Below are 71,084 nucleotides of genomic sequence, written 5' to 3'. Positions count from 1 at the left end.
ATTGCCTGAACACAAATTCCAGCCATTCGAAAAGAAGAAGGCGTTAAAAAAAAAAAAAAAACACTTTCTAAATAATTATGCTTGAAAGGTCAAATTAGGCAAGGTTGAGCTTCTGGGAGAGCCAATGAGACTTAGGAATTCAGAAATGGCCTATCACATGTTCAGACACTAAAAGAACCAATCAAAAACCGAAATACCAATCCTCATTTGCATATATACGAAATAAATAATGAGGGCGTTTGGGCTTGCCATCATATTGCTTGTCATTACTTGAGGTGAATACATAGGCTGTGAGCATGCCTGAGCCAGCGAAGTCCGCTCCCGCCCCGAAGAAGGGCTCCAAGAAGGCGGTGACCAAGGCCCAGAAGAAGGACGGCAAGAAGCGGAAGCGCAGCCGCAAGGAGAGCTACTCCGTGTACGTGTACAAGGTGCTGAAGCAGGTGCACCCAGACACCGGCATCTCCTCCAAGGCCATGGGCATCATGAACTCCTTCGTCAACGACATCTTCGAGCGCATCGCGGGCGAGGCTTCCCGCCTGGCGCATTACAACAAGCGCTCGACCATCACCTCCAGGGAGATCCAGACGGCCGTGCGCCTGCTGCTGCCCGGGGAGCTGGCCAAGCACGCGGTGTCCGAGGGCACCAAGGCCGTCACCAAGTATACCAGCTCTAAGTAAACTAGGTGTCTGAGTAAAAGCGCCAACGACCCAAAGGCTCTTTTAAGAGCCACCCATGTTGTCATTTAAAGATCTGTAATTCTCCAAAACTTCCCTTAACTAGAACCACCCCCACTTTTCTGCCTCCACACCACCACATTCAGGTTTTTGTTTTTAGTTTCAGTTTACCATCCTATTGCCCTTGATTGGGAGTACCGGGTGGAAAACAAGTTTGGGGTACTATTACAGTTAAATAAGGTTTGAAAACCCGAAACTTTCCTCTTGTAATTCGTTACTATCTTGCGAATGGTTGGAGCAGCATATGATGGAGGAAATCACCTCTGTTGGCTGCGTTTATAAACCACGGCGGATTGCTACCAGACTTTCTCATATCCCGGTTGTCCCAAGTCCACTAACTTCTCTACAAATTTTACTGAGTTTATAATTCTTGGATTACTTCACGTATCTATATATATTATCTCTTGGCAAGATCAGGAACTCTACCATCTTCCTGCCTGAACATATTGAGGTTTAAGAGAAAGAACGGGTGCCGGGTGTGGTAGCTCACGCCTGTTATCCCAACACTTTGGAAGGCCGAGGCGGACAGACCACCTGAGGTCGGGAGTTCGAGGCCAGCCTAGTTAACAAGGTGAAACCCTATCTGTTTAAAAAAAATAAATTAAAAAAAAAAAAAAAGAACAGGCAACAGGATAGCATGACTTTGGAGCAAAGAAATGAAAACTCCAGGGGCTACATTCAGGTGCTTTTTATCTGTAAGCCTTTTTAAGGTTTCAAGGACTGAGTTCTCCCTAAACTACCTCCTCTGTATCCTGGAACGACTTTGTCCACAGCTACTTCCTTTCCTGAAATTTCATTTTAAGAGAGGAGGGTTACAAGGAATTAACATTTGTATGGTAGTCCTTAGAATGAATTATTTCATTCGTTTTTTTTTTTTTTTTTTTTTTTTTTCTAGTCAGCTGTGAAATGCAATCTCCTTTTTCACGGGTGACTGACCTCAAGACTTAGGTTAAGTAACTAGCCTCTTACACATAAATAAAACTGAGATTTTAATCTCCTCTAGCTGATTCTAAGGATTACTTCCCACTATTTGTTAGAGACCATCCCAAGCAGGATCCTAGTTGCTGTCATAGGAGTCAGAAAATTTTCTCAATTGTAATAAAAGTGGTCAGGAGATACACATATTCTTGGTTGCACAGCAAAGTCCTTATACCAGAAAAATTTTCTTTTAAAAATAAAATAGTAATGTGACCTTTGGGCCCTAAAGATCACGTGGCAGAAGTTTAACTTTTTCTGAGCACTGTATTCTGGAGGGGAAACATGGGCATTGCCAATGTACGGTGAGCTTTAAAATCTTATTGTCTATTAGCTTACATGTCATTATCTGCAAATACCCACATAGCAGATTACTGAGAACATTTAGTGACCAAAATTTCTTTTTAATTTTTTGTTTTGAGACAGGGTCTCACTTCTTTGTTATCCAGACTGGGGTGCAGGGACATAACCACGGCTCACTGCATTCAACCTCCCTGGTTGTGTTCCCACCTGTCTCCCAAGGAGCTGGTACTATATGCACACACCATCATACCCGCTAAATTTTTTTTTTTTTTTTAAGATTTTTGTGGAGCCGGGGTCCCACTGTGTTGCCCAGGCTGGTCTCAAAGTAAATTTGTAATGGAACTTGTGAAGAAAATTCTCTAAGCTGCATGTATAACTAAGGCATTCATTTATCACTCTCCAAAGCTACTTTTAAATACATTTTAAATTACATAGTCATGAAATATTCAAGCACGAAGGCATTTATTCCTTGCTCTCCAAAGCTAATTTTAAATACATTTAAAATGATATATTCATGAAATATTCTAGCATGGTTTAAGGGGGACATCCCTCAGGAAGTGATATAGTCCTGATTGCCTGTTTCCATCCTGAGTTTGGGCAATTTATTTAATTCCTCTGTAAGTACTTCCTTGCCTGTTTATTCTAAACAGGAATAATAATTAGTAACTACTGCATGACATTACTGGAGTGACCAATAAAAGGAAACAGCTAAAGCACTTAGGACTTGAGCTGTCTGCACAGAGGATGTCCCGGTAAATATTAGCTGTAGCTAAAGCCTCTGGTGAGTGATAGCGAAGGTGCCTTTGGTCCTGCCCACACTGAAAGCCCAGTGTCCTGAGGCCTGGAATAATTAGCATTGGGCTTTTCTGTCAGTGTAAACAATACTCTGAACAGTTCAATTTCCTCCTTAGAGCCATTGCTTTCCTCTGAAGCATTTTGGAGACATACTACTGCCTGAGGATGTTTGATTTCCCTATCTTTGCTTGCCAATTCAAGCAACATGTGTCATATTTTCCAGGGACTGTCTCATGCTCTCACTAGAACTAGGGGTGCCTCATTTAATGGTCAGATGTGTTGAGTTGTAAAGAAGGAAACCTAGAAATTCACATAAGAATTGCTTAGTACCTTCTTACTCCTTTTTTCTTCCCATGTTTCCTATTAACTTTGCTAACATTGCTATATTTATTTTCCATCCATTTGCTGACTACGTTTCCCTCGGATACCTCCAGATCACAGCCATGTTTCCAGATGAACTTCTGCACCTTAGTAAGTATGTTATTTAATTAAAATATAGGAAATTGGCTGACTGATGAGGGCCACACTTTCCTGAATCCATTCCATCCCTGAGACATAGGTCACTTCAAAGGAAACTGATTGGCATAAATGTTCTGCTCAATAAACTGCACCACAGTTTTGGTCCATGAATTCTATTTGAGATGTAACACTGAGGCACTAGGGCCCACTCCCTCACTCTTTGAGGCCAGGTAGGCCAAGAACCTCGAATTCGAAGTCCGGCCACACAGTGATCTCCCACGAGGCCCCACCTCCAACACTAGGGATTGCTATTGAACATCTTGGGTGTGAACACAGATCCAAACCATATCAAATGTATATCCTTTGCTCATTCATCTGTCTTTTGTTTCAGGGCCCCAGCCAATGAATTTATTTAAAATGGGTAAAAGAAAAGCTGTTCTCTTCCCTATAGCACACAGTGGGTGTGGGAGGGCATCTGTGTTCTGTATGTCTGTCTGTCTTTCTAGTGTAGACAGACATAATATTGAAAAAAATGCAGAGAAAAATAATCCCAGGATGAAAATGTTTGAGAAGCGTATTCATGTGCTAGGGCTGCCATAACAAAGTACCACAGACTGGATAGCTTAAACATTTATTTTTTCACAATTCTGTGAACAGGGTTCATTTCTTCTAAGGTATCTCTCCATGGTGTGTTGATGACTGTCTTCTCCCTGTGTCTTCCCATTATCTATTCTGTGTTTGTGTGATCAGTCTTCTTTCCCTATGAGGACACCAGTAAAATTGGATCCAGACCCACCTCAGTAACTTCATTTTATATTTTTAAAAACCCTAACTCTAGGGCTGGGTGCAGTGGCTCACACCTGTAATCTCAGCACTTTGGGAGGCCAAGGTGGGTGAATCATGAGATCAGGAGTTTGATACCAGCCTGGCCAACATGGTAAAACCCCATCTCCACTAAAGATACAAAAAATTAGCTGGGTGTAGTGGCGGACGCCTGTGCGAAGCTGTGGCAGGAGAATCGCATGAACCTGGGAGGCACAGGTTGCAGTGAGCCGAGATTGAGCCATTGCATTCCAGTCTGGGTGGGTGACAGGGAGAGACTCCGTCTCAAAAAAAAACAAACAAACAAAAAAAAAAAAACCCTAATTCTAACTGTAGTCATATTTTCAGGTACTAGGTATTAGGAATTCAACATATGCAGCAGGGAGGAGGGTACATGAGTCCATGACAAGAAGTGCAGCAATTAGGCTTCCAAATACTACCTGAACTAAGTATTCCACAAGTGGCTCAAACTCATCAGGACCAAGACTGGCCTCATTATCCTCTCCCCAGCTCCACCCATCCAAGTTTGAAATTTGGTCCTCATCCTAGACTACCGCCATTCATTTTCACCATATATTTAATAATATACAAATTCCTATTCTACTGATTCTCACTTCTATTTTAACATCATATTTTTGTTTATCGTGCTAACAATTGGAAATATAAATGTTGAAGAGTAGGCGTTTCACTAAAAATAGGATATATCAGGCCTGGCACAGGAGCTCATGCCTGTAATCCCAGCACTTTGTGAGGCTGAGGCAGGCAGATCACTTGAGCCCAAGAGTTTGAGACAGCCTGGGCAACATGGTCAAACCCCATCTCTACAAAAAACACAAAGATTACTCTGGTGTGGTGGTGTGCGCCTGAAGTCTCAGCTACTCAGTAGGCTGAGGTAGGAGGATTGCTTTAGCCTGGGAGGCAGAGATTGCAGTGAGCCATGATCCTGTCACTGTATTCCAGCCTGAGAGACAGAGTGAGACCCTGCTTCAAAAAAAAAAAAAAACAAAAGGAGTTTTTTTTATTTTTACTTTTTTTTTTTTTTTTTTTTAAAACATAGGGTTTCACCATGTTGGTCAGGCTGGTCTTGAACTCCTGACCTCAAGTGATCCGCCCGCCTTGGCCTCCAAAGTGTTTGGATTACAGGTGTGAGCCACCACGCCCGGCCAAGAAAAGGAGTTTTATCCATAATGAAATACTATGCAGCTGTTAAAACTAACGTCAAAAATAATATGCTTCAAGGCTAGTACTTTGGAAAAGGTGCCAAATCATGTATTCTCATTTATATTAATATATCATACACATATGTAGTACACTTATAGGAAAAACACTGACTAGAAGGATCAATGCCAAAATGTTAACAATTTTATTACCGTCTTTGGGATAAAAGGATCACCTCCTCTGGAGAGAACTTTCTCTATTTGGCTGTCTCTAAAACTCCCGATAGTGTGCTTTGCTTAAGAAAAAGTTCTCCATTAACCCTTTCCTTTTCCAAGTTTCCCTGTCCTGTGTTAAAAATTTTTTTTTCTACACTGCTTCCATATTTGCAGAAAAAAAGGTAACTGAACAAATAATTATTGAACACCATGTACACAGTATTATTCTAGGTTTGGTATGTAAAAAATGAATAGAATCATTTTAAGATACAATTACTTACTAAGGAAATCGAGAAACAAGGCAAAAGTATCCTAGCATTAAAAGACAGAATACAGTAAGATTAGTGAACCACCTAATAATCCATGTGACTGTAAGTATATGTTCTTGTTTATAACATAATCCGCTAGTGATCTCAAAGAGGATCAAATGGGAAAGTCAAGCAAAACAGTGCAATGTTACTGTAAGGACCAGAAAAGCTTAAGAAATTTTAATGTCAAGAAAGCAATAGTTCAAGGCAATGGTTACCTCTAGGGGAAGCAGTGGGAGGATGAGATGAGGTCAAAGCTGTTACTGGTGATATTTGTTATACCAATATATACCAACCTGGCTGGCAAATGGGTTCAAGCATGGTCATCATATTATCCTTTATAACTTGTATATGGATTAAATACTTTTTTTTTTTGAGGCAGAGTCTTACTGTGTCACTGAGGCTGCAGTGCAGTTACAATCTTGGCTCATTGCAACCTCCACCTCTCAGGTTCAAGCAATTCTCCTACCTCAGCCTCCAGAGTAGCTGCGACTACAGGTGCACACCACCATGCCCACCAAATTTTTGTATCTTTAGTAGAGATGGGGTTTCACTATGTTGGCCAGCCTGGTCTCTAACTCCTGACCTCAGGTGATCCGCCCACCTTGGCTTCCCAGAGTGCTAAGATTACAGGTGTGAGCCACGGCACCCAGCCTCACATTCTTTTGTGTATCTAGAATTACAAATTATTTTATATGTATCTAGAACTGCAAATGTTAAAGCAAATAATATTGCACAAATGTAGTCATGGAAAAGTCATCTCACCTTCCATAAAAATACAGAACCTCCATAAATATTGCTTGTATTAGAAATTTGGTTATAAAAAAAGGCAATCTCCCCTTATACTCTGAAAGTCTAGATGCTCAAAAGACCAGGCACTTTACAAAAAACACTGCTAATATACAAGACTTGCTGTGTAAAGGATCCTTCTTGAAATATTTTCCTTTTCTGCCAGGAAAAGGACATACATAACATGTACACTAAGGAATCTCGTTTTATCTACTGCAAATCAGATTTATATTCATTTTATTTATATTCACCTAGGCACTTAAGAGAAACACATAATTTGAGTCTAACATGCTTGGTGCAAGAACTGGTTTTGTCAAAGAGGCTACAATTGTGACATAATTGAACCAAAGTAGGGAAGGGGGATTTTGTATCCCTGTTTCATTCCCTGTTGTCCAGAATAAAGTCCACATTCCTGTCATAGGCCTGACAAGCCTCCAAAACCTGGCCCCAAGCCAGGAACTATCACTTCCAATACTGACTTGAATTACACTACTCTGACATTCCATTTAATATTCCATTCCAGCTTTCCTTTCCATAAGCCTATGTTTCACTCTCCAAATAGACTGCAGGGTTCTTAGGAGCAGGGAAAAATACAGTGGGAAGGCTGTGGGGGAGGGAGCGGGGTTGTAATGCCAGTGTGGTCACAACCAGCTTCATACAGAGCATGTTATTTGAATATATACCTGAAGGAAGCAAGGGAGCAACACTTAGATCTGGAAGCTGAGTTGCCCACACAAAGGGAACTGTCAGTATATATATAGTGCCTGAAAGAGATGCATACTTCCAGCAAGTTCGAGAGGCTAGCAGAGCTGGATGAGGAAGGAAAAGAGTAGTGAGATTTGAGGCCAAAGAGGTAACAAGAGCCAGAGAGTGGGGTCTTGCAAGGTTTTGAAGGGACTTTGGGTTTTCCTTTTAGTGAAATGAGGGCCATTGGAAGGTTTTCAGCAGAAGAGTGACCTGATTTCATTCACCCTTTATTGGAAATCTTTGGGACAGAGGTAGGCAATGAGGTGCTACAACAATGAAGGTGAGCGTTGGCAGTGGCTTGACCAGAGCAGAAGTGGGAATGTGAAACAGTTCGATTCTGTTTATGTTTTCAAGAAGACCTCATAGAACTTACTGATGGATTGTTATGTAGGATGGGAAAGAAAAAGACAGAAATCACTCCAACTAAAAGAGTAAAATGCCATTCACTAATTTCAAGATGATGGGAGGTACCGTATTGCAGCAACAATGAAATAAATACTGTTTGAAGCCTATTTGAGTTGGAAGTACATATTAACTGGACTTTCAAGTTGAGATGTCAAGTGTGGAGGACGATGCTGTGGGCTGGTGACATAACATCCACAACATTACCATATAGGCAGCATCTCCACAGCAATAAACATCAGTTCAAAAGCATCAGACAGATTTTCATTCTCCATGTCCATCTTTTTAGATCCATCAGGAGCCACAGAGCTAAGGGAAGAATAAACGAATCAAACATAGAGCTATGAAGCTGAGTTCCACAAACAGGCTACAGGAGGCCTAAGAACTGCTAGAATTGCAAGCAAAATATGTGGGAAGAATGGGCACATTTAGAAAAAGGTGTGACTATCACTGGATCTCCAAAGTGATCTCTTCATGGCTCTAACTTTTAATAGGCTATTTGAATGAGAATTGCAATATTATTGCACACTCTGATTACCGAGGGCATTTTCCCCTATTTGCAAAATAGGGAAAATTCTTGTTTGTTTTGAAAATTACAGAAACAGAGAATTACTAAAGAAAGCACTCGTCACACTTTAAGTTAGGAATCCAGATGTCTTAAGTACAAAACAAACATTTCTTCTCTAACCCAGAGCTCCCTTACACTGCTTCTCTTCATTCTCAACCCTCTTTTCCTAAGAGATGTCATTTCACCTTGTGGCTTTTTTACTGTCATGGGAGTCATACTCTGACAACTCTCTATTATTATGTTTCCCACCCAGACCTCTTTTCTGAACTCCAGGTTTACAAATCAAACTGCTTACTTCATATCCTCCTCTTAAATATGTGTAATAAGCATCTCACAAACTCTCTGGATTTCCAAAAGTAAGATGTGGAATTACTTCCAAAACTTGGTCGTTCAGTATTCTTCCCCATTTTAGCAACTGACACCTCCATTTCAACTGCTGTCAATAAAATCATTGTAATCATGCATAAATTTTCTTTCTCTCATATGCTACACCTTCAGTAGCTCAGAAAAAAACTATCAAGCTTCTTTCACAATATTTTAAGAATCCAACCGCTCTTCACAGCCTCTACCACTAATACACAAGTCCAAGCCACTGCCATCTCAACTGCTTTTAGTACCCTTCTAACTGGTCTCTGTGCTCCTCCTACCCAGACTCCATCACATTTACTCTTCATCAGGCATCTAGGCAGCTCATTTTAAAATATAAATCAGATCATGTCTGTCCTCTGCTCAAAACTCTAAGTGGCTCCCACCTCACTAGAAATAAAAGCCGAAGTAGTTACACTGGCCTACAGGGCCATACAGGAACTGCTCCGCCTCCATTTGCCTTTCAGACCTCATCTCCTTTCCTCTGCACTCCTGCCCAGCCACAATGACTCTGCTATCTCCAGGCTTTCCTACTTGGTCTTCTATTGGGAATATTCTCTCAATGTCTTCTTTTCTCCAATCATCCCTTTATCAGTAAAGCTTTCTATGACCGTATCATTTAAAATACCACCTTCTCTAATTACGGCTCTTGCATTACTTTTAACGAAAAAAAAAAAAAAAAACCACCTTCTCAGCTGGGCACAATGGTTCATGCCTGTAATCCCAGCACTTTGGGAGGCTGACACAGGTGTTATCACATGAGGCCAGGAGTTCAGGACCAGCCTAACCTCATCTATACTAAAAATACAAAAGTTAGCTGGGCCTGGTGGCACAATCTTGTAATCCCAGCTACTTGGGAGGCTGAAGCATGAAAATTGCTTGAACCCAAGCAAGGTGGAGGTGGAGTGGTTGCCACTGCACTCCAGCCTGGGCAACAGAGAAAGACCCTATCTCAAAAAATAAGCATCATCTCCTCCTTCCATACATCTTTAGGCCTATTTCAGTGATAGCTCTTAGCACCATCCGATACAATTTCACTTACTTTGTGTGTGAATGCATACCCAATGGACTCCCTAAATACAGAAATACTGTTTTGTTCACCGTCATTCACTTCTATAATTCTCAGAGCAGTGAAGAGTACCTGGCATACGTGCTCAATTATTTTGTTGTTAAATTTTTATCTAAGTACAAACCAGCGCCTTAGCTCCGATAACATGGTTCTTTTCATATTAATGCACAAATCCATTGATTTTTAAAAAGATGAGACACAAAGTAACTCCATTCATTCTCCTGATTTCAGTTATAATCCTACAATTTGCTTGCTGAACACAAGGAGGAAAAATCTGATTTTACAATGAAACTATCTTCCTAAACCAGCAATTGTCCCATTATATTCACCGTAGATAACCAGACATGTCTCTGATGTGCTGTAACATTATGTACATATAAACTGTTCCTCACAAGCGTATTAACCTGATTTCAATTAAGTGTATAAAAAGTAACTTCTACTTACAGGGCAGAGTATAGAAGCCAAGTAAAATGATCCCATTAGAAAAGCCATTCCAAATCTACAGGCTTGGTCTCTGGCAAATCATTGTCCTGATGTCTGAATGTACGCCTTTTTTTTTTTTAAGAGGCAGTTTCGCTCTTGTTACTCAGGCCAGGCCGGAGTGCAACAGCGAGATCTCGGCTGACCTCCCAGGTTCAAGCGACTTTCTTACTTCAGCCTGCACCTCCCAGGTTCAAGCGATTTTCTTACTTCAGCCTCCCGAGTAGCTGGGAGTACAGGCATGCACCACCCACGACTGGCTAACTTTTTCATATTTTTAGTTGAGAAGGGGTTTCTCCCTGTTGGTCACGCTGGTCTTGAACTCCCGACCACAGGTGATCCGCCCACCTAGGCCTCCCAGAATGCTGGGATTACAGGTGTGAGGCACCGCCCTTCGCCTGAATCTATACTTTCTTAAAAGGCTATCATCGCTGCGTAAGAATTAAGTTTTGGTGATGTTTCCATATTGATCACTTAGCGATACTGTACCTTCTAATGACTTAATAACGTTTAGAAACAGTTTAAGTGAAATTCCTCGCAAGCTCTCCAGTGAGCATTTACATTGTTACCCCACACTGCCTTTTGTTGACGAAAGTTGTCACCGTCAAAAGCAGCAGCGTACATACCGCCTGGACTTCGGTCTGCGATCCCGACCCGAGGATCTGTTCCGCTGGCGGATTCACCTTTGTTTCTAGGCCCGCCGCCTAGGCGCGGGCTTTCTTTGTTCCTCGCCCTCCCCGCCATTTTGAAAACGGTAACGGAGTCTCGCCTGGAGTTTACTGCGACTTCTCTACTCCCTGAGAACAAGTTTAAAGGGGAAGCCACACGGAGAGTACAAGCCGTGCCAATCCAGCTTACTCGCTGCCATCTTAAGCTCTAAAGTGTAAGATTCCTGCAGCGCCGTGTTGGAAAAAAAACACAAAAAAAGAAAGTGTAAAAGAAAGCTAAACATCTATAACATACCGACTACCCTAAAGCATAAGAGAATAACCCTGAACACTTCATAAATATGCGTTATGATGTTAAACGTTAACACCAGGAAACGTTAACACCAGGAAAGTTAAACGTTACCTGTAATCTATACATGTGTGTAACGACTACTTTTCAACAAAAACCTAGAACAAAACAGGACAGGTACCACAAGATGTCCGCTCTTTTACAGAAAAAGTGGGCGGCCCTGAAAAGGGCCTTTGGTTGAAAAACGGAGTTACTGGACACAGCAAAAGGAAGCCTCAGCCACCGAAGCCGTACAGAGTGCGTCCCTGCCGCTTCAGAGCGTAGACCACGTCCATCGCAGTCACGGTCTTGCGCTTAGCGTGCTCCGTGTAAGTGACCGCGTCACGGATCACGTTCTCCAGAAACACCTTCAGAACGCCGCGAGTCTCCTCATAGATGAGGCCAGAAATGCGCTTGACGCCGCCACGACGAGCAAGGCGCCGGATGGCTGGCTTGGTAATGCCCTGGATGTTGTCTCGCAGGACCTTACGGTGACGCTTGGCGCCTCCCTTACCTAGACCTTTTCCTCCTTTACCACGACCAGACATGACTACCCAGCTGTGAACACCAGCCTCAGAAACCTAACGGCCGCGGAGCAAAGCAACGCCCTTATATGCAGGGAATGCGAACCTAATTGAGGACTGAAGCGCTCATACGGGAACTTTGGGCTGCCTCTTGGCCCCACCCTACATAGCCCAGCCCTATGTGACGTCACCAATGACTCGCGTCTTTGGCATCCGAGCGCCTTCTCTGTGGAGGCGCCTCCTGCAAGTGCTGGGTTCCCAAATAGGAATTTCAAGGCTGTTTTAATAACTAAACCAGATTAAAGAAATTAACATTTTTATTATTATTAGTTGCTTAAGTTGCTTTAGGACGATTAGAGAGGAGCCTCGGTCCAAACGACCGGAAGCCTGAGGAATCCAACTTAGTCCCCAAGGTCCCAGTGACTGACATTTCTGCTGCCTGCTGTAAAACACATGCGGACAGAAACCTCCTTCGGAAGTGTTTGAAAAGTGCAAGATTTCATCCTCTCCACAAGGGAAATATAACCAAAAGAGTTTTCTTCCCGATGGCGAAGACATGGTTGGTTATTGATTCGTGGTAGAATTATCGCCCTCCGCGCAGAGGCCTGATTGTATTCCCAGCTTGTTCTCTTCTTTTGCTGCTTATTAAAATTTGTAATTGCCATTTAAATAGCTAGCTGCCCTTCACATCAGCAACCAGTAATTCATCAGTGTGCGGGTTTCAGGATGTTTTTTGTTGTTGTTTTGCTTTGTTTTTTGTTTTTTTTATTGAAACAGTCTCACTATGTTGCCGGTTTTGGTGTCCCAAAGTGCAGGGACTACAGGTGTGAGCTACCCCGCCTGGCCCACAGTGTATTGATGTTTACTTTTCCATCCCTAATTTTGTTTTCTGTTTGATTCTGGTAGCCGCCTTTTTCCAGAATAAGTTGGCAACCTGTGGTAGCCAAAGTATTAAATAAGTAACTTCCTGTAGACTTTCTTTAATCGTGAGATAGTGTGAGCACATTGCTTGAAAGTAGTTAAGGGGATTATGAGAAACCTCATGTTGGGGAATAGCAGAGTGGCGCAGCGGAAGCGTGCTGGGCCCATAACCCAGAGGTCGATGGATCGAAACCATCCTCTGCTAAGGTTTTCTTGAGGATCCGTTTTTTGAAAGTTACACTTTGTAGCTTAAACACTAAGATAAGAAAACAAAAATGAACTCAAGTTTTTTTTTTAATTCCAGAATTACAAGTATTTCTAGAAAATAATGTGAAACTGATTACGATCTCTGCATGTACAGGGTTTATTTTCATGGACACCCAACTGTTATTAACCAATATTTCATCTCTAAATAGAACAAATTTCTTTTGTTGCCAAGTGGCCATGCCACTGTTGCAGCCAGTTATGACACTTGTAAATTAACCTGTCAGGCAGGGAAAATGCTGACATAAACTGAATGCCAAGGGTGGGGTAAGAGCGGAGGAATGGAGTTTTATATCCTTTGTTACATAATTCAGGAAGCACTGTTTGCCAAGTGGTTAAGGCGATCGACTAGGAATCCTTAAATCCCCATGCAAATTTTTTGCAACGACGAGAGTCTCGATCTTGGAAAATGAGTAGCAGTTTGAGGTGGGTGTGGAGTCTTCATAACATGGATTGAACTCAGACCTGGGAAAACCATTTCTGTGGCCACTACTGGTCAACCCTGACTCTACTCTCTACCCTCCTTTAATATCTCGAATAGAACTATTGACTGTGCTTATTTTTTAAACAAACGTGTTGGCTATTTTATGCTTCTCTCTCTCAGAAATGATTCTTATTCCGATATTTACGTATCACATAATGTATTAGGAAAATTAAGAAAATTAAAAAAAAAAAGCCTTAAGTAGCCTACAGTCTAGATATGCTTTTAAACAAGTAAATATGTAGAGTGCAATACGGTAGTTCTGTAAAAGGATTGTACACTAAGTGCAGTGGGAATATAAAAAATGGTGATTGTACTCCCATGACCACCCACTAATTCAGTAATTCACTGGCAGTAATCACATGACTTAGCATACTCTCAGTTAAGATTTATTATCAGGCCGGGCACGGTGGCTCACGCCTGTGATCCCAGCACTTTGGGAGGCTGAGGCGGGTGGATCACGAGGTCAAGAGATCGAGACCATCCTGGTCAACACGGTGATACCCCGTCTCTACTAAAACTACAAAAAATTAGCTGGGCATGGTGGCGCGTGCCTGTAATCCCAGCTACTCAGGAGGCTGAGGCAGGAGAATTGCCTGAACCCAAGAGACGGAGGTTGTGGTGAGCCGAGATCGTGCCATTGCACTCCAGCCTGGGTAACAAGAGCAAAACTCCGTCTCAAAAAAAAAAAAAAAAAAAAAAAAAAAAAAAAAAAGATTTATTATCGCTATTGACCATTTTTGGTTTGGGCTAAAGAAAATGTTTTAAAAATAAAAACAAAAAATATTTATTACAGCACAGGATACAATGCAAGGAAAGCAGAAATATATACACAGGTGAAGGCTAAAGAAGGCTTTCTTGTCCAGACTCTTCAGTGAGGACAGGAATGCCCTTTCTCTCCAATTGAGAACTGCATGCATGTGTGTCAGCTGTGCTTGCATGTCAAAGTCCACATGAGCATTAGAGTCAACCTTGTTAAAGGGAGCTAGTCACAGCTACCATGTGGCCAGCCATGTGGAACGCTAACCAGACACCAGGTGCACATCATGAATCATCATATTCACTACAAATATGCTGACAACCTAGTTCATAGCAACTCACTACTTGAGACATATAGGATAACATTACCCAGTAACTATGTCAACATTCCGATATTTTAGTAAGGGTCATCACCATGGCGCTTATCTACAGAGGTAAGTGAAAACTGAAACAGGGTTGTGGCATTAATTTTGCCCTGGCAATTGTCTAATTCTGAAATGGTGGCAGATTTTGAGCCAAAATTTGAATGAGTAACAATTTTCCATACAGCGAAGAAGAGCATTCTAGGAAAAAGAAACACAAGGAATCATAATACTTAAAAGTTTCTAATGAACTACAAATTATACTTCATTGAAAGTATGGAGGTGAGGTATGTGAGGGAGAGGGATTTAGAGAGAAAAGTGACTGTGTTCTATCACCTCCTATGCACCTGTTGATAGCCAATAAATTCTCCTGCCTTAAATAGTAAGAAGGCTGAACACCAACACTGGATAAACAATATTGGCAGAAATTTATTAGTCACATATACTCACAGCCTGGAAGAAGAGGGCACTACATACTGTGCAAAGCCATAGAAGGGTTGCACTCAGGAGCAGAATGAATCAGTAGGGGCTGTAAGAGGTGGGCTTTGTAGTCATTAGAGGGTGTGACTCCTGGTTCTCCCCTGAGAATGAGTTGGCTTGTTTTAACAGTTCGGAGGACTGGCAGTGAGCTGAAACCCATTAGGTGAAGGCCTGAGTAGGGCAGCTGGTCTGGCAGATAAGGGAACTGGCCAAGAGGGGAGTCTTTCCTGCTTGTGGGAGTCATATCTATCAAGGCAGGGAAACTTGTGGATAGGCCTTTTGGGGAGCCTTGGCAGGGTCAAATATCTCAAGGCAGTACTTGAAATTTTAGGTCTTACATTACCTAAAATTGGTCTGGAGTTATGGCAGAACAATAAGGGAAAGAATCAGTCATAAGGCGGTGAGTATACAAGGCAACCACTTAGATTTTATTTTTCAGTGGGCAATAGGAAACCACTGACCAACTGTGAACAAAGGATATCATCCCAATTTTCTTCTTTTTTTTCCCTCAATTTATTTTCTTCTACCAGTGTCATGTGATACTATATCCCAATTCTCTTCTGAGAAAAAAGTCTCTGTCCCATTCTAGAAGGTGCAGCAATCAATCAGTCAAACAGAGGGGGAAAAAAGGAAAAAAAAAAAGTCTCTGGAGTTTTCATGTTTACGATCGGGTCCTTGATTGGTTTATTTTTCAGCAAGTCACTTATCTTCTAACTGGGGAGAGGGAATGTTTGGGACTATATATGTTTATTTAAGTCTGACCACTTCACACTAGTCATCTCCACTTGAATGTTCAATACGCCACTTGAAGTAAATGCTGAAATAGATTCTAGATCTCCACCACACACATACACACTCTACCCTCAACATTCGATTTCTGAAGTCATTCCCATCATAGTAAATGCAAACTGTGTTGTTAACAGCAAAAGAAACTGGAAATATATATGACTTTTCTATTTCTTTCACATTAATTCAATCACAAATCCTTCAAAACATATCCAAAATTCAACCACTCCTCAATACTTCTATAAACACGACCCATGATGATTTAGCCATAATTATGTGTCATCCAAATATTACAATAGCCTTTCAACCAATTTTCCTGCCTCCAGGAAGAGAGAAAGAGAGAGCAACAAAGATTTTTGCAGAAAAGAATATTCTTGTTAGATAATACCCACCTTGAAGATGATTGCAGAATTCAGAAATAAGTGAGAAATTCAGCATGTTTTTATTGAGCCCCTACTATTTGCCAGATGTTGTTCTATGTAAAAGGCCCAATGTCTGTGCTCCAGAAGCTGCAATATTTGCTAATCAAGAGAAACCAAGACTTTATCACAAATGAGCCAGGAGAGCCATTATTTCCAGTATCCAGAGTTTAGAAAAATTAAGGAAATGCCTTATATGTAGACTGTTGACATTATCTTCAAATGAAGTGCGTGAATTCACAGAAATTCACGGACAGGCTTCAAAGAAGCCACCCAAAATAGAACTTTATATTTATATGCCATTTTGGGGCCAAGAGCTCTACAGAACATTATAAATTCTATAAATATTTTCTCCATAGTATGATGCTAATCCATTACATTTTTGTGTTGATTTATCTATGATAATAAAATAAATAATAAAATTTTGTGCATTTCTCTTTTGTGTTCCTTCACTTCATAATATACGGGGATCTCAAAAAATGGTAATGGCTGTAGACTACTCTGCACTCCTGAGAAACCCCAAAGAAAGTATTTCCTTTCTAAACAGTAACGTACTACAAAAAGCGCTCTGATACCACATTATCACAATCAGAGAAAGTGCCGGCACGGTATGGGGAGGGGATAATTGTCTTGTGTCTCCAGCGCCTGCACATTTCCATCGTGCAGATGTTGCTTTGTGATAAAACTGCCTTTCAAGTGCGGTTTCCTTAACAAGTGTCTGAGCAGACACTGCATGAGCCTAGAGTCTCTAAGTGGTGAATGTGGTTGAGCATCATAGGGAAGAAACCCTGAGTACGCTTATTTTTAAATATTCCTCGATACAGACAATATGCAAAATTTTAGCATCTTTTAGATGCCACAAACCACTTCTGCCTTGGCAGTCATAGAGCAAACGATTTTTCTCTCCATGGAGTAGTCATATTACCACAGGACTGAAATAATTGTCCATCCCATCCATCTTTAAATCCCAATTCTGTGGCCCCAAATATCTCACGAAATCTAAAGTTTCCATTTTCTCAATAGTGAAAACACAGGCGCTGCGGATGCAAACACGGAAAGAAGGGGAAGCTCATTCTATTTTCTAAGTATTACAGCAAGTAGGGGTATTCCTATGGCCACGTGGCCTAATGAATACGGCATCTGACTTCAGATAAGAAATCCCTTCGTGGTTAGTTTCGGTTTGTTTTGAAGGCCTGAAAACTCCAAATTACCCATTTCCAAGAAAAATAAAAATCACCCATTCTCTGGGTTATTTGAATGCTTTTCTTTTTTCCTTCTCTCCCTTAAAAGGAAGAAGGAAACATTCTCAAAAGCCTTAGAATAACGGACAGAGTGAAGAAAGACTAGAAAGTCAAAATTGAAATATAGCCATCCAGTACTTTGGAGCTGTGAAGTTCACCCCAAATTTGGATTTTAAGCACCTGCGTTTCAGTTTTGTAGGCTTACATTCAATTCAAAGATGGAATTCCTTGAAGAAGAAAAAAAAAAAAGGAATTCTGATCTATAAGCCAAGCTTTCTGAAACTGTAGTCTCAGACTAACGCCAGGCCCCAGTGGCTATCACCATAGGAAACTTGTTACTTCTTCCTCCTCATTTAGCACTACGTCAAAATCTCTTCACATTTATCTTCTAGCCCAAGTCCACGTGTACTGAGGAGTTTTGGCTGCTGCTGAAGCCTATATTACTGGTTCTCAATATTCCCCTCCTTCTCCATCTTATTTGTTTTGGATGTGTTGCCATCAAAAGAATGAGAGTAACTAATAACGAGTTTTATATTGCAAAGCAAAAATATGAAGGTAGTTAAAATAGCCTAACTGGTTACAGTGTGTGTGGGCAAAAAGGAAAAGACAGGGAACGCAGCTGTGCAAAATACATAAAAACACATTTTGTGTTCCTAAATATCATTTTGTGTGCCTGAATTTAATAATAATTTAGGATTAAGGAAGAGTAATTTCCAATTGCTTACAGCATGGTGAAACATAAGACATTTGACTCCATCCAGATGAAATTGCTTCAACTCACATGAAGGCCATAAGTGTGTTTCTAGGTCAAAGCAAAGTCCATAAAAGCTGGTAATAATTACCTCTCCCTGTCCCCAGCTTCTTCCTTAGTTCTGTTTGATTCTGGTTTCCTCTAGTCATCTGTAGATTCCAAATTGTATAAAAAACATGGGGATTGAGCACTGGTTCCCAGACTTTCAGATTTATTAGACTAAAAAGTGTCAATGCCCTAATGTCATGCAAAACCGTGTTCTGTCTTGTTAATGGCAAAAACCACCATTTGCACTGAGCAGCCTTTCATAAACTAGAGAAAGGATACAACCTCAGAAGAAGGGTAGCCTTTTAGAATGAATACAGTGATACTTGAGAAATACATTACCCACTTTTTTTCTTGATTCTAAGAACAGGAAAAAGCTTCTTCCTCTCTGACCAGTATTTAATCCTGTGTACCAGGGGATGAACAAGACTTTTTTCAGAGACTTTTTCAGACTTTTTCAAAGTCTTTTTCCAAGAATTTTTCCTCTGGAAAAAGGACTCACAGCCTTCCTCAAGCATTTAATGAAAGTGGAAATTCTGGTGCAAGAATATAAAAATGTGCTTGACATGATTCTTTCTCTCTTCTCTTTCTTTTTCTACGGCACTGATAAGAACACCAAAAGGAGGAGAGAGCCTTTCCACACTGGGAAGTGGCAAAAGGGAGAAAACTGAAAAAGACAGGGAAATCTGTGTACATCCTGCCTTAAACAGTCACTGGAATTTAGGAGCTTGTCTCAAATCCAGAAAATAAAAATATGTGCACCCGCTGATAAATGCGTAAGTCTTTCTGCTTTGAGAGTGCAATTCAGGGGAAAAAAAACATGAAAAACATCTTTCGGAGGTGGATTTGAAAAAGCGACTAGAAGGAAAAAAATCAAGAAGAAAGACTTCTAGATGTGGAACACAAACGCTGGGAGTTAGGACCAGTTGTACAGGGGATTAAGAGGTTCATGAATTTAATACAGTAGCCCCCGCTTATTTACAGGGGTTATGTTCCAAGACCACAGTGGTTGCCTGAAAACTTGGATAGTGCTGAACTCTTTAAACACAGTGTTTTCTCCTACACATACACACCTGTGATAAAATTTAATTTATAAATTAGATATTTAAGAGATTAACAATAACAACTAATAAAACAATTATGACAATCTACATACAGTAATAAAAGTTATATGACTGTGATCTCTGTCTCTCAGAATACTTAATTATACATTACTCACCTATTTTCAGACCTTAGTTGACTGTGGGTAACTGAAACCACAGAAAGTAAAACCTCGGATACAGGGTACATTACGGTAAATGTTTATGGAGCATCTACCCTGTGCCCGCTTCTCTCCCCAGCCACTGTTCTAGACACTGGGATTCTAGAATATAGTATCTAGTAATCTAGGAACACAGTGACAAAAGTACAAAAAACCTATGTTCTTAAGAGGTTTGTAGCTGACGGAAGAGAGGAGCAGGCAACACAGAAAACACAAAATGAATAAGTAGATTATATAATAAATTATACTTTATATTAGACGAGATAGATTCCAAAGGAGCTAAAAGCTATGCCCCTCTGGCACAGTGACTATTATGAGTTAAAGGCCCTTGAAAAATAGCAGGTGCAAGAATATCACTCTGACTCTCATTCTGTTTCTTAAAAGCAGAAGATTAAATTCGTATGGGAAATAAGTTCTCCCTAAACTAGAATGAAAGTATCATTCATTCTAGTTTCTAGGAAAACTGAGGGAAATCTATGTAAACAAATCTTGTTAAATAAGCCCTTATCCTCCCAGCCACTTCTCTACCCAAGTAACTACCCAAGCCCAAATGCCTTTGCCTTGTTACATTTACATAGTTCACCACTTTCTGTCTAATTCAGCATATAAGTGTTCCACTCTCACTGCACTTTAGCATCTTCATTTCCAATGAAGGCTCTTGTGCCAGAGAAAACTTATATTAAATGAATTTGTATGCTCGTCTTATATTAATCTGCCTTATGTCAATTTAATTCTCGAGTCCAGCTGGAAAAATCCTAATAAGAGTAGAGGTGGCTGGGTGTGGTGGCTCAAGTCTGTAATCCCAGTACTTTGGGAGGCTGAGGGAGGCAGATCACAAGGTTAGGAGTTCAAGACCAACTAGGCCAACATGGTGAAAACCTGTCTCTACTAAAAATACAAAGAATTAGCTGGGCATGGTGATGTATGCCTGTAATCCCAGCTACTCTGGAGACTGAGGCAGGAGGTTCGCTTGAACCCAGGAGGCGGAGGTTGTGATGAGCAGAGATCATACTATTGCACTCCAGCCTGGGTGACAGAGGAACACTCCATCTCAAAAAAAAAAAGAGTAGAGGTAAAATTTTGCCTACACTACAGTTCAAACACATAAAGATTCTATTATATATTTTTATGAGACAGGGTCTCACTCTGTCACCTAGGCTGGAATGCAGTGGTGCAATCATGGCTCACTGCAGCCTCAACCACCAATCCTGTCTCAGCCACCCAAGTAACTGGAACTACGGGTGCATGCCACCACATCCAGCTAACTTATTTTTTGTAGAGACAGGGTCTTACTATGTTGCTTAGGCTTATCTTGAACTCCAGGCCTCAAGCAATCCTCCTGCCTCGATTCCCAAATCTAGATTATAGATGCGAGCCACCATCCCCAGCCAAAAACATAAAGATTTTTATTACGACTTGCAAGAAGTAAAGACTGTGTGTTTCAGTTAGCTCTTGCTCCATTAAAACACACCCATGCACAAATACTTAAAAACATATAATAATAAGCATTTCGGTGTGTCAGTTGAAAATCAACAACTCTAGGCCAAATTACGTGGATGGCTGTACCTTAAGGCATAAGTACAGTTCGGCTTACCTCCTTGGCGCTTCACAGTAGGAACTGGTTACTTCGAAGCATGTTCTTTTTGGGGCCAAGGGTGAAAAGAGCAGCTACCCAAGGGAAAATTTCTCTCATGAAGATGGCAGAGGTGCATAGGAACACGCAACTATGCAGGCGTATTAAAAGACCCTAACTGACTCAAGCCTGCTAACATCACATTGACCAAAGTCATTTTCTTGCCCAAGGCAAAAGGCAAAGTGGTATGGAAATATACCACATCTCTTAGGGAGGAATTGCAGAGTTATTAGGCAAAGGGCTTAGATATGGAAAGAAATCAAGAATTTACTAAACTTACAAATTAACCTATATCTTGAGGAAGAGAAAAACAGCCCCTGATAGCCAGAACTGGTCTGACATTAACAGCTAGGACTTGGAGCTGCTGGGAGCTGGCCTGGCTCACAGCAAAGCTCTGGTCAACTCCCATTGGATATAAGCAGTCTCAAAAAACACCAACAGACAAGGACACTTTGTGGCCATTATAACTTGAAATTAAAAACAATACAGTTCTTAGTCATAGTGAATAAAACAAAAAAAAAATAGCGTCAAATAACAAAAGTAACCAAACAACCCCTCCTTTCTAATATGACTACTCCTTTCTTACCAGTTGTAGTGATAATCCTGCTTTATCCTCTGTTTGTTTGTTTGTTTTTCAGACAGAATCTCACTCTGTCACCCAAGCCAGAGTGCAATGACACGATCTAGGCTCACTGCAACTTCCTGGGTTCAAGCAATCTAGGCTCACCCACCTCCTGGGTTCAAGCAATTCTTGTGCCTCAGCCTCCCAAGTAGCTGGAATTACGGGCATGTGCCACCACACCTAGCTAATGTTTGTATTTTTAGTAGAGACAGAGTTTCACCATACAGGCTCAAACTCCTGAGCTCATGTGTCTGCCTGCCTCCGCCTCCCAAAGTGCTGGGATTATAGGTGTGAGACACCACACCCAGCCTATCCTCTCATTATCTAGATAAAAATTATTAGGATTTACAATCACAAAAATTAGAGAGTCAGCTAATGGTTCACCATAGCATTTTGTCTTCCTCATTGCAACAAACCAACAAATCCAATTTTGCTTGTCTACAAGTATGTCTCTGGTGGTCTCTGTCAGGAGTTCACCAACAGTCTTGAATTCTGAAACATTAAATATCACAGATACACAGGCAGCTAACTTTTATGTAACACCCCTCCCTTTTGTCCACCAAAAAACCAGATTAAGAGGAGGTATGTTTAAAAGTGGAAGACAATAGAGCCTCTGATAAACCACATAAATTTTAAAAAGATGTTTTTAAGTTGAAAAGTTTTTGCTTATGGCATAAGCATAACCAATTTTTTGTGTTTCTTTGTTTAGGTATGGGATATTTAGATACGGACCAAATGGCAGTTTAGCAGATTTAGCAGTTTTTTTGTCTGTGTGATTTTTGTATAACATAAATTTTAATCGTCCTGTGGGCTTCATTATTTAGGAATAACATGGCATATGTGACCAATTCCTTTCTGTCTGTCTCTCTGCCTCTCTCTCTTTCTCTCTCTCTCTCTCTCTCTCTCTCTTTTAAATGCATTGAGGGTGGGGTTGTGGAGTCTGGGTATATTGCCCAGGTCGGTCTCAAGCTCCTGGGCTCAAGTGATCCGCCAGTCTCAGCCTTCCAAAGTGCCGGAATTACAGGTGTGAGCCACTGTGCCGGGCCCAATTCCTTATGATTACACATTTATGATGAAAACTGCCAAAACAGGGAAACCAAAACTAAGAAGGCAGTGAAGACAGCAATGGTTCTTAACTGGGGAGACCCAAGGCACTTGCAAAACGACCACTGAAATCAATCCCCTAAAGATCCCAATTTAACTGGGTCTGGGGCAGAGCAGGAGACTAGGGAACAGTGAGAAATCTCCCCAGTTGTATGTAATTAACAATCACCGGATCACAGCGAGATAAGGAGAAAGGCCAGCCGCCATTGAGGGGTTAAGCAAAAAAATCAGAGAATCGGAAATCAGTTTTCAGCTAAAACTAAGTGCTGGGGATCTGGAGCAGCGGTTGGTACACCTCTGCCTGCACGGAGCGAGCAGAGCTTACTGTAATTTTTCAATCCCTTATAAAATGAGATCAGAATTCATGTTACCGACAGAAGGTTGTTAGTGCCAGCACACGTTAGTGTTCTAATACGTACTGAAGAATAAAAAAAATCACCTCATTCTCACTGAGCATATACAACGAGTGACATATACCAGACAATTACCTCACTCAAGAGGAACCAAAAGCCTGACTCGCAGAGAAAGCTGAGCGACGAGGATGGGATTCGAACCCACGCGTGCAGAGCACAATGGATTAGCAGTCCATCGCCTTAACCACTCGGCCACCTCGTCACGTGTTTGGCATGCTCCTGATATATAACATTTCTTTACTGAACAGTTGAATTTGGCAATTCCTATTGTTTCACTAAATGTTTTTGGTGATGGAAATGATGGATAAATGGCCTTCTTACAATCATAAAGGAAGAAAAACTAAAGAGAAGACGGGAGGGAGGAATGGACTTGAATAAAGATGACAAAGTATACTTTTTAAGGAGAAAATAAGAAAAATTAAAAACGAAGAATGGAATTAGTGACTGTTCCTGTTTGTAAAATCAAATTAGATTTTGTCTTTTCTGTTGGGTCATGTATATGAACACCATCACTAAATCAGTTATGTCAATTGTTGCATCCCTGGACACTCCTCAGTAGGATTCTCAGAAGGATGCCTGCCATACAATGTCATCTAAGAAATAACCATCACCATTCCTAGAAGCCCAAGTGGGTGACTGGTAAAGTGGTGAAGTGATGGGTTACAGTCAAACTGTGATTGGTTCTCAATGTCAGACCCTAGATTTTGGATTGTATCTTAAAGAATTGTGGGGCCATTTGGGGGATTTTGGTTTTGTTTTGCTTATTTTGTACAAAGAAACGTGACAAAAATTATTCTTAGTTTTATCATTTTTATCTTTTTTTATTTAAATTCTAAATTTAAAAAAATAAATTTCTTTTTATAGAGACAAGGTCTCACTATGTCAGTATGTTGCCCAGGCTGGCCTCAAACTCCTGGGCTCAAGCAATCCACCCACCTTGGTTTACCCAAAGTGCTGGGATTATAGGCATTAGCCACCGTGCCCAACCTTTCCTTGGTTGTTTCTGTCTCATTTCATCACAATCAGAAAAGTCAGTCTGATGCTAATGTTCTGTGAGATTAGGTACAGCAGAAGAACCCCATGATCTAGCAGTCACTGCGTGGCCAGTTCCTGACAATATGCAGGCCTAGTGAATAGGGTCAGCTCAGTTCCTGAATACCAGGGACTGCTTTTCCACCTATACCAAATAAAATTACAAAAACAATAATATTGTGCATGTGTGTGTTTTGACATGATGTGGCATAAAAAAAATAAGTCCAGGCACAATGGCTCACACCTGTCAACCCAGCACTTTGGGAGCCTGATGCTGGAGGATGCTTAGGCAACATGACGAGACTCCAGCTCCGCAAAATACACAAAACATTAACCTGGTGTGGTGGCTGGTGCCTGGAAGGCTGCGGTGGGAGGATCAGCTGAGCCTGGGAAGGGGAGGCTGCATCAAGCCATAATCGCACTACTGCACTCCAGCCTGGGTAACAGAATGACAGAGTACGACCCTGTCTCAAAAGCAAAGAAAAGAAAAGAAATTAAGAATATGATCGGGTCAGCTGGGCATGGTGGCGTGTGCCTGTAATCCCAGCTACTCAGGAGGCTGAGGCAGGAGAATTGCCTGAACCCAGGAGGCGGAGGTTGCGGTGAGCCGAGATCGTGCCATTGCACTCCAGCCTGGGTAACAAGAGCGAAACTCTGTCTCAAAAAAAAAAAAAAAAAAAAAGAAAAGAAAAAAAAAAGAATATGATCGGGATGAAAACTGTATACTCTAAGGACGTACCAAGGGATGACCTAATAAATATTAAATATAGTAAGTCTCAAATCAGCCTCAAAACATAGCAGGCCAAGAAATGTATGAACTTTTATTTTTTAAAGCTTCAGTTTGCTACAAATTCTAAAGTGTTCTGAAAAGAAAAAATATTGCTTGGTCTTGATGGTGTTCGGATTAGGAATTATAAAGCGCTATAAACAAATCTGGACCTGAAAGCTTCATTGGTTCTTTGCTTCATTTGATCTTTTGATGAATATTTTTTGAGCATCTCATATGTTCCAGGCATTGTTCTAAGAACAGATGTATATACTACACACAAAATTCCCTGTCCTGGTGAAACCTAATTATGTCGAAATAAGCAATAAACAATTTATAAAGCAAAATATAGGCCGAGCACAGTGGCTCACACCTACAATCATGGCACTTTGGAAAGCCGAGGTAGGCAAATCCCTCAAACTCAGGAGTTCAAGACCAGCCTAGGCAGGATGGTGATACCTCATCTCTACAAAAAATACCAAAATTTGCTGAGTGTGGTGGCACATATCTATAGTCCCAGCTACTTAGGAGGCTGAGACAGGAGGATCACTTGAACCTGGGAGGTTGAGGTTCAGTGAGCCAAGATTGTGCCACTGCACTCCAGCCTGGGTGAAAAAGTGAGAACTAGTCTCACAAAAAAAAAAAAAAAAAAAAAAAAAAAAAAAAAAAAAAAAGAAAAGAAAAGAAAGAAAGAAAGAAAGAAAAGCAAAATAAAATGCACAGTATGTCAGAGGATGCTAAATGCATAGGAGTGGTGGCAAGTTAACTAAGGTGGTCAGGGAAAAATTAGCTCAGTGGTTCTCCATGCTGCACATTTGAATCCATGAGGAACTTTTTTTTTTCTTTTTTTCCTTACATGAATACCAATATGAGGAACTTTTGAGAAGTATCCATGTCACGGCTTTATCCCTATAGATTCTAATTCACTTGTTCAGACATGATATTAGAAGACGGTAGCAGTCAAGCGCTTCAATACTGGCTTAATTATAAAGGAAGATACACAAAGGAAAACTAATTTTTTTTTCCTTTTTTTTTTTTTTTTTTTTTTTAAAGACAGAGTTTCACCATGTTAGCCAGGCTGGTCTTGAACTCCTGACCTCCAGTGATCCACCTGCCTCGGCCTCCCAAAGTGCTGAGATTATAGGCGTGAGCCACCATGCCCAGCCAGGAAAACTAATTTTTAAAAACTGAGGCCAAGAGATAATTTTCCCAATTGAAAGGTACCAGGAATTGCTCCCAATACAGCACTTCCTAACCAAGCAAAAGAAGGTGTCTGCAAAGTATCAGTCATAGCAATAGACCAGCTCCAATTAGGGCTTATTCTGCCATGAGGTCTCCGGAGTGTTTAACAGCATGTTGGTCACACTTCTCGTGTATTCTCTTCCCTGTGAATGTCGGCTGGATTTAGTGACCTGCTCGTAATATATAGAATATAGAAAATGTGATAGGATATTACTTTCATGATATCTCATGTGAGATATGTGTCTATTGTTTTAAGCTGCCAATTTGGGGGCAATTTGTTATACAAGAAATAACTAATACATTCAGGAAGACCTGTTCGGCCATAGAGCAGTGGATCCTATGGCTGGGAGGGAGCATATTGAGAAGGTAAAAATGCAAGACATCAGAAATTTGCCAAATCTGAGTTCAGATGCTAATCATTACATCATAGAGCCTTTCCGTAAGATTCTCCTATTGCAGTTTGTGTATAAGTCTGAGGTAAATCTATATATTATGTTCTTGAAAAAAAAAGTTACAACTGATAGATTAAATCTAAAGAGCATAAAAATGCCTACTATTTGTTAATAGAGGTTATCATAGGCTAAATAATGATCCCCAAAATGGGTCCATAACCAATCCCCAGAACCTGTGAATATGTTAACTTATGTTACCTTAAGTGGTCAAAGGAATTTTGCAGATTGGATTTCATTGAGGATTTTGAGATGGGGAGATTATCTTGGATTATCTAAGTGGGTCCAATGTAATCAAGAGGGTCCTTATAAAAGGAAGGCCGGAGGTTCAATCAGTAGTAGAAAATGTAACTATAGCACAAGAAGTGTTACAAGGAAGGGGCCACCAGATGCTGAAAAATCGAGGAAAATGAATTATCTTATGATGTTTCCAGAAGATACATAGCCCTGATAATACTTTTATTATAAACTTCTGATATCCAAAACTGCAAAAAAATTTAATTTGCATTGTCTTAGCCTGGGATGGTGGTGTACACCTGTAGTTCCTGCTACTTGGGAGGCTGACAGAGGACGATGACTTGCCTCCAAGAGTTTGAGGCTGCAATGAGCTATGATTGTGCCACTATGCCATCATATCCAGCCTGAGTGATAGTGTGAGACTCTATCTTGAAAAAATAAATAAAACAAATAAAAACGAAAAATAAATTCACATTGTCTTGAACCACCAAGTTTGCGGTAAGTGTTACCGCAGCAATAGGAAGCTAATACAGAGCTGCTAAGACAGTGCCGTGAATAAGGGTTAAATAGAAGAAAAAGTTTACAGGGCTTTTTCAGGGACAATTTTTAGAGGCCAGAGGAGTTCATGGGACTCTTCTTTTGCTGTTATTGAGAACACTGGAGGATATGTTTTGAACTGTAGGGAGAGTCGACAGAAGGAATTTAGAGTCCCATCAACAGTCGGGAGTCCGGAGTGTTAACCATTATACCATGGCACTTTGTATAACAAAGGTTCTAGGGAAGATGTGTACACTGTTGCATCTGGTCAGTTAATCTTTAAAACAGGCATAGATTCAATATAAGGAACACTAATAGAGGGTTTACCATAGGGAGAAAAATGCAGATTCCTGGATGACTCCATTTGTGGTTTGCATGTTTTCATGCCTGAGTCCCGTTAGCATATGGAGAATTCAGAGTAAGCTCTGAAGAAGAAAAAACTCACAGGTAGGGCCTCTTACACATGAACTTTTACTCACCCCAGCAGATAATTAACTTACAGGAATCTAACTGACTTCAGGCTCCAGCAAAGCAAAGCAAAGCTTTCAAAAAAAGAACTTCTAGGGATACATGAGGGTGATGGGCAGGGGACAACTTTCAGCAGCCAGAGGAAAGAGCAAGAAGCTAGATGTTGCTCCAGAAAAGAGCAAGTCCAAGTCTGAGAGAGTATCTATTCATGCCAAAGTGCACTTGTCCATTTGGGTAAACTCAAGAGCAAGATTACCAAAACTGACAGGTCCTCTGAGATTTGAAGCCTAGGTGCTAGACGTTAAGTCACTAAGACATGGAAGTTGAATCTCTACTGAAAGACTAATGTGTACTTTTAACATACTGGTTCATCTTTCAAATAATATGGACAATACATTAGCTTAAGGAGTTTGGATGGAGTCCCAACTGAGTACAGGCAGTAGAGGCTCTAAGATGTGTACATCTGTACCATTGTACAGTCCAAACATTTTAAGGACAGTGTTACTGCTTAGAAGCAGATGGAATGCTTTAAATAGGCTCTAGAAAAGAAAGAAGCAGATTGAGGGCTGTAAAATATAAACTCTTCATCACCGGGGCCAAGATTCTAACTCACCAGAATCTAAAAAACTCTGGGCAAAAAGGCAAAAAGAGACATCAAGTAAAAGAGGACTACGGCTAAAATTTCAGAGGTCAGTAGGTAGAGACAGTTTTCTTCAGGGCAGGGCGCCATGCTGATTGGCGGGAAGTAATTGGCAGTGCTTGCAGCCATGTGGGTACACCTCGAAGGTGGGCTAATGATTTAGGAGAAATTGGAGAAAAATTGACCAAGACATTGCCAAAGTCCCAAAGAGATTTGGACTCAAATTCCTGGATTCATCCAGAGTGGTGACCAATATACTATGGGATCCTTACACAAGGCGGTTGCTGAGACAATTCTTATGTAAATCCTTGCATTTTGAGGGGCCTCCATAGAAGAAAACATTTGCAGGAGGGGCCTCTGACACCTAAACCATTAAGCACCCCGAGCACGCAAATACCTGGCGTATCTGACTGCCTTTGGAAACACAGGGAAGAGTGGGTGTTAAGAGAAAAAAACCAAGATTGTGCAAGGACACGATACTACTCAGAAGCCAGAAATGAGAATCAGGAGTTACATGACACTTGCTAATCAGGAGAGGAAAGCACAAATGAGAAGGTAAATCCACCAGGATGTGTTGATGATTTAAGAGAAGCAAAAAGGACAACAGAGCCACCAATACCAAAGTAGGTCCCACCACGATTTGAACTCAGATCACTGGATTCAAAGTTCAAAATGCTAACCATTACACCATGGGGCCACCCACCACTGCTAATTTCATGAATATCTATACATATTGATTACAGAGCATGTCATCTATTTGATGCAATATTCTATTGATATTTATTTAATTAACGCTATCTGCATCCCGAATAGCAGAGGCTCCAAGAGAGTCACGTGCACTACAAATATACCTGGACCAAGTCCATCTTAGAAACTGATAAAACTTGAACCCATTTGAGTACTGTTCAAAAAAGGAAAGAACTGAGGTCTGAAAGGTGAAAGATGTGTCCTTTAACTTGGTATGATAATCTAAATCTGGGGAACTTGTGTCCAGCAGGAGAGGAGGGGCAAGAGAGGTCAGATGTGAAATGTCAGGTGAAAGATAAGAGGATGCTGTTCTGCAGGAAAGCATCGGGCTTCCAACTGGGATGGGATGTTAAGGTGCTTAAGTGTTCAGGTGTACGCTCCTCGGTGTACAATGGTAATTTGAGAGAAGGGAAGAGCACTAAAATAACAGCAGGTCCCACCGAGATTTGAACTCGGATCACTGGATTCAAAGTCCAGAGTGCTAACCATTACACCATGGGGCCAACAACACACTGATCTCCTGGCAGATTTTTGATAGTGTCAATGTAGTTCGTGGAATTGGTCCAATGAAAGTGCTGTTTACTTCGGCGTCTCAAAATAGGTGCGAATTGCCAGATTCCAAGAAAGCAACAAAACTGCTCTGGCAGGTGGAAAGCAAGAACAGAACTCACCTTTCCAAAATCTTGTTCTGATCTTCCCACAGAGATGATGAATAGAAACGTTTCCTTGACTAGTCACAACAGTGCATTTGCTGAACTTTTTGGTCACGATACATTTTTCTACTTACGGATTTATGAAAGAAAATACCAAAACTTAGAAATATCTTAAGACATGTATGAAACAGTTTTGGAGATTCTCTATCTGATGTTTCTTCTCTGCAATTCTGGCCTCAGAAAGTACAATGATAGGAGGGGAACCAGAAAGGATCTGTTTGAGATACTAATTCCATAAGTTAAAGGCAAGCACGGTTTCGGAAGTCAGACATGTCAGATAGGAAGACAGTATTTCAGGAAGACTTAAAGGCAAAACAGCTTGACCGTTTTTCCATCATTTTTATAGCAGTGTCAGAAGTCACTAGTATTTTCAAGTTACTAATTTTCAAGTTACTTTCCCATGTAACCCTTCAAAATTTTTTCTGCCTTGTTACATGAAAGGACTAAAACTACTTCCTTCCACTTTTATGGAGAAAGATAAAGCAGAAAAATAAAAAGCACTACTCCATGTTATTCTGTGTGATTGCACAGGCAGTGCACCGGATTTCCTCTATCTGAAAAGAAAAGAGCCCACCGTAGTCGGCAGGATTCGAACCTGCGCGGGGAAACCCCAATGGATTTCAAGTCCATCGCCTTAACCACTCGGCCACGACTACGTGCCTCCTGTAAGACTCTGGATATATTCCCATGAGGAATATATGTGTTTTTTTTTTTTTTTTTTTTACAGATATCTTTATATTCGTTCATTTTGACAACGTAAAAACAGTTCTGGAACGTCCCTCATCCTGGTTAAAAATCAAAAATTCTGAAGATTTAGATATTGGCTAAAAGAAATATTGCAAACTGCAAGCCTTGTCTGATGTAGAAAGTAGGAAAGACTTCACTATGGGGCGCATGCCAACCCCTAAATAGTCTCCATACCTCTCCACAACAAATTAGTAGAATTTACAGTTACCGAAAGCTGCAAATTTGCGTTTCTACCTGGATACCTTGGGGAGCCTTAATACGGGTCAGGTCCGCTAACGTTTAGCTCACCTCATTTAAAACCCGCCTTTCTTTTTTGGAGATCTTATTTCTTCTTCTGGTAAAAGGTACAGACACACCTAGCAGAGGATGGTTTCGATCCATCGACCTCTGGGTTATGGGCCCAGCACGCTTCCGCTGCGCCACTCTGCTGGCACAGGAAGAACCTTCTCAAGCATGTATTACAGGCTACAATTTTTGGCATCGTCCTAATTCTAAATAATTCATTGTTTGCCAAATTTATCCCGAAAAATGAGAAGTGCACACTGACCATCCATACCGGGCTGCACGCCACTTTCAAACACCAGAGGTTTAGAAATCTCCCTCGAAAAATTCGAATCAGCTGAAACTGAAGTTCGCTCGAGTTCGGACGGGAGTGTGTTTCGAGTTACTGGAAAACCAGGCGCAGGCTAATTGGCGTAATGTATAAAGGTGAAGTCATAAATCCCTGTATAAATTTCAGCCATTCCTGGATACCAGAGGGAGTCATTATTATTTCCAAACATTGTTTACTTGCAATTCTCATCGAAAATGTTCGGTATAAAAACGTCAGCCGCCTTGTGCAAGAACTAAGTCTTCCGCGCGGCAGGAAAGAATTCTACCAAAGAACCAGCATTACCAGACGCTGCTAAGGCGGTTTGTTTCGTTTTTCACATCTACCATAATATCGTCCTTATTAAGTAAAAAAGTGAGAATGTATGTTCTCTATCTATAATGTTTTTTAAATCCAATCAAATATTATGTCTAAATATTCTTAGTAAACGTTTCAACAGAGAAATAAGTAAATAACTAAAAATATTGCAGTGGTTCACGCCTGTAATCCCAGCACTTCGGGAGGCCGAGGCGAGCTGATCACTTGACGTCAGAAGTTCGAGACCAGCCTGGCCAACGTGATGAAACCCCAGCTCTACTAAAAACATAAAAATTAGCCGGGAGTGGTGACGTACGCCTGTCATCCCAGCTACTGGGAAGGCTAAGGCAGAGGAATCGCTTGAACCTGGGAGGCAGAGGTTGCAGTGAGCCGAGATCGCGCCACTGCACTCCAGCCTGGTGACAGAGACCCTGTCTCAAAACAAACAAATTCTCAGAACATTTGAACATAGACCTAAGCAGAAAGACTGCTGATAGGAGACCGTTGGAGACTTTCAAAGTGAAAAAGACACTCACGCCTGTAAACCTGGCATTTTGGAAGGCCGAGGTGGGTGGATAGTTGAGATCAGGAGTTCGAGACCAGCCTGGCCAAAATGGTGAAACCCTGTATCTATTAAAAATGCAAAAATGGCTGGGCGCGGTGGCTCACGCCTGTCATCCCAGCACTTTGGGAGCCCGAGGCGGGCAGATCATGAGGTCAAGAGATCACGACCATCCTGGCCAATATGGTGAAACTCCATCTCTACTAAAAATACAAAAAAATTAGCTGGGCATGGTGGCCCGCGCCTGTAGTCCCAGCTACTCAGGAGGCTGAGACAGGAGAACTGATTGAACCGGGAGGCGGAGGTTGCAGTGAGCCATGGACGCCCCACTGCACTCCAGCCTGGAGCCTAGTGACAGAGTGAGACTCTGTCTCAAAAAAAAAAAAAAAATACAAAAATTAGCCGGGTGTGGTGGCACGTGCCTATAATCCCAATTACTCGGCAGGCCGAAGCAGGAGAATCGTTGAACCCTGGAGGAGGAGGTTGCAGTGAGCCGAGATGGCCCATCAAATGAAACCCAGCCTGGGTGACAAAGAAAAAGAAAGAAAGGAAGGGAAGGGGAGGGGAGGAGAGGAGAGGGAGGGAGAGAGAAAAAGAAAGAGGAAGGGAGGGAGGAAGGGAGGGAGGGAATAGTAAAGATATGTTGATGAAAATAGTGGAATAGTAAAGTCATGTTAATATAGACAGTAAACTAGGCACACCCCACACTTTGGGAGGGCAAGGCAGGAGGATCCCTTGAGGCCAGGAGTTCAAGATCAACCTGATCAATTGCCCAAGGTTATTTTTAAAGGTGACTTCTACATGTTGCTCTGCATCATGTTGCAAAATCCCAACAATTACAACTGAACTATTCAATGCATCTTTCCTGATACAGAGTAATCTAAGTTTTATCTGTCATCTATGAAAACAAACAAAACTACACCTCCCTAGACTGTAGATCAGTATATGTGTTCTTTTCCCTGTCCTCTCACTCTTTTTTAAAATCATAGGTAACTCTCTTAATAGTCCAAAACCCTGCTTTGGTGTAAATAGTCTGTGATTTCCCCCCTAAATCCCACATTCTACACTCTTGGCACTCACATTATCAGTCAGAGGCCATCCTGCTTATATCAATGTACTATATATCTTGGTCAAGTATACACTTATCCTTGCAAATTTCATCCTTTATCTTTTTTTTTGAGACGGAGTCTCACTCTGTCACCCAGGCTCTATTATACATAATGAATTTATTTAGCCAATTCTCTCCCATTAGTCTTCTGAGTTTCTTATTATTTTTCACTTCTGTAAGTGAATTATGCTGCTACTATTTCTCTCTGACCAAACCGAGGGTCAGGCTGCTTATTCTTGGGGCCCAACAACGAGATGCAAATGAACTAGAAAGAAGGGAGTTTCTTTTTCTTTTCGTTTTGTTTTTTTCCTGAGACTGAGTCTTGCTCTGTCACCCAGGCTGGAGTGCAGTGGCGTGATCTCCGCTCACTGCAACTTCCACCTCCCGGGTTCAAGTGATTCTTGTGTCTCAGCATCCTGAGTAATGTAATCTCAGTTACTCCAAGATTACAGGCGCATACCACTATGCCTGGCTAATTTTTGTATTTTTAGTAGAGACGGGGTTTCACCATGTTGGCCAGGCTGGTCTTGAACTCCTGACCTCAGGTGATCTGACTGCCTCGACTTCCCAAAGTGCTGGGATTACAGGCGTGAGCCACAAGCCCAGCCAGGAGTTTATTTCTGTAACTGGGTAGGGAGAAGGCCTGGAAATTATGGCCCAACCAACTCAAAATCACAGTTTTCCAGGGCTTATACACCTTCTAAGCTTTATGTCTACATGTAAGTGTGCATGCATTTAAAGACCTACTTGTGGTGTGCCTTGGTTATATTCCAGCCTTTGTATCAGGGCACTGGCTTTTTTTAGCTTTTAATATTTAACTTAACCACTCATTCGGTACTGAAAGAGTTGTAATGGAGGCCTGCCTGTTCAGCCATTAGGGAGACCTGGCCTGCCGCACTATTTCTGCTGTGTCAAACGAAAAAATTCTCTCCTTGACCAAACTCTCTAGCCAGGCTCCTCTGTACATTCTTCTGAACTAAGCCTCAACCTTGACCTTAACAGACTAAAGACACTAACATAGTTTTTAACAGCTCAAGACCACATCCCTAAGGTGACACTAGTCCCCCTTAAAATGCCTGCCTGAGAAAACTCAAGACTGCCTAAAAAATGCACTGTGGCTCCAAACAACACGTGAAGATAGAGCCCCTGTCTCCCATTTCTGAGGGAAGGTAGGAGCTTAACTTCTGTAAGCACCAGTTAGCAAACCCAGATGGGGTTCATACGAACAAATGTCCTCTTTCTGATTTCTGTAATTTTTCATTTCCCTGATTCCACTGAGCCCTGCTCACCCCCTTTTCTGTTCCTTCATTCTCCCTTTAAAGTGCCCAGTCATGCCGGGCGCGATGGCTCACACCTGTAATTCCCGCACTTTGGAAGGCGGAGGCAGGCAGATTGCCTGAGCTCAAGAGTTCTCAATCGGCCTAAGCAACACGGTAAAACACATCTCTATTAAAATACAAAAATAAAATTAGTGAGGCGTGGCAGCGTGCACCTGTAGTCCCAGCCACTCAGGAGTCTGAGACAGGAGAATTGCTTGAACCCGGGAGTCGGAGATTGCAGTGAGCCCACAGATAGAGCCACAAATTTGAGTTCAGTTCATGCTCTACTCTTCTTTACTGCAATACTGTATTGATTAAATATCTATACTCGGCTCAGGGATCTCAGGATCAAGTGGCATCTTTTGATCTGCTGAAAAGCTGAATCTGAGAAATGCCTCAAATACCAAAGTTTTTTGTTTGTTTGTTTTATGAAGGAGTTTCATTTTTGTTGCCCAGATTGGAGTGCAATGGTGCAATCTCGGCTCACTGCAACCTCCACCTCCCAGGTTTAAGCAATACTCCTGCCTCAGCCTCCTAGGTAGCTGGGATTACTGGCGCCCACCACAACGCCCAGCAAATTTTTGTATTTTGTATTTTTAGTAGAGACGGGGTTTCATCATGTTGGCCAGGTTGGCCTCTAAGCCCTGAGCTCAGGTCATCCACCAGCCTCAGCCTCCTAAAGTGCTGGGATTACAGGTGTGAGCCACCGCACTGACCCAGTTTTTAAGTTTCACAATAGTGATGTTATGTATAAGAACAGCTAGGGAAGTTATAAATCTTTTTTTTTTTTTTTTTTTTTTTGAGACATTCCGAGTAGCTGGGATTACAGGCGCCCGCTACCATGCCTGGCTAATTTTTTTGTATTTTTAGTAGAAACGGGGTGTCATCATGTTGGCCAGGTTGGTCTCAAACCCCTGACCTCAGGTGATCCACCCGCCTTGGTCTCCCAAAATGAAGGGATTAGAGCCATGAGCCACTGTGCCCTGCCAGGAGGTTATGTATCTTGCAACTCCCCCAGTTAGTGACTATGGGGGAGGTAAGCAACTTACAGAAAAACAAGCTAAGCAGTGGCAGGTGATTGTTTTATGATATTCTTTAGCAAAGTTCAGGACCCTACCATAATTCTTACCTGTTCTTGTGACTGCAGCTTCAATCTCCCCAAAAGAAGGTGAGGTCAGTTTTCCTTGCCTCAAAGTTTAACTGTAAACTGAATTCCTCTTGTAGTTCTCTTGGCCTCTGCACTAGAATAGCCAAAAAACCAATTTAGCCTGTGAGGTGAGAAGCAAGATGGAGTCAGTCATGTTAGATTTCTGTCATTACTTATAATTCTGCCAAGGTGGTTTCAGTGCGAGCAAATGAATTTCTGTATTTTAAGCCTCCCAGCCTATGGTATTTGTTATGGCAACTGTAGCAAACTAATACAATTACTAACAGTGAAATCTGGAGCAAGAAAATAATTTCTGTGCAATACCAGTATAGAACTTTAACACAACTCTAATTAGACACCTTTTAGGAATACAGTAAAATAGAAAATACTTGCATGTTTAAAAAAAAATAAAAAAATAAATGACAAGTTGGCAGGCGTGGTTGCTCGTGCCTGTAATCCCAGCACTTTGGGAGGCCGAGGCAGGCAGCTCACCTGAGGCCAGGAGTTCGAAACCAGTCTGACCAACATAGCGAAACCCCGTCTCTACTAAAAATACAAAAATTAGCCAGGCGTGGTGGCACATGCCTGTAATCCCAGCTACTTGGGAGGCTGAGGCAGGAGGATTGTTTGAACCTGGGAGGTGGAGGCTGAAGTGAGCCAAGATCATGCCAATGCACCACAGCCTGGGCAGCAGAGTGAGATTCTGTCTCAAAACAAAAACAAAAACAAATCAAAAGATTCATGTCAATATCCCTGGCAAGAGATAAAAGATGGAAGCAAAAAGGCCATTGTAATAATGGAGAGAAGTAGAGAGATGGGATATGACATACGAGGAGGTAAAACTCAGCACAACTTAGGATTCCACTGAGAAGCGAAGAAGAGGTGTTGTCCAGGATGTTTCCAAGTTCCTGACTCCAGGTCGAATGGAGACGAAGCTGAGAAGAAGGCATGAAGTGTTTGTTGCAGGCAGATAAGCAAAGGAAGAGTCATGAAGCAAAGAGGTCAGGGGATAAGCATGGAAAAAGCGCCAACGTTTAGGGGTTTACCTGGAGAAAAAGGTGTCTGATGCCAGAGCAGAGCATTTAATTTCACTTTAAAGAGGGGCCAAAGAGAGACTGTCCACGAGGGGAATTCTTCATTTGAGAGTCCTAACAGCAAGCCAAGGGCAAAAGAGATAGTGAATACAGATAACAGACTGCGTCCTTCCTGTCTTAACCGCTGTCATCAAGCTCTTGAGTTCTTTCTCCGGTTTGACTGACTAAATATATCTTAGTACAGATCACTAAAACATTACTACCCTTGACCCCGACGTGATTTGAACACGCAACCTTCTGATCTGGAGTCAGACGCGCTGCCGTTGCGCCACGAGGCCCCGGGTGTCATCTTTTTTCTTGTAAGGTAAGAATCTAGTCTTATCTCCCTCCCAAACAATTTATTGTTTGACTTGATCTCTTTTCTCAGTTTCGCTAAGGCTTTGTTGAGAAAAATAAGTTCCCGGATTAAATATTATCCCCAAACCCAACGAAATGTTCCATATATTAAAAACAGTTGTTTCTCAAGTCCAGTCTTTCCAGTTCTCGAATTTGCCTTTTTCGAGAAAAGCTGTCTGTGTGTTCGGTTTAGATTTGCAGTGAAACAGTAATAAGAACGGTTATGAAGTTTGTGCCACTACTTTCTGTAAATGTTCTGGACTTCTCCCTCTTCACCAGAGAATCCCAGCTTCGCCCCGCCCCGCAGGACCTGGCCTAGCTAGCCCTGGCTTCACTCAAACCTATCCGCACACCCGCTCCATCCTCAACCTGCTGGGCTTCAAAAGTGAATAATATCTCTTCCCTAAACAATCCCTTCTCAGTCAGAATCCGCAGGCCCTCTGGTCTCTATTGTGTACACGTGCCAATCAGTTCACAACAATAAACCCAAACAAGCCGCTGACATTTATTGAACTCACCGTTTTCCACTAGCCCCAGGGCTTGACTTCTTCCAGCCCAGCGGTTCTCAAGAAGTGCCTCAGGGTCGGCAGCATCAGGGAACCTAGAAAAAGGAAAACCCCACACCTACTGAATCAGAAACTGGACGCGAGCCGCCCAGTCTGACTGAAATACCCTTCCAGGCGATTGTGATGTGGGAAAAGTTTGAGAATCAATCCTCCAGCCTAGAAACCCGATATTTTGCTTTTTCAAGAAAATAAGGTGGGTGGGGGCGGTGGCTCACGCCTGTAATCCTTGCCCTTTAGGCAGCCGAGGCTAGCCTGACCTACAGGGAGAAACCTGGTCTCTACTAAAAATACAAAATTAGCCGGGTGCGGTGGCGCATGCCTGTAATCCCAGCTACTAGGGAGACTGAGGCAGAAGAACCGCTCGACCCCGGGAGGCGGAGGTTGCAGTGCGCCCAGATCGGCCATTGCACTCCAGCCCGAACAACAAGAACAAAACTCCATCTCAAATAAATGAAGGAATTAATTAATGAATGAAAATAAACGGCCAGTCTTCCAGGATGGAGGAAAGACAGTGTATTTGGTTACTAGTGCTCCTGTAACAAATACTACAGACTGGGTGGCGTAGACAACAGAAATGACTTTCTCACAGTTCTAGAAACAAGAGTCCGAGATCAGGGTGATCGTCTGATTGATTTTTTTCCCCTGAGGGCTCTTTTGATGGCTTGCAGGTGACTATCTTCTCCTTCTGCCTTTAAATGATCTTTTCTCTGTTGTCGGAGTCCTAATCTCTTCTTACAGGGACACCTGCCCTTATGATTAGGGCCCTACCTTCATAATCTCAATTTACCTTAATTACCCCCTTTAATGACTCTCCAAATACTGCCCCATTCTTTTTTCCCTTTTATTTATTCGTAAATATTATTTCTTTCTATTTCTCCATTTTGCAGATGAAATACAGTCACTTTCGGAAGTACTAGAGATTAGGGCTTCAACATATGAATTTAAGGGTGTTGGAGGAAGGCTACATTCAGCTCAAACAGGTAGTTTCCAGTTTCTGAGAAACTGTACTGACAGTTTTCAGAAACTGTACTGACAGTTTCTGAACCTGGCGTAGGGAAAACGGATAGAAATGGGGGTTCGGTAGTGACCATCTATTCTCTTTGCTTTTCCCACTTCTTGTTTAGGATTTAGCTTTCTCAGGGCTGTCAAAATCAGGGACTCCTCAATCAGTTTTCCAGATTACAAAATTTTGTTTCTGTTTTCTTCTCTCCCTATTTGGATGTATATTTTAGTATTGTTTGAGTGGGATTTGCAAAGTATGCAAAAATAAATTTTTGTGTTTAACTCACAATCTTTACCTGGAAGCGTCCTAAGGCAGCGGTGATTCCCTGCGTGTGGAAAGCAATCTGCTTCTGTCTTCGCCTCTCCAGCTCTCAGCTCAAGCATTCCTTTCTCATCGTGGCCTTTCTTTCTCTCTGTCAATCAAAAGATAAAGCACTCTATTAGTAGTTTTTGAAGTACTATATTTCTGCCCTTGGTAGTTAACTAGTTGAAACGTCACAGTATTTTTTTTTTTTTATAGTTTAATGTATTTTAATAGCAAACGTACAGGAACAGCACAGAAGACAGACAACATTAAAAACGTGTACTTGCATGTAGAAAACTCAGAAAAGTGTAGTGGTTGGATGAAATCTATGATGAAATGCTACAAACACCATTTAGTTGCGATCAATAAGAAATTTCCTTTTTTTTTTTTTTTTTTGGAGGTGGTGTCTTGCTATGTTGTCCAGGCTGGAGTGCAGTGGCTATTCACAGGCGAGATCCCACTACTGATCAGCTCGGGAGGTTTGACCTGCTCCGTTTCCGACCTGGGCCGGTTCACTCCTCCTTAGGCAACCTGGTCGTCCCCCGCTTCCAGGAGGTCACCATGTTGATGCCGAACTTAGTGCGGACACCCGATCAGCATGGCGCACTACAGCCCAGAACTGGGCTCAAGCGATCCTCCAGCCTCAGCCTCCGGAGTAGCTGGGACTACAGGCACGCACCACCACACCCTGCTGTTTTTGTTTGTTTGTTTTTGTTTTTGTTTTTAATCCAAATGCTGGCATTGTCCAGAAAAAAATTAACAGGTTTATTTATAATGATTTTGAAGTTGAACCGCTGAACCTTATTCACTGAAACATTTTTAACTTGCATTAATGTTTCACATCTCCACATTTATATTAAAAATTCACACCCAAATGAAAATGGAAAAACTGCCAATACCTCATTTCTGTCCCCAATTTTTGCACTCGCAATCATATACTTAGGTACTTTTGACCCCATGGAAAATAAAAAGAACGCTCAGAACTGCCAATAATAGGAAGAAGAGAATTTTTTTTTTTTTTTGAGAATGAAATGTTTCCCATCACAGTGGATTCTGAAGCACGTTCTCCACGTATGCGGCGTGCTAGCTGCATGTCTTCTGGCATAATTGTCACACGTTTGACATGGACAGCACACAGGTAGGTGTCTTCAAAAAGGCCAACCAGATAGGCCTCATTTGCCTCCTGCAAAGCACCAATAGCTGCGCTCTGGACGCGCAGATCTGTTTCAAAGTCCTGAGCGATTTCCCGCACCAGACGCTGGAAAGAAGTTTGCGAGTGAGACGTTCAGTGGACTTCTGATAACGCCTAATTTCACGGGGGCCGCACAGCACCAGGCCTGAGAGCGATGAGGTGTCTCAACCCCCCCAGTAGAGGGCGCACTCTCGCGCGCGGCTTTTGTGGCCGGGTGCTTCCTGGGTGCTTTCCCACCGGTGGATTTGCGGGCAGTCTGCTTTGGAGGAGCCTCTTTTCTTACCCACCTTCTTCGGCAGAGCTCGGAGAGCGAGAGGCGGCGCTGGCGTTGGAGAGCGCAGCGGCGGCTGCAAACACGATTGCAGTATTATTATTATTATTTTTTTTTTTACCATTAGATTAAACTTTGTCTCTCCTCAAGCAGACCGTTTTTCTTTAGCGATTGGAAATTCCTTGGTTTACAATGATTTCACTACACTTAGTACAATGCAGAGATGATTATTTTCTGTCAGCAAGTTAAAGTACTCCCCAGCCGAGGACCACGTGGCCTAATGGATAAGGCGTCTGACTTCGGATCAGAAGATTGAGGGTTCGAATCCCTCCGTGGTTACTTGGGGGGACCTATCGCTTTGTTCTTTTCCATCCTCAAAGCTGGTAATCAGAAATGTACTTCTTTCCACTTACTGCACTAAGTTATCCTCATTGTAGATTACTTCCTACACATCCCTTGCCTTTGCTCTGTTCTTGGCCACCCGCTAATTGTCTGTTTATCCTTCTCTGTCTATCCACCACAGCGCCATACAGTACATCCTCGGGGTCGGTGCTACTAAAAATTTGGTCCTATCACTGAACCAGTAACATCACCTGGGAGCTTCTTAAAAATGTCAACTTTCGAGGCCGACCTCCCTTCCTAGTCTGCCCTATTCTTGACCTACTTAGAATCGCTGTGGGTGGGCCCTAGGATGTTGGGTTTTAGCCAGACTATCCAAGTGGTTCGTTTGCACGCTCGAGTATGAGAACCATTTATAGATCTTACAGGCTGTGGAACATACCCTAGACCATAAAGCGCAAACACGTCAGATCCAATTACAATTCAGTGCCAACCTACCTGAGTTTCAAGGCAATTATGGCAGGAGTAATGTGAAACTGCCACGGGAACCTCTTGGAAGGACTGGGGGTCGAAGGAAGGCAGGAAAGAGGTCAACCCATCTGACAAAAAAATCTTCTAACAAATACCAAAGACAGAATTAGGAGAATCACCATCTGCAACCATTGGAAAAATAATAGACTAAAGCAAAGAAAGAACGATCTTAAAATCGTCAGCAAAAGGTGGTTGGGAAACAACATAGGCTCGTGGTGTCAAGTGCCACTCCAAAATTACTTGTCAATTGCAAAGGGAGAAATAACCCTGGGGCACCACTCCGTCTTTACTAATAGCGGACAGAGCCTTCTGATGTGAAGTTAGTACAGTGGAAAGAACAACGTCTGGGCAAAAATGCTTAACCTAAGTCTAATCCCTCAAATTCATCAAAAATCAATCATTTAGATTTATTTTCTAATTTAAACGGAGTAAGAAATAAAAGATGCCATCAGGAAATAATGAGACAAATCCAGGATGCAGGACATTCTATGAGACAGACTTTTCTTCTTGTTTTGTTTTCATTTTTTTGTGACAGGGTCTCACTCTGCCCCCCAGGCTGGAGTGCAGTGGCAAAATCACGGCTCACTGCAGCCTCGACCTCCAGGGCTCAAGGGATTTGCACCTCAGTCTCCCGAGTAGCTGAGACTCCAGGCATATGCACCACCGTGCCTGGCTAATTATATTTCTATTTTTTGTATAGACCGGATCTCCCTGTGTTGCCCAGGCTGGGACTTGAATGGAGGAAGGAAGGAAAGGAGGGAGGGGCGGAGAGAAAGATTAAAAGATGTCATGAAGAAATAACAACAACAATACAAAGCTGGGAGACTGTTCTAATGTGAAAGAATGTATGGAAACATTTAAAAACTGCCTCTAGGCCTGGTGGGGTGGCTCACGCCTGTAATCCCAGCACTTTGGGAGGCTGAGGCGGGCGGATCACCTAAGGCCCAGAGTTCAAGACCAGCCTGACAAACATGGAAGAACCCCATCTCTACTGAAAATACAAAAAATTTGCCAGGTGTGATGGTGAATGCCTGTAATCCTAGCTGCTCAGGAGGCTGAGGCAGGAGAATCGTTTGAACCTGGGATGCGGAGGTTGCAGTGAGCTGAGATCACACTACTGCACTCCAGCCTGGGCAACAAGAGCAAAACTCTGCCTCCAAAAAAAAAAAAAAAAAACCTGCCCTCTAAAAACATATTAGATGAATTTCAATAAATACTTAGAAGTTTTTATGCACTTATTTAGGGTTCTCTCACTTGCCCAGGCCGGAATGCAGTGGCCCTGTCATAGCTCGCTGCAATCTTGAACTCCTGAGCTCAAGTCATCCTCCTGCCTAAATTTCTGGAGTAGCTGGGATTACAGGAGCGTGCCAACAGGCTAGGCTGATTTTTAAAAATCTATTTTGTAGAGAGGCACAAGAGAAGGAAGGGGTTGTTGTCTTACCGTTGCTCTCAAACCCTGGGGTCAAGAGATCCTCCCTCCTCAGCATCCGAAAACGCGGGGATTACAGCCACTGCACAACAGATATGAGATGTTCTTAAAGAATTGCTTGCCGGGCGCGGTGGCTCAAGCCTGTAATCCCAGCACTGTGGGAGGCCGAGGCGGGTGGATCACGAGGTCAAGAGATCGAGACCATCCTGGTCAACATGGTGAAACCCCGTCTCTACTAAAAACTACAAAAAATTGGCTGGGCATGGTGGCGCGTGCCTGTAATCCCAGCTACTCAGGAGGCTGGGGCAGGAGAATTGCCTGAACCCAGGAGGCGGAGGTTGCGGTGAGCCGAGATCGCGCCATTGCACTCCAGGCTGGGTAGCAAGTGGGAAACTCCGTCTCAAAAAAAAAGAATTGCTCGTTTTTTTTGTTTTGTTTTGTTTTGCTTTTTGGTTTATTAATGATATTGTAGTTAAATAAGACACATGTTTAAGGCAATACATGTTTATGGATTTTGGTGTGATATATCATAATGTCTGCAAGTGAATTTCATATGATTCAGCAGAAACAGGTAGATGAGACTAAGATAGCAAAATGCTAATTATTGAATCTGGGTGATGAGTATACAGATAATTACCTATTCTTTCACATTCTTTATATGTTTGAATTTTTTTTTTTTTTTTTTTTTTTTTTGAGAAGGAGTTTCGCTCTTGTTACCCAGGCTGGAGTGCAATGGCTCGATCTCGGCTCACCGCAACCTCCACCTCCTGGGTTCAAGCAATTCTCCTGCCTCAACCTCCCGAGTAGCTGGGACTACAGGCATGCGCCACCATGCCCAGCTAATTTTTTTTAGTAGAGACAGGTTTTCACCATGTTGACCAGGATGGTGTCAATTTCTTGACCTCGTGATCCACCCGCCTAGGCCTCCCAAAGTGCTGGGATTATAGGCGTGAGCCACTGCGCCCGGCCCGAAAATTTTTACAATAAAAATTTTTATTTGTGAATAAGGCTTGACAGAGGCTGTGCTATTTAAACAAAGGTCCTGAAGGATGAGCCCTGGGGCTCCAAGAAGACATGGCAGAGGTCAGGGTGAAGACATCAGCGCTGTGTGAGGTAGGACTGGTCCTTTCTTGTCTCAGGAGTTCCAGGCTGCCTTGACAGAGTGACCAGAAGAGGAGCTGAAAAGGTTGGATAGATGCAGAAGATGAAAGCCTGCCACGTCATTTGTGATTTTCTTGCTAGGCCACAGGGTGCTTCAAAGACATTAAAGGAGGTAAGGGCCACAATCAGACACACATTCTAAGTTAGTGCTAATTTAGCTCTACCTACAGAATCTTCCCTCAACTACTTTTCTGGAGTTATCGCTCCTCACTGCCCTTTTCAGTACCTCTCCAGAGAGCAATGTTTCAACTACAGGGAACTTTCTTCAGTTTCTTCCATATTCCATAAGGTTCACGTCTAAAACACTACCCTACCCCATTTTCCTTCCCCAACCCACTTTGGCTCACTTTAACATATCCTTCAGATCCAGATCTGAGCTTAAGTATAATTCATTCCGAAAATACTTATTAAGCACCAATGGAGGACTCAGAGGTAAAAAATGTAACACTGAAACCTGTCTTCATGAAGCTTGAAGTCTAATTAAGTGACCCTCCAGGCAACCACCTAAAACCTTTGTGGCTGAGATCCAGCACTCTTTCTGGGGGCTACTTACTATCTTATAGCTGCACTTCTCACCTGCACTCAGTGGTTTAATTGTAAACTTCTGTAATCCTTTAGAAATCTGGCTCTCCAGGCCGGGCACAGTGGCTCACACCTGTAATACCAGCACTTTCAGAGGAAGAGGCGGGCGGATCACGAGGTCAAGAAGTCAAGACCAGCCTGGCCAACATGCCGAAACCCTGTGTATACTAAAAATACAAAAAATTAGCCAGGTGTAGTGGTGCATGCCTGGAGACTGAGGCAGGAGAATCGCTTGAACCCAGGAGGCAGAGGTTGTGGTGAGCAGAGATCACACCATTGCGCTCCAGCGTAGGTAGCAGAGCAAGACTCCATTTCAAAAGAGAAAGAAAGAAAGAAATATCACTCTCCATTGAATGAGCAGCATCTAGCAAAGTGCTTGGCTTTTGCTATTTCACATAGAAAGAATTTGAGAGAATAGGCAATACTCTGTCTCACTATCCATATTCAAAGTGCTTATTTTTATTCCAAAGAATAAAATTTTGGAAGAATGAAGAAATGAATATACATTTAAGGGATCAGGAACTGGAGGCCAAAAGACGAAGAAGTTGTTGCAGTAACTCATGAGAAACTAACTGCCTCATTTAAAAAAGTGATCTGAGGCCGCGGAAGAAGAGCCAGATTTGAGAGCGAATTAGAAGGTTGAATTGAAGGACTGATGGACGGGAATCAGAGAGAGGAAGGACAAGAAGAGTCTTTGCTCTCGGTAGCTAGTCTTTGGTGTTGGTATCTTATCAAAAATTTGGAAAAATTTGGATTGTTGAAGGACATTCAAGTTTGAGGAAAAGAATGAAACATTCCTTTGGGGATGCATTGCTTTTGAGATGCCCATGGACATGCAAGAAAAAACAATAGGACAATTGTATGTTCTGGAACCCAGAGGAGAGAGATCTGGAGTAGAGACCATTTTCACTCCATCCACACATGAGCAGTAGTTTATCAATCATTCCTTACCCTTCTTCTGTTCATAGATTTGGGCCACTGATTAAATATAGAATTTCTGACTTGCTCACTAATACACACACATGCATAATATTGTGGTAATGGTAGAGTAGTTTTAGAAACTGAGGGTTCTGCTCTTCCTTTGGGAGCACAGATTCAAATTATATTTGAATATAAATTCAAACTATTATCCACAGAATATCACATGCAGTTGTTCTTCCTCTTGTGAGAGAAAGCCCCATAAACTAAAGAGGATTTAACCAACAAAAATATTTTTCACTTTCCAGTTTCATTCAGAAATGTTCTTTCAGCTGGTTAAAATATTCTGAGTTTTATGAAAAGACAGAAGACAGGCTTCACTGTAGAACATTTTGATGGATCTAGATTCTGGGATTTTATGACAGTTACAATTGCACTGACATTTGTTGAGCCGTTAGTACATCGTAGGCACTGGACTTTGTCTAAAAATATAGGACATATCTATGGAACATCTTTGTTAGATTATTTTTTGAGGATACTTTTCTTTTCCTTTTTTTTTTTTTCACAGATGGAGTCTCGCTCTGTCGCCCAGGCTGGAGTGCGACGGCGCGATCTCGGTTCACTTCAGCTTCCTGAGTAGCTGGGATTACAAGCTTGCGCCACCATGCCTGGCTATTTTTTTTTAATTTTTAGTAGCTTCCCAAAGTGCTGGGATTACAAACGTGAGCCACCACCCCCGTCCTGAGGATAATTTTCTTACTAGGCAAAAATCTGAGAATTTGAAAAGTTGATGAACATATTCCTGATTTGCATTATAGAAAAGACCCAAAGAACATTCTCAGCGTATCATGTATGTGCCTGAACTTGAAGTTTATTGATTCCTTCCAAACTTTATTGTTAGGACATGAACTCAGTTATTATTAAATCTCTAATAAAACGAGTACAATATGTGACATATAGAAACATGTAAGACGTTTAAGAAAGCTTGTGGCACCTGTAGTCGTGGCCGAGTGGTTAAGGCGATGGACTAGAAATCCATTGGGGTCTCCCCGCGCAGGTTCGAATCCTGCCGACTACGGTACTAGGATTTCACAACCTCAGGTTACATCCAGCCGTGTGAAAGACTGTTCATCTTTTACAAGTTAACATCACAATGGATTTCTTGGGGACACATATTCAGGGCAACTTGCATTTACGTCGCAGCGCAAAGTAAACCGTATCTCAGATCTTTTACAAGTTACATCATAATGGACATTTCATTGTCCAGGAAGGAATCATTGTGCACGAGTATGGATTTCTCATCACCCACGAAGGAATCATATTTCATGAGTAAACCAAGTCAAAGGAACAAATAAAACTATATTTTGTTTTAATTGGAAGGTTTAGGGTTCAAAATCCTTAAGATTAGAAAGAAATAAAAGTTTCATAAATTCATGTTTAGGGCGACGCAGTAATCCCAAGACTCTTTTTCTATAGTTATAATGGCGAAGCCAGGCTCCGGGTGGGCCAGTGGCGCAATGGATAACGCGTCTGACTACGGATCAGAAGATTCCAGGTTCGACTCCTGGCTGGCTCGTTAGGTTTTAGTGGAACCCTTGAGTTTCTGTAAATGTCCCTTTCCCCGGCATTTATTATACATCTTATATATTTTATTTTAATTTTTTAAAACACTACACAAGATAACATTTTTATAATATAGACTCTAGCTTCAGTTCACTATTCTTTTGCATCCATAAGTTTTTTTTTTAAAAATCACATCACTAAATTGATAAGTTTCAGAACTAACCAATTCTCGAGTTGCTTGATAAAACTTAACATAGGGATTTTTTTTTTTTTTTTTTTTTTTTTTTTTTTAAGAAGTATCACAGTGTCGCCAGGCTGCAGAGCAATGGGGCAATCTCAGCTCACCGCAACCTCTGCTTCTTGGATTCAAGCAATTCTCCTGCTTCAGCCTCCAGAGTAGCTGTGATCACAAGAGTGCGCCATGACACCCAGCTTATTCTTTTTGTGTTTTTAATAGAGTCGAGGTTTTGTCATTTTGGCTAGGCTGCTATGGAACTCCTGACATCAAGTGATCAGCCCATCTTGGCCTTCCAAAGTGCTGGGATTACAGGCGTGAGCTACCGTGCCCGTCCAGGAAAACCTTGTGTCATTTTGTGAGAGCTTTGATTGAGAATTCACAAACAGAAAATTTCTAGATTGCAAACAATTTTAGGTTATCTTCTATTCTTTTTACGTACACATAATTTCAAGAATCATTTGAAACAAAAATCAACAGTCTTTTCTGCTCCCTGTTCTCCAGCAATTTTTTGTTGTTGTTGAGATTTCACTATGTTGGTCAGGCTGGTCTTGAACTCCCAACTTCAGGTGATCCACCCGCCTTGGCCTCCAAAGTGCTTGGATTACAGGCGTGAGCCACCAAGCCCGGCCCTAGCAATTTTTAAAGTTATTGAAACATATCCCTAATTTGCACTATAGAAAACACCCAAAGAACATTCTCAGGTTACCACATATGCGCCTGAACGTGAAGTTTGTTGATTCCTTCCAAATTTTGTTGGCAGATCACAAACTGGGCTATTAAATTGCTGGTAAAATGAGAGATACAATATGTGATATATAATAATGTGTACAATGTTTAAGGAAACTTTTAGCACCCATAGTCATGGCTGTGTGGTTAAGCTTACTTTTTTTTTTTATCTTTGCCAAATAAATGCCTGCATAGGTTAAGCTTACTTTTTAAACATAGCCTATTTTAAAAAACATTTACCTATATATCTCTAAATAATACGTTTGTATGGTCCTTCTGTTGACTTTATAGAAGAGGAGAAACTGATTCACTTTCTTCCTCACACCCCAGGACCCCTAACACACACCTGCTCCCTTTCTATGTCTTTTCTTTTTTTTTTTTTTACAGATAGCCAAGTGGGCAAGTCTCATATCCTTACAGCACAATACATGATACAGTAATATTTGTGGTTTAAAATATAATAACTTTGTAAAAATAATTCAGCAGATGAGCAAAGAAATACATTGTTAAGTTTTATTTCCCCCTAGTATTAGTACATAATTGTCTTTTCTTGTTGTTTTTGTTTTCACTGCTTAGGCTTCTAGGTATTTATCATTAATCCAACCCCAAGCACTTCATCAGTTGTCTAAACATCTCTCCAAAGATTCAAAAGCTTTGCACAGTCTGTACATTTCATCCTACTTTAAACGTGTCTCCTTATGTATCTGTATTAGTTTGAGTAAACAAAAAAAAAAAGAAGAGAAAAAGCGTCTCCTACAGCTTGCTCAAATCTAGACGTGTTACTATACGTCACATATAGACCTCTCGTTTTATTAGGAGTTTGATAATAAAAGCTGAGTTCATGTCCTAACAATAAAACTTGGAAGGAATCAATAAACTTCAAATTCAGGCACATACGTGGAAGCTTCACCTGTACTCATATGCCCCCGGGAGTGTCTTTCAATCATCCTAAAAACTGTTATTTTTTTCCTTTCCTACCGTGAAGTATTCCTTCTGTACTCCATGTTTAAACAACTTTAATAACTCATTTTTCTTGATTTGCTCTCTTTTTTCAGTGTGTCCTCCAGTTGCTTGCTGAGAAAGCATCCACATGAGAGGTACATATTTTGAGAGCTTACATGTCTGACAAATGTCTGGGCTCTACCCTCTCACTTGCTTAACATTGGGTAGTTTGTATATATATATTTGAGTCGGAGTCTTGCTGTGTTGCCCAGGCTGGAGTACAGTGGTGGGATCTTGGCTCACTGCAACCTCCGCCTCCCAGGTTCAATCAATTCTCCTGCCTCAGCCTACGGAGTAGCTGGAACTACAGGTGCCTGCCACCACACCCTGCTAATTTTTGTATTTTTAGTAAAGACAGAGTTTAACCATATTGGCCAGGCCGGTCTCGAACTCCTGAGCTTGGGAACGGCCTGCCTGAACCTCCCAAAATGCTGGGATTACAGGCGTGAGCCACTGCACCTGGCCAGAATTTTAAACTAGAAATAATTTTTCTGAGATTCAATGTTCCTACTGAGACGTCTGAAGCCATACTGATTTCCTATCTATAAGCGACTGTGTTTTGTTTGTTTCTTTTTCTTTTTCTTTCTTTTTTTTTTTTTTTTTTTTTGGAGATGAAGTCTCGTTTTGTTGCTGCCCAGGCTGGAGTGCAGTGGTACGATCTCAGCTCACTGCAAAATCCGCCTCTGGGGTTCAAGCGATTCTCATGCTTCAGCCTCCCAAGTAGCTGGGATTACAGGCCTGCGCCACCACGCCCCGCTAATTTTTATATTTTTAATGGCGGGGCGCGATGGTGCGTGCCTGTAGTCCCAGCTACTCGGGAGGCTGAGGTGGGAGGATCCCTTGAGCCCAGGAGTTCTGAGCTGTAGTGCGCTATGCCCATCGGGCGTCCGCACTAAGTTCGGCATCAATATGGTGACCTCCCGGGAGCGCGGAATCACCAATGAGGGCTGCCTAAGGAGGGGTGAACCGACCCAGCTGGAAACAGAGCAGGTCAAAACTCCGGTGCTGATCAGTAGTGAGATTGCGCCTGTGAATAACCACTGCACTCCAGCCTGGGCGAGATAGCGAGACCCCATCTCTGAAAATAAAAATAAAAATTAAAAAATGCACGTTTAATGGAGACGTGGTTTCACCATTTTGCCAGGCCAGTCTCGAACTCCTGACCTCAAGTGATCTGCCCACTTCAGCCTCCCAAGTACTGGGATGCCAGGAGTGAGCCACTGCGCCCTGACAGACTGACCTGTTTTTGTTTCAGTCCACATATGGTGTTTCTTCTCTGCCTGCACATTTCTGACATCTCTTTGTGTATATGAATTTCCTTTTATTAGAAAGAAAATGTTGTCAATCAGATTGGATTTGGGACTACCTTAATAGCCTCATTTTGACTTAATCACCCCTTTAAAGGTCTCGTCTCCAAATGCAGTCACATGCTGAGGTTTCAGGATATGAATTTGAGGGGACACAAGTCAGCCCACACCACACATTACACATTGACACGAGCCATCAAATATACTACATATCTGGCATATGGCTTCTCAGGACATTCATCAAGGATGCTTGTATTTTAATGTATAGTAGTCTAATTGCTAACCATCTGGCTGTGACACGGAAAGTTCCACATGCTCTTCCCAAATGAATAGCACTGCTTAAGGGAAACTTTTTCAATTTAAAAACAAAAGACAGAAGACAGGATTTTCAAAATGACTTCTGGACTGAGGGGACACTTCTGAATCAAGCAGGTTCCCCCTATTGTTTTTTTTCCTATTTTGAAACAGGGGCTCACTCTGTCGCCCCTGCTGGAATGCAGTCGTTTGCTTTTGGCTCACTGCAACTTCCGCCTCCCAGATTCGAGGGAGTCTCCTGCCTCAGCCCACTGAGTAGCTGGGATTACAGGCATGCTCCACCATGCCCAGCTAATTTTTGTATTTTTAGTAGAGATGGGGTTTTACCATGTTGGCCAGACTGGTCTCAAACTGGCGACCTCAAGTGATCTGCTCCTCTCTACCTCCCAAAGTGCTGGGATAACAGGTGTGAGCCACCACGTCTGGCCAAAATACAATTTTTTAAATTGAGAAAATAATAGGTGAATAAATGCATGCATTGGTCATTGAACTGGCAGTGAGTGTGGGGCCACTTCAAGGTGATTATAATAATTCCTACATCTGATCCCCAAATGGGAAAATAATTTGAAATTTGCTGTAAATGTTAGTGTTTGTAATTATGTAGAGCAGTTTAGAGCATTATCTTTTCTCTACCGCTTACCAGCTGGATGACTTTGGACAAGTTAGTTAACCTCTGCGAACCCCAATTTACAGACAACCCCCAATTTGTCTCATTTATAAAATAAGAGCAATAGCAAGTATTTACTTCGTAGAATAGCGAGGAATAAATGATTCAGAACTTGGAATAATGCATGTTATCTAGTAAGTGCTGAAACAATAAAAGCTAAAACTATTGCTTTTGGTTTTTTTGTTTTGTTTTGTCTGCAAAGAGAACAATTTGTTGTTATTTTTAATCTACTTAGGATAATAATGTATTTCATTCAGAGATGCAGATCTCTGAGAGGCAAATCAACATGTTTCCTTACTGTGTCCCTGACAACAATTCCAGTTCCCTCCTTCTAGGAGGTAGATCTATTTTAAAGAGGGAAAACAAATCCAAAATTATACTAGCAGAGGATGGTTTCGATCCATCGACCTCTGGGTTATGGGCCCAGCACGCTTCCGCTGCGCCACTCTGCTACGTAAAGAAACTTTGGTCGTAGTTAGTGGTCACATTTTTTCTAGTTTGTCAAGCTTCCAATCAGGAAATTATGTTTCTCTCTCTCTCTCTTTTTTTTCCAGAGCAATAATCTACGTTTCGTAATATGGCCATAGCCTTACACTACTACTAAGAAAAGAGTTTACAAAAAGGTTATTTGGGGTACACTTCTCCGATATAATGTCTGTCACTGTGTATTGTGTGAATCTGTGCAGTAAATACATAACAGAACGTCTGCTAATATTTCAAATTTCATGTTTTAAAGTCATTGTAAGTTATAAAAATTTAAACACTCCAGAAGACATAAACGTATTTCCCTTTTTTCCTAGTTGTAATTTGCTAATTCATAATCTGTACGGGGTCTCGAGTCACATGTGAGGAGAGAAACGGCACATTCATTCACAATTTTTGGATAAGATTTTTAGGTGGTTTACGGAATATCTTGCCTTTTCTGAAGTAATTGTTCATTCCCTGAACGAATTTGGGAAAGTAACTGCATTCAAGTTTTTTGCCTCTGGAAATCAAGTGACTTCTGTGATTTGCAGGGAGGGATGAAGAAATCTCAGAGATCCCAGGAAGTTGGAACCGCTTTAGCCCAGAAGAGCTGATTCAAATACGAAACAGGTAAGCTTAGGTCCTCCACTCAAACCAGACTAGGTCTCTGCGAAGATCTGCTAAGCTTCCGAAGGTTGGAGAGACAGGTGTGGATGAAAAGATGAGGCCGCGAGCGTGGGAGTGAGCGTGGAGAGAAAAGCAAGAGGGTTTAACAATAGGAATGAGTTGCTGAAGAGTATAATTAAGAATGTTTGCAATAAAAGAGTGAAAACGTCTCTATAAACCCAGAAATAAGCCCCCAAATACCATAACATATTCCTGTGTATGTATACCTGGCTATTAAACAAAGAGAAGGGGGGCGTTTTGAGGAGGCTAAAGTAATTGAGTATACAAGTGCAAGAGGCAGGAAAAACAACTTTTTTCCCCTGTAATATTTCATGTACTCCCCGCCATACAGTTACCTGACCCAGCGAGCTAAAATTGCTGACCCCGACGTGATTTGAACACGCAACCTTCTGATCTGGAGTCAGACGCGCTACCGTTGCGCCACGAGGCCTCCGAGAGACCATCTTTTTATTTACCTATCAATCTGATTCATGATAACACCGAAAATAATTTCGGTGTTGGGATCAGGCAGCTATTAACAGACACAAAATAACGCTTAGATGCTTCTTTCTGGGTCAAATTGCTGTCCACCCCCTCACTGATTTTCTCTGCCACTAAATTGCTTCGTTTTCACCTTTTCTTGTTCATATTTCATTCCTTTTCTTACCTAGTTTTCTCCGTATATTCCCAGTATAGATGTTTTTGGGGATTTCGTTGATGTTGTCTGTTTAGAAATACATTCTGTTGAAGGTCAGTCGCTTCGCAATGAGGGTGTAGAGAGGAGGTAGCGAAGAGGGGTTATGAGGGTCTTTCCTCCCCGGGCTCCTCATTAAGGAACGCTGATCAAGGTGAGTTTTAAATTCGTTTCCAAAGTTGACTGCAAGTCCCAACAGGTGTTTCCGTTAACGAATTCGCGCGGGGGCCGCGGGTTCCACTTGTGCCGCATCTTTTCTGCGAAGGAACGGCGCCTCCCTGCAGCCTCTGTTCTCCTCGGCTGATGAGCTGATTTCACCCCGACAATTCCTCAGAATCAGATCACTGCATCTGAAACTGACCGTAAAAAGAACAAAGAGTCCTGTCTTCGGGAGTGAGTGGATTTGTTTGGCTGGTTGAAGACTCGCCCTTGGAGGTCCGCGGGGTTTGTCTGGGGACTCGAATCTGCACACAGACGATCTCAGCAAACAGCGGGGGAGCCGCTTTGAACGCTTAGGAAAAGATATTGTGAAAAGTGGCCCACTGCTATAAAACACGCGTCTTTCTCTGAAAATTCAGGTCGCCCCCGCCTTGCTGTGGACGGGAGAAAGGTTTCCCTTTCTTAATTGTGAAAAATCGGTCCACAGCCCAAGGGCTCCAGCTGGCAATTGTAAAGGGCATAAGTGCTGGATTGAGCTTGTGTCTGACGGGTAGATAGCCGAGTAGCTTTGGGAGGTTGTGTGCTGTTATTTGACTGTTAACAAGCCAAGGGTAGTCATTCCTCGGCGTCGTGGAGAGATCTTAGGGGGCTTGGGTGAAGGGTGCCTGGGGAGCCAGAGGCGGTGGGCGGCGAGAGGAACCGGCGTTTCAGAACATAAATGACCAAAGGTTTTGGAGGACCTGAAGCAGCTTACAGAAAGGACACATCCTGCAGATTTGTTGCTGCCAGAGAATCCAATGGGATCTGCTGTTGACTGAAAGTTGAAATATGTACTTTTCTCGTCCATAAAACTGGGATAACAATAATACCCACCTCATAGGATTGCTGTGAGTTTATTTAAGTAATGTGCTCTAAAAGAGTTTATACATGCTTAGAACAATGCCTGGCATATCAATTGCTTTCAATAAATGTTAGTATTACTATAAAGTTTGCTGAAATTCTTGTGTGTGTGTGTGTGTGTGTGTGTGTGTGTGTGTGTGTGTGTGTGTCAGAGACAGGGTGGAGTGCAGTGTCTCCATCACAGCTCAATGAAGCCTCAGCCTCCTGAGATCAAGCCATTCTCCTGCCTCAGGTTTCTTAGTAGATGGGACTACAGGGCCACCACTCCCAGCTGTTTGGTGAAATTCTTAAATGCATTTGTCCACACCATTAGGCTCATTTAGCAGACAGTGTGGTAAAATTTACATTTATCAATTCTTGATTTCTTCCATAAATTTTCATTTTGGTGTTAGCAAACAATTAAATAAATTGACTCATTTTAGATGTTAGAATTTTTCTTTAATAAGAATAACAAAAAAATTTAGTAAAAATGGCTGTCATCCCAGGTTGCAGCTAAAATTGGACAGGACATTGGCAGCATCTGGCTGTGGAGAAGCCTGGAGATGAACATCAATGCAGATCAGCAACTGGGAAGAAAAACTCGATGAAACACTTTAACTTACAGAAGTGTCTTTATTCACTCGTTTTAGCTGATATTTGATGGTAATCCACAGCACAGCAGATTTCTTTCTGATTATAATGAATTATTTCTAACATAAAAGCTAGTCTGGGCCAGGCATAGTGGTTCATTCCTATAATCCCAGCACTTTCAGAGGACAAGGTGGGTGGATTACTTAAGATCAGGAGTTCGAGAACAGCCTGGCAAAGATGGTGAAATCTCATCTCTACTAAAAATACAAAAAATTAGCCAGGTGTGGTGGTGGGCACCTGTAATCCCAGCTACTTGGGAGGCTGAGGCAGGAGAATTGCTTGAACCCAGGAGGTGGAGGTTGCAGTGAGCGGAGATGGTGCCACTGAATTCCAGCCAGGGCAACTGAGTGAAACGTCCTCTCAGAAAAAAAAAAAAAAATTAGCCGGGCTTGCCTGTAATCCCAGCTACTCAGGTGGCTGCCTGAGGCACAACAATCATTTGAGCCCAGGAGGCAGAGCTTGCAATGAGCCAAGATCATGCCACCGCACTCCAGCACTCCAGCCTGGGCAACAGAGCCAGGTCCTGTCTAAAAAATAGATATATATGTATAAAGGTCTGTTGCTTTTCCCATCAGAAACACAGCTCATCTACATTCCCCAGCCTCCCTTGATATGGCCATGTGGCTGAGATATGGACAATGGAATGTGGAAGAAGTCTTGGTTTAGGAAAACCTCTCATGAGCGTTCCTTTCTCTTTCTGTTGCTCAAATGCTGAAGATCCGTTGGAGAACTCCATGTCCCTACAGCCAAAACCACTCAATGATCTCTTGGTGATCACTGAAGACCAACCAGAAAACCTGCATTAGATATTGCCTGAGGGGAAAGAAGACATTTATTGAGTTTAAAAACTGAGATTTACGGTTATAGCTGTGTCATACCAACTCCACTACATAGTAACACGAGTGTTAGAGCTACTGGTATCACTAGCTCTACGTAACTAAGATAATAATTCTTTATTTTCCCTTGCTCATTTGTCTCCCATGTTTTCGTGCATAAACTGAATCTCACCATTACAGCATTCTCGTAAAACACCAAGTAATAAGGTAACTAAAATCATTAACACATACATGCTAAACATATAGAAGAAAATACATTTTTCCAAAATTCTAAAAATTAGTACCTCATTTAATAATGCACCATTGTTTTGTAAATTAATTAGAATCCCGCACTTTACCTTCTCGCCCTAAAAAGCTAAGCTGAGTAGAAATATATAAACAGTTAACGCTCTTTAGTAAATGCAATACAAGGTTGGGCGTGGTAGCTCACACCTGTAACCCTAGCAGTTTGAAAGGCCGAGACACACAGATGCCTAGAGCCCAGGAGTTTGAGACCGTCTTGGGCAACATGGCAAAACCCCATCTTTACAAAAAATGCAAAAATTAGTAGGGCATGGTGGTGCGATTCTGTAGTCCCACCTGCTCAGGAGGCTGAGGTAGAAGGATTGCTTGAATCCAGAAGGTGGAGATTGCAGTGAGCCAGTATCATGCTACTGCACTCCAGCATGGGTGACAAAGCAAGACCCTGTCTCGAGAAATAAATAAATAAATGCAATACTACCCTAAAAATCTTATATTAATGTGGACTTCATTCTAGGTGTGATCTCATTTTAGTCTGACTCAGATTTCTTCCCACTTCCATCAAAGCAAATAATTTTTTAAAATTTATTTATGAAGAAATTAGTGAATTGCAATCCCACACTTATTTTCTGTAGAGCTCCTTACTGTCTTGGTCATTCTTAGGTGGGTGTGCTGGGAAATGTTTAACAACCAGCTCCTGAGGGAAAGACGCTATCTTGGCAAGTACTGCTTGCACATTTTCTCACCGTAACTGATTCAAACTACAGATGCAAAGTCCCCAAACGTTCAGTTGGGAAGAGATGTCATAACTGGCTCCTGTGTGCCAGTATGAGGGGCTCTGTTGTACCACCAAGGTGGAGTCTTTTCTCAGCAGTAATGGCAAAGAAGAAACGAATTGTCTTAATCTGTTTGTGTTGCTATAAAGGAATAACTGAGGCTGGGTAATATTAAAGAAAAGAAGTGTATTTGTCTCATGTTTCTGCAGAATGTACAAGAAATATGGCACGAGCATCTGCTTTTGATGAGGGCCTCAGGAAGCTTTCACTCATGGTGGAAGGTGAAGGGAAGCTGGTGTGCGGAGGTGGTATGGTGAGAGGGAGGAAATGAGAGAAAGAGGAGGAGACACCAGACTCTTTTCAACAACTAGTTCTGTGAGAACTAAGAGTCAGAACTCACTCCCTCCCGTGAGGATAACACCAAACCATTCAGGAGGCATCTACCCCCCATGACCCAAACACCTCTCCCAAGGCCCCACCTCCAACATTGGGATCCAATTTCAGCATGAGATTTGGTGGGGTCTAACCATATCCAAACCATAGCATTGATATTTATTAAGCATTTACTATGTGCCAATAATATTTATCTGAATTTTTATATGCTGACATATAATATATTCCATCCTTACAACAAGTCTGGGAGGTTGATGCTGAAAACATGAAAAATTGCCAGCAACTACAAGCTAAAAGCTAAGACAATTGAACATACACAATTTTTACACACAAAAAAATGTTTTTGTTTATATTGTTGCACAGTATAAACAATGATCAGACAAGGCTGTGGTGTTATCTGAGGTGGAACAAGGTGAAGACAAGATCACTGCATAACTACGTATACACAGGAAAGAATAAGGACACTCCACAACCATAAAAAGAAGTGAATGCTCCTTTTCCAGGAGAGCAGAGTGACTGTGGTTTCTTACTAATGACATCTCCAGTCCCACATTCATTTTTCCCCTGCCTCCTAGATAAAAATTCAAAAAAGTGACTTATACCCAGTTCAGAGCTGACATTTGATTCCCTTACACCCTCCTTAGAATGGAAAGCTTCTCTCAACCCCCGCTTACCTAGATGACTTATATTCCCCTAGTGTTCATTCTCTCTTGCTGTAGCAAGTTTAATAAACCTAACTTTGTTGACCACAGGTGTGTTCCTAGAGGTCTTTGGTCGGCAGACTTTAACAGTGTCAGTAGTATCATTTCACAGAAGAGAAAATTAAACTTTAAACTGAAGAGTCAGGGAGCCTGTTGTTTGAGATAAGATTTCATACTAAACAAACCATTGTCACCAAGAGCAAAATGAACTGGCTGCCAAGTTAAGGATTCACAGGTGGGTGACCCAGAGATTAGCCACAAGAAGAAGCTGTCGTCACCCCTAAGGATGGAGGGGCAGCAGGAAGAGGCCGCGTGAGAGCCCAGAGTGGGAGGCGGAAGGGTAACAGTGTGTGCAGGGCATGCCCAGCAGGAGCCAGGATTCCAAGGGAGAATCTCGAACCCTGGAACGGATGCAGCTATTGCAGGCAACGCTACAGGAAGCAGAAAGAAAGAATACCCTGACCTCAGAGCTCCTCTGGAATTCCAGTCTTTTGTCATTCTCCCATTGGCTAGACCTACCCAGAAGCCAGAAGGCAAGGATGCTCAGAGCAGAGGAAGGATGGGGAATGAATCTCACAACAAAAAGTCCACTTTATTTACAAGACAACTTGATATACACCTCAAAAGTATGATCAAAGTATTAAATCTACTGAAAATGTTTTAATGAGATCAGGTGTATGCTTGTAATCCCAGCACTTTGGGAGGTCAAGGTGGGCAGATCACTTGAGGTCAGGAGTTTGAGTCCAGGCTGGCCAACATGGTGAAACCCCATCTCTACTAAAAATATAAAAATTAGCCAGACATGGTGGTACGCTCTTATATTCCCAGCTACTTAGGAGACTGAGGCACAACAACTTCTTGAACCTGGAGGGTGGAGGCTGCAGTGAGCCAAGATCATGCCATTACACTGCAGCCTGGGAGACAGAGGGAGACTCCATCTCCGAAATTAATAAATTAATAATAATAAAAATGTTTTAATGAATCTGTAAATGAATCTTCTCATTAGAGTTTGCTCTTTTAACTAATTCTTTCTAATATGCAGTTTCTAATCTTAAGGACTCCAATATAACACAGAGTTACATTTAGTACGTATTTATAGAAGTGCCTAAGTTTTATAGCTTAAAATAACAGGGAACAACACATTACAAATATTCAATTTCAAAAAAAATTTACTTTTCTAAGACATAATTATCAAGTATAAAGCGTTCCATGTCCCAGGTATGAAAACAATGGTAATTCATTTATGAAAGAGTGGCATTTTGACAGGACAGTTTGATGATTTTAGTATTTCTGTTAGTTTGTATTAAATATAAAGCACTTTAACAAAAAGCCAGGCCATGATTAGTTAAAGGTCAGTTCCTTCACTAGATTTCCTTTCTTTGAGCAAAATACTTAAAAAATTTTTTTTGTAGAGCTGAAAAACCAAGCCTCAGAAACATCTCAAATATTCAACAGTCATCAGGGTAGATGGAGCATCGGCAAACACGCCTGCGGGCCAGGTGCAGCCTGCTACCTGTTTTTGTATTGCCTACTGCTGTTTTTACATTTTTAGATTGATGAATATAAATGAAAAGCAGAATAATCATCTGTGCCACATCAAAATTATATGAAATTCCAATTTTATTGCTCATAAATAAGGTTTTATCAGGACACAGCCATGTCCACTCATCTATGGCTGCACTGCAGGAGCAGTTATGAAAGACACAGGAGGGCCTGCAAAGCCCAAAATACAGCAGAAAATATACAGAAAAAAGGGGTTCAGACCTCTGCACCAGAGGAAGCTGTTTTCTTGAAGATGGAGGCAGCCGCACCCCTCGGCAGCAGCCTGGTCTCTAGAATTTCTTTCTTATCATGGGGTTAGCACAGGTCTCTGTAAGCAGAAAGATTCGGAAACTTCCAGCACATACTGTTGCCCAAGGCCACAGTCTGTGAGAAATCTGGACATAGGGTGGCCCCCCCGTTCCAGCTGACTTGTCTGCCTGTCAGCTTCGCTTCCTCTGCTCAGGTTCCCAGCTCTGACGGGAGGCCCAGCTGGAGCTCCGCGCTGGAGTTCCACAGTCCCAATTCTATCCTTACAATAATATGATACATTTCTTTTTTTTCTCCTTAATTGAGTTTGAGTTGCAATTTTAGAAACAGAGTTTTAGGATATGAAAACTCAACTTTTGTGTATGTGTATGTTACTTTAGAAAAAACATTTTTTCCATTTTGCAGGGAGGGTAAGGCACTAAATCAGCAGAAGAGTAAACAGATCTGTGGTTCCAGATCCATCAGTGATCCATCAGATCAGTGATCCATCTATCCATTCATGTATTCATTCAATACATATTTATTGTTGGTCTATTGTGCGGCAGACACTTTTCTAGACTCAGGGGATACTTCAGTTAACAAACCAATTAAACCAAACAAATTCCTCTGTTGGATGTTACTGTGCCTGGGTGTGATCCTAGGGGCAATCGTAGCCATCCTGCGACCACGAAGGGAGCTAAGCTGATGCATTGCACTAACCTTGCAAAATATAAAGATGGAAAGAACCTGGGTCCTTAATGAGGATACACTGGAGTTGTCCTCTGTGTTGGCCACGTTAAAATTGAACACACTTTACATTGTTTAAATAGGAAAGTTTTTTGTTTTGTTTTGTTTTGGAGACAGAGTTTCACACTTGTTGCCAGGCTGGAGTGCAGTGGCGCGACCTTGACTCACTGCCACCTCCACCTCTCGGGTTCAAGTGATTCTCCTGCCTCAACCTCCTGAGTAGCTGAGATTACAGGTACCCGCCACCATGCCTGGCTATTTTTTTGTATTTTTAATAGAGATGGCGTTTCACTATGTTGGCCAAGCTGGTCTCGAACTCCTGAACTCAGGTGATCCACCCACCTCAGCCTCCCAAATTGCTGGAATTACAGGCGCGAGCCACTGCGCCCGGCCTAGGAAAAGATTTTTTACAAGAAATTTTGTAACATTTCTATGTTGATCATTCAGACTGACTTCCAATGCCACACTGCAGAACTGGACCACTGAGGGAGCTGCCGGCTCTTCTAAAGTCACTAACTACGGCGTCACTGCCACAGCCAAGAAAAGTACCACCATCAGAAAGCTCCTGCCCGCTGCCAGCTCCAGAACCACGCAGCACCTGCATCAACACCAGCAGCACAGACGCCGACAACCTGCCCCTCAAGTCTCACAAATCCAGTACGGGTCACCGGAGCCTCTGCTAGCAACGCTGCATGGGAGAACCACACACCACTTGAAACTGCAGAAATGGAGTCCCTGCCCCATTTCTATCCTCCAAATTCCATGTCACTACATCTGATCTGCTAGACATAGTTTGTTTAAACTACATTTCTCCCATATCATGACTGCCAGAGAACCCGAAAGATGTAGTTTTTCATTTTCCTTCCTCTTCAGTACAGAAAACATCACTAGGAGGAGGGAGAATGACTGTGGCATGCCACCTCACTGGTGCCCCTCCATGTCCTACCCAAGAACTTCTTGTCAAATGAGAAAACTCTTCTTTATTGTTTAAGCCAATAAATCAGTCTGACACCCCAGGGTGTGGAATCAGTTCACGCCAGAGGTCAGGCCTTCTGAGCCTCAACCCTGTTCTCCCACACCTACCATCCCTCACTAATTTTGGTTTTCACACCTCTTCCTTCTCTCATGTGTGGTGGCCACAATATTCAACTAAGGAGCTCAGAGATGAGACTTTCCAGAGAAGTTATTGCAGCCAAGTTAAAACAATAGAGTTCTTCCTTATCAGACAACTGAAACAGAATTTCTGAGATCTGCTGAATTCAGTAAGCATCACAGGACTGACTTAGCTACTTTCTCCATGGGTGAAGACAGGAAGGCAATCTTCTCAGAGAGCAAAGAGGGACTCTTTAAGAAACCTGGCTGGGTGTGGTGGCTCACGCCCATAATCGCAGAACTTTGGGAGGCCAAGGTGGTGGATCACCTGAGGTCAGGAGCTCCAGACCAGCCTGACCAACATGATGAAACCCAGTCTCTACTAAAAATACAAGAATTAGCTGGGCACAGTGGTGTGCACCTCTAATCCCAGCTACTCAGGAAGCTGAGGCAGGAGAATCGCTTGAACCCAGGAGGGAGGTTGTAGTGAGTGGTTCTGCACTCAGAAACCAGGGCACAAGAATGCAGAGGCAGATGCCAGAGTGGACAGGTGACCAGGGAGGGCCAGTGAAGCTTCTCCATGGCCGGACATGGCAGCGATCTTCTCTTCATGTCCAAATTGAGATACCATCTGAGGAAAAGGAGAGGCCCCAAAGTAATTCATAAAGCCTTGAATTGACTAGGACGAAAACCACTGACTTAGGAGTAGCCTGGCTTGACTAAGATTCATCTGCCATTCAGGATCTGCCATGAAGCAGGAAGGGATTAAGGATGGAAATAAAGCTCAGTTTGTGTAAATATGAACATACAAAATGTTACTCGAGTTTGTGGCTTACAGAATTCAAACATATTCAGAAGGCCTTCTGACTCTTACAATTTGTTTTGAGACAGTTTTACTCCATCACCCACGTTGGAGTGCAGTGACATGATCTGGGCTCACTGCAACCTCTGCCTGCTGGCTTCAAATGATTCTCCTTCCTCAGCCTCCCAAATTGCTGTGATTACAGGGATGTGCCACCACCACACCCGGCTAAGTTTTATATTTTTAGTAAGACAGGGTTTCACCATGTTGGTTAGGTTGGTCTCAAACTCCTGACCTCGTGATGCACCCACCTTGGCCTCCCAAAGTGCTGGGATTACAGGCCTGAGCCACTGCTCCTGGCAACGCTTCTAGGAGCAAAACGGTGCCTTTCAGCTCTTGGGATTCCCCGCTGTGCACTGGCCTCCGCTTACCACAAACAGGCCGCTGCCTTAGCGCGGGAGGAGAGGGCGAGACTTTCTCAAGCCCACGGCACATGCAGTGATACACAGCGGCCACGAGAGGGCGGCAAAGCCTGGAGAGAGACACCTGAGACCTGAGGCGGAGAGGCGGGAGGAGGGGAAGTGGGGAGGGAGGTGGAAGGACGGGCGAGGACGGGGGAGGGATGGAGAGGAAAAGGGGAGGGCGGGAGGGAGGGCAGCTGGCAACGCTTCTAGGGGCAAAAGGGTGCCTTTCAGGGGGGGGGGGCGGGGGGGAGGAATGAGTGGTGAAAGTGCAGGGAGGTGGGAAAGCAGGTTATTGAAGGGGAAACAGCTCTCCGTGAAGCAGTTAGCGGCAGCTGTAGGGTACTTGACATTTTACAGTGGGTCGCAGAGACTGTCTCCTGTTTCCCTCACAGTAACGACCCAGTTCAGCGGTAAGCAGCAATTGGTGGTCAGGTGTTATTTTTAACAAAACATACTTTATATATAACAAAATAAAGAGAAACACTGGGGCAAGTGTACAGACCAAGGAATCTTTAGAACATTTTACAGGTTTTTGTTTTTGTTTTTTGTTTTGAGACTGAGTTTTACTCTTGCAGCCCAGGCTGAATTACAATGGTGATCTCAGCTCACTGCAACCTCTGCCTCCCTGGTTCAAGCAATTCTCGTGCCTCAGCTTCCTAAGTAGCTGGGATTACAAGCATGTGCCACCACCCCCGGCTAACTTTTTGTGTTTTTAGTAAAGACAGGATTTCGCCGTGTTGGCCAGGCTGGTCTTGAACTCCTGGCCTCAAATGATCCAGCCACTCCAGCCTCCCAAAGTGCTGGGATTACAGGCATGAGCCACCAGGCCCAGCCTTTTTTGTTGTTTTTTGAGACAGGGCCTTGCTCTGTTGCCCAGGCTGGAGTGCAGTGACACAATCACAGCTCACTGCAGCTCCCCTCTCCTGGGCTCAAGTGATCCTCACACCTCATCCTCCATCACAGCTGGAACTATATGCATGTGCCACCATGTCCAGCTAATTTCTTTGTTTTAATTTTTTGTAGACAGGGTCTTCCCAGGCTGGTCTTAAACAAGCTATCCTTCCATCTCTGACTCCCAAACTGCCAGGATTACAGGTGTGGCTGCATTTCGCAGTCTCTTTAAATCCATTTCTATGTTTTCTGAGATCTCTGAATATCGTGTCACCAAATAAGCATGCTCTCTGAACATGTCAGAGCTCAGACACAGAGGCAAACGGACAGAGCAGTACCCAAAACTCAACAGAAGTGTGTTCTCAGGGAGCTGGCATGCTAATGGTACACAGAGAAAATAAGTCACATATATAATGTCAGACGATTACTTAAATATTATGGAGAAAAATTAAGTGTAAGCATGGAAGAAAGATAAAGCAGGGCAGGGGAGGGGGAAGTGGTTGCAGCCTCCTCATTTGTCAAATGGGGACAGTAGTCCCTACCTGCAGGCAACATGCCCCCTTTCCACCAGTCATCCTTCAAGTACTTTCAAGGAATCAGCCGGGACACTAGGGTGAGTTATCCTACCTGTCCCTCCAGCTGGTCCCCAATAGGGAAGGAGGGATGGTTGCTGTACATATTCCCTTCCCAACTTCAGATCTTTATAACTGAAAGCCTCGCTCTAAATGACTAGAAAGAGATCCTGAGGGGTTTCAAAACCTCATGTGGGGCATTTTCAGACTCACGACCCCTACTGGGCAGGTATCTAGTCCCCTGTGAACATTCTTCTCACTTCTGAGCAGGAAAACAAAACAAACAGAAAAAGCAAAGCTCTGTTCTCAGAAAGACTAGGGAGGAAGTGAACGGAGCCACAGGGACAAGGCAGGCAATCCTGCTCGAAGGCCGAGAGCGAAGCTGCGCCACACCTTGGCTGCCTTTGGGACCCGAAGGGCACGACCCGAAGGGACAGTAAGGGCCCGACTCAGGCAGTGTAGAGCTCTAGTGTTAAAGAAAACTGAGGCCACTGAAGAGATATCTGCTAACTGAAATTAGCTAAAGGACCCCAGGAGAGACAATCTATCTTCACAGTGAGATTGAGGGAATGTCTTCCTATCTACGCCAGCACTGACCCCAATTCAGTCAAGGGGCAGGGGACTGACTGTCTTAAAAATCCCATTTCATATCTCAGCTTGCGCTGATATTAGAAACAAGTTATACAAACTGTAACTAGACAAAGCCAACAGCGTCCTCCTGCACGCTGGTGGAACTTGCCTTCTGGGTGTTCAATGGCTGAGAGGCAGAGGCTGATGCCAAAGAGGACAAGAGGACGGAGAAGGCAGCCAGCATTGTGGCTCTCACCCTCCTGAGTCAGTAGGAAGCACAGGGCGATGGGGCCCACCCAGAAAAGGCCCTGCAGCTCCCATAAGTCACTGGAAACCCCGACGAGGGAGATCTCAGAGGCGAAGCTCTCGTCAGTGCGCCATATGCAAAGGCAGAGGGTCACCGGAAACGGGAATGTCTCCAAAGAAATTAGTGGAAGCTGCAGCAGTGGCAAGATCGTGCCCTGCCCAGGCTGATGGCACAAGAGGCTGAGCAAGGCTGCTGGAAGGAGCCAGGAGACTCCTCACACAGCCCTGCGAGTCTCCCTCGAGGAGCCCAGCTGACCTTAATGGTATAAGGGGAGAAAGTCAAGTTGAAACAGGGGCGGTCTGTTTGGTCTTGAATACCTGGCAAGGAAGTGTATCCAAAAATAAATGCACTATTATGGGAGTAGAAGGGAAATCGCAGAACAAATTCTTTATGCAGCCATTACAATGTGATTTAGATGGGTCAGTGACATCACCCTCTTTCCTCTTTGCCTGAGTGCCCTGTTTCACTATTAGGGCAAGACCTGCTGTGCAAGCAGAGGGCCACCGTGTACTTGAAAGGAAAGGAAGTGAAAAATAAAATCCTTAAAAGTAGGGGCCATCAGCGGGCCCAGACCTTCTTACCTCCTGAGAAGAGCAGGTCGGCCGGAGGACCTGACTTACCCAGGCTGGATCCTCAAGTATGGACAACCCAGGAAGTGGGAGGGACTGGGACTAGCCCCCTGGTGATTATCAAGCTGAAGCCAGGATGTTCCCACCCAAATGAGAGGCAGTACCCCTCGAACCAGGAAGGACTTTAGGAATGAAGCCTGTCATAGGAAATTTATCTAAGCAAGGCCTACTCAAGCTTTGTCAATCCCCTTACAATTCTTCCGACCTCCCTGTTAAGATGCCAACTGGAAAATGCTGATTAGCGCAAAATTTTAGTGCAATTAATGAGGTCACAGAAGACATATACCCAGTGGTTCCTATACCTTACACCCTGCTGTCCACTCTGCCCCTAGCTGGATGTGGGTTTCAGTCCTATGTCTAAAAGATGCCTTTTTCTGTATCCTGCAGACCAGACTCTCAGCTCCTCTTTGCTTTGATGTGGGAGGATTCCCATACAGGCATAAAGCAGCTGCTGAGACGAACTGTAACACAGCCCAAAGGCTCCAGAAGTTGCCCACAGTATGTGGAGAGGCCTTAACCAGACAGCTGGTGGACCTGACCTTGGAACAAGAAACGCTCCTCCAGGACATGGACTACATTCGTATTTCCAGCCCCTCCAGAGAAATTTCAGATCAGAATACCATGCCAGTACTCTTCACCTTCTCTGCAGAAAGGGGAGTCATAAGGGCTCCCAGGGAAAAGCACAGATTCTCAGCAGCAGGTGACCTATCTGCGGTCCTTCCTAGAAGGAGAACAAAGTTTGTCCCAAGACAGACAGGAGGTATTATGCCAACTATAAGCACCAAGGACCCAGAAGCAACTCTGAGGGTTCCTAGGAATGGGCTGGTTCTGCCACCTCTGGATTCCTAATTTTGGCCTCATTGTCCACCCCTTGTATAAACAATCAAAAGGAAAGGACACGGGTCCTTTTAAATGGATGGCAGAATGCAACCAAGCAGTCCAAGAGGTCACAGCCCAGCTTATGAGGGCCCCAGCATCAGCCCTACCAGCCGTAAACAAACCCTTACATCCTTACGTCCATGAGAGGAGAAGGCATATCCTTCGGGGTATGAACTCAGACACTAGGCCCTCTGCCTCGGCGGGTGGTTGCTGGAGGCTGGCCATCTTGCCTCCGGTCAGTGGTAGCCACAGCCCTCCTCCTGAAGGAGACAGAGAAGCTAGCCTTCAGACAGCCCTTGGCCATGTGGACTCCTCACCACACCCAGAGTCTCAGAAAGGGAAGGCAGGCAGAATGGCTACTCCAGGTAGGACCCTCCAGTTACAAGTAATGCTTATTGATAACCCCCAAATAATTTTAAAGGTGTGTAATAATTTGAACCCTACCACCCACTTTCCATCTGAGGATGGGCATTTATCCCACAACTGTCAAGAAATAATGGAATTTGTGAGAAATTTGGGGAAATTTGTATAAGACTGGGTTTAGATGATTTGAGGAAAATGTAGTATTAATTTTACTAGACATGATAAAAGCACTGTGGTTATGACCCAGGATCACCCAGGCAGATGGTCCTCCTTCCGATGTATCCTCAGGTCAAGAGAGGCCCAGAGTTCCATCACAGTGCCTGCGTGACTCACCTCGCTTCATCTCTTCAGGTAGGCATTTTACCACACCAGCACAAGAAGGGGCAGTACAGCACAAGACGATATTTCGAGAGAGAGACCACATTCACGTAACTTTATGACAGTGTATTATTATAACTGTTCTATTTTAAGCTAGTGTTGCTAATCTCTCCCTGTGCTTAACTTATAAATTAAACTTTACCATAGGTATGTCTGTGATAAACGTATTATCTGTAGTGTTTGGCACTCCATATTTCAGGCATCCACTGGGGGCCTTGGAACAGGAACCTGGAGATAAGTAGGGACTATGCTAATGCCATCAGGCTAGCAGGCTGTAAGGGTTGCCATCAAGCTAACAGGCTCTGAAGGCTGCCATCAGGCTAGCAGACTCTAAAGGTTTTAAAGGCAGTCCCCGGGCCATAGCTTAACTGCTTCCAAGACCCACTGCTACAAAGGACCCCATTCAAAGTTGGTGGCTTTTTTGGTCGCCCTGACTTAGGGGACCAAAAGAGCACTCAGGTAGGGTACATGCTGTCTCCAATGCCCCAGTACCCAAAGAGGCCTGCCAGCTGCTGGACCTCCTTTTTATTCGTGGATGCTTCCAAGATTAAAATATTTCGCTTGGCTGTATCTGGAATACTTTTTTGGTTTACTGCCCATGTGGCCTTGGCATTTAGTCCACAGACAGTCCGTTGTTAGTCTCCACATCCTAAAGCCTTTTTGACTAGCCAAACTGAGCTGTTACATTCTGACAGGGTTGTTTGTAGCATTTCTGTCTGTAACAATGATCAACACAATAATGTCCTGTTCTCAGGATGCAGTACTGTTTTGTTGAACAACCCACTGGGGCTTGGGTGGCTTAGGTGGCAGGCAGGCATGAGTATGCCCCACTATTATGGCTGGAACTCTCAGCTGTGAGCAGGCACACCCCTCAGGCAGTGGTGACGTGCTGAGCCCCAAGCAGCCAAACTGTCCATGACTACAAGACACCCAGCCACGGGAGCCAGAGTCACCAGACCTGGAACAGGCAAAAGTGCCCCTGAGCAGATAAGCACCATTCGTCACCGCTTATGTCACCAGTTTAATTTTCCCATTAAGGACACCTGGAAACGTTGTCATGTGGACTCTAACATCTGAGAACCCCAGAAAACTCTGAATTCCTTTTTACCCTCTTTTTATCTTTTAAAAAAATATTATTAACTTTAAAAACAGGGGCCATGCTGATCTCTTTTATTTGCAATTTCAGTACATGTACTGCCAAAGCAAGCACTTCTTTTTTGTTCAATTTTTAAATTTTTTATTTTTAATTTTATGGGTAATAGTAAGTGGGTATATTTAAGGGATACATGAGATATTTTGGTACAGGCACGAAATCTGTAATAATCACATCATGGAGAAAGGATACCCTCACCCCTCAAGCATTTATCTTTTGTGTTACAATACAGTTAAACACTTTTAGTTTTTTTAAATGTACGATTAAATTATTATTGACTATAGTCTTCCTGTTGTGCTGTCAAACATTAGGTCTTTTTCATTCTTCCTATTTTTTTGGATCCATTAACCTTCCCCACCTCCTCTCCCACTTCCTCCCACCCTCATTACCCTTCCCACCCTCTGGTAACCATCCTTCCATTCTCCACCTCATGAGTTCAATTGTCTTGATTTTTAGATCCTGACCATAAGTGAGAACATGCAAAGTCTGTCTTTCTGTGCCTGGCTTATTACAAGCACTCCCTTTTTATCTTGACAAGAATGGAGAGTGGCTGATCTCCAGTGGGGAGGGAGCCGGAGACCCTGGCCCCACTCCCAGCTGCGTCATTCGGCCTGAGACCCTCGGACCTGCCATGTCCTTAACCAACACACACACCACCCAAGCTGCACAAGACCGAGCTGGCTAGTCTCCGTCTTTATTCTCTGGATAATGAGTGTCCGCTCTGTAAAGGCCCTTATGACCTGTGTTGGCTCCTTCCCAGATCCCCAGGGACCACGAGAGGTCCTCTTCCTCTTCCCTCTCAGGGACCTCAAAAGATGCTAATGAACCCTGAGGCTACAGCAGGAGCCATTACCGTGGGTCTGAAGGAGCAAGGACAAAGCATTTTCAAAGTGGGTGAGAGTTGATGCCAGAACAGAGGGTCCTGACAGGAGCTGTGGCTTCTACTGTAGGAAGGTAGCCACTGTCACCTGCTGCCTGTAGGGAGGAGATGGGGGGTAGATACCCTGAAGTCTCCGCCCTTCTGCCCTTTGGAGGGTCCCCAGCAGAAGCAAAGTCTGCTGACACAGTTCTCGGAAGTCAGTCCCTAGGGCTAAGAGCAGGGCGGAGAAGAGTGGAGGAAGAGCGACACACAGCTAAACAATAACCAGCCCAGGTTTCTTCCTGCAAAGAGTGGCACTCTAGAGGGAGAGCTAGACCTGAGTAAATAACCATCTTGTCGGGTAAATTTGAGTGAGTTATTAGTGGAATAGATGATGTTTACTGAGCATCACGTACCGGGAACTGCACTAAAGGCTTCACATGCATTCCCTTGTTCCATCTTTACAACCTTCCTATGAAGCTGTCGTTACAATTAACCCCCTTTTATAAAGGAGGCTTACAGGGGTACACGACATGCCCAAGATGACCTAGCCAGTGAGGCTGGCTGGGCTACATGTGAATCTAGACGGTGTAAGCCTAGAGTCCACACCCTTAACCGAAATGCCATGCCTTTTCTGTCAAGAGCACAGTCACTGCCTGTGTCTGGATCTGTTGGATTTAAATGCTGCCACAGCAGGAGAGACGTTCAGATTTTGAGGAGAGGCTTACAGAGCATTTAACCCTCCAAAGCTTACTAACGCTATTAATAGTTGATGATTTACAGGATCTCTTCTCTTTTCTGGGTCTCAGCTTCTCCAGAGCTTCCTTTCAGTAGCTTTGCCCATTCCACCTACCCTCCATTAACATTCTCTTAATAGGAAATTTGCATGTTTCTCTGATTTCATTCCTACTGAAACTTGCTCCTTAGCCACAGTGCCCGACCCCGTGCCTCCACCACCTGACATTTTTTGCAAACTTGTAGGACCAAAGAATTAAAAAGTGTCTAGCAGATGGAGTTTGTCTTGTGCTTTTTGTGGGAGGTTGTTCTATTTTTTATTTTTTTTTTGAGACGAAATCTCACCCTGTCGCCCAGGCTGGAGTGCAGTGGCCCAACCTTGGTGACTGCAACCTCCACCTACCAAGCTCAAGCAATTCTCCTGCCTCAGACTCCCGAGTAGCTGGGATTACAGGTATGCGCCACCACGTCTGGCTATTTTTGTATTTTTAGTGGAGATGGGTTTTTCCCGTGTTGGTCAGGCTGGTCTCAAACTCCTGACTTCAAGTGATCCACCCTCCCCGGCCTCCCAAAGTGCTGGGATTATAGTCATGAGCCTGGCCTGGAGGGCGGTTGTTTTCAGCTTGTTTTCCATTTCCAGGACCCCCAGCCACATTATCTGCTCTTTCCCAAGCACACGCATGCAGTATTCCCGCAGGCCTGTTGAGTTCCAAGGCCCCATGCAAGGCAGCCTGAGAGCCAGAGTGACAGTGCTATGATGAGGCTGACCTTAGACGTGCTTATTTCTCTGAAACCAACTGTACCTTACATCATAAATGCAGGGGAAAGGGGTGCACAGTCCAGACTCCATCCCTGTTGTAATCTGTTTCAGCAGTAGCTGCTGCTGTGCAGGGAGTGGGAGAGGGCCGGATGTAGAGACCGGCATCTCAACCAGACGCAAACCTGCGTGGAATCCTCAGGAAGGCCCGGCCAATGGCAG

General features: G+C 42.9%; 2 protein-coding genes, 11 non-coding genes and 1 pseudogene across 13 annotated transcripts; 5 read left to right on the top strand and 9 right to left on the bottom strand.

Annotated features, from left to right (window-relative positions):
• The window catches only part of LOC116543219, a 909-nt pseudogene extending 611 nt beyond the window's left edge, over positions 1 to 298 (bottom strand).
• LOC116543199 (histone H2B type 1) lies at positions 257 to 721 on the top strand. The gene has a single exon (XM_032268610.1). The coding sequence runs from the start codon at positions 297 to 299 to the stop codon at positions 675 to 677; it is 381 nt and encodes a 126-aa protein (XP_032124501.1). The 5' UTR covers positions 257 to 296; the 3' UTR covers positions 678 to 721.
• Positions 722 to 11,355: 10,634 nt separating this feature from the next.
• On the bottom strand, positions 11,356 to 11,784 carry LOC116543204 (histone H4). Its single transcript, XM_032268618.1, has one exon. It carries the CDS (start codon positions 11,732 to 11,734, stop codon positions 11,423 to 11,425), a length of 312 nt encoding a protein of 103 aa, XP_032124509.1. The 5' UTR covers positions 11,735 to 11,784; the 3' UTR covers positions 11,356 to 11,422.
• A 980-nt stretch (positions 11,785 to 12,764) lies between these two features.
• TRNAM-CAU lies at positions 12,765 to 12,836 on the top strand. The gene has a single exon. It is a non-coding gene; the product is annotated as a tRNA-Met (tRNA).
• Positions 12,837 to 23,372: 10,536 nt separating this feature from the next.
• TRNAS-GCU lies at positions 23,373 to 23,454 on the bottom strand. The gene has a single exon. It is a non-coding gene; the product is annotated as a tRNA-Ser (tRNA).
• A 6,347-nt stretch (positions 23,455 to 29,801) lies between these two features.
• Positions 29,802 to 29,873, bottom strand: TRNAQ-UUG. Its single transcript has one exon. It is a non-coding gene; the product is annotated as a tRNA-Gln (tRNA).
• A 784-nt stretch (positions 29,874 to 30,657) lies between these two features.
• On the bottom strand, positions 30,658 to 30,739 carry TRNAS-UGA. The gene has a single exon. It is a non-coding gene; the product is annotated as a tRNA-Ser (tRNA).
• Positions 30,740 to 31,187: 448 nt separating this feature from the next.
• Positions 31,188 to 31,259, bottom strand: TRNAM-CAU. The gene has a single exon. It is a non-coding gene; the product is annotated as a tRNA-Met (tRNA).
• A 5,914-nt stretch (positions 31,260 to 37,173) lies between these two features.
• On the bottom strand, positions 37,174 to 37,245 carry TRNAW-CCA. The gene has a single exon. It is a non-coding gene; the product is annotated as a tRNA-Trp (tRNA).
• A 3,659-nt stretch (positions 37,246 to 40,904) lies between these two features.
• Positions 40,905 to 40,977, top strand: TRNAR-UCG. The gene has a single exon. It is a non-coding gene; the product is annotated as a tRNA-Arg (tRNA).
• Positions 40,978 to 46,594: 5,617 nt separating this feature from the next.
• On the top strand, positions 46,595 to 46,676 carry TRNAS-AGA. The gene has a single exon. It is a non-coding gene; the product is annotated as a tRNA-Ser (tRNA).
• A 425-nt stretch (positions 46,677 to 47,101) lies between these two features.
• TRNAR-ACG lies at positions 47,102 to 47,174 on the top strand. Its single transcript has one exon. It is a non-coding gene; the product is annotated as a tRNA-Arg (tRNA).
• A 4,622-nt stretch (positions 47,175 to 51,796) lies between these two features.
• TRNAM-CAU lies at positions 51,797 to 51,868 on the bottom strand. The gene has a single exon. It is a non-coding gene; the product is annotated as a tRNA-Met (tRNA).
• Positions 51,869 to 52,926: 1,058 nt separating this feature from the next.
• TRNAW-CCA lies at positions 52,927 to 52,998 on the bottom strand. The gene has a single exon. It is a non-coding gene; the product is annotated as a tRNA-Trp (tRNA).
• Positions 52,999 to 71,084: the final 18,086 nt, after the last annotated feature.

Source organism: Sapajus apella, unplaced genomic scaffold (genome assembly GCF_009761245.1).
Source record: "Sapajus apella isolate SASKATOON/1434 unplaced genomic scaffold, GSC_monkey_1.0 scaffold184, whole genome shotgun sequence".
NCBI classification, from domain to species: domain Eukaryota; kingdom Metazoa; phylum Chordata; class Mammalia; order Primates; family Cebidae; genus Sapajus; species Sapajus apella.
Note: the sequence above shows the minus strand (reverse complement) of the source record. Positions and strands in the feature narration are given on the sequence as shown.

Bases quoted from the DNA above. Each gene is read 5' to 3' on its own strand.
- LOC116543199 (XM_032268610.1), top strand. From the start codon at position 297: ATGCCTGAGCCAGCGAAGTCCGCTCCCGCCCCGAAGAAGGGCTCCAAG.
- LOC116543204 (XM_032268618.1), bottom strand. From the start codon at position 11,734: ATGTCTGGTCGTGGTAAAGGAGGAAAAGGTCTAGGTAAGGGAGGCGCC.